This window comes from Agelaius tricolor, unplaced genomic scaffold, assembly GCF_023055355.1.
Source record: "Agelaius tricolor isolate 1412-34295 unplaced genomic scaffold, bAgeTri1.0.p SCAF_12, whole genome shotgun sequence".
Taxonomy (NCBI): Eukaryota; Metazoa; Chordata; class Aves; order Passeriformes; family Icteridae; genus Agelaius; species Agelaius tricolor.
In genome coordinates, this window is record NW_027269272.1 from 3,455,327 (window position 1) to 3,527,415 (window position 72,089).

At 40.6% G+C, this 72,089-nt stretch overlaps 1 protein-coding gene across 13 annotated transcripts; it reads right to left on the minus strand.

Moving 5' to 3' along the window:
* Nucleotides 1–4,087: 4,087 nt before the first annotated feature.
* PER2 (period circadian regulator 2) lies at nt 4,088–54,303 on the minus strand. 13 transcript variants are annotated; one of them, XM_071437139.1, is made up of 26 exons: nt 54,186–54,303; nt 45,596–45,652; nt 44,676–44,739; nt 42,550–42,714; nt 34,337–34,814; nt 33,511–33,579; nt 29,960–30,114; nt 29,319–29,440; nt 27,538–27,739; nt 25,987–26,038; nt 24,502–24,644; nt 24,233–24,311; nt 19,784–19,890; nt 18,960–19,113; nt 18,675–18,783; nt 18,017–18,148; nt 16,781–16,877; nt 16,092–16,248; nt 15,882–16,009; nt 14,221–14,394; nt 13,701–13,961; nt 12,116–12,963; nt 10,232–10,418; nt 9,537–9,729; nt 7,755–7,905; nt 4,088–6,560 (listed from the first exon to the last, which is right to left on the minus strand). In XM_071437139.1, the coding sequence occupies exons 5-26, from the start codon at nt 34,606–34,608 to the stop codon at nt 6,411–6,413; spliced, it is 3,942 nt and encodes a 1,313-aa protein (XP_071293240.1). In that variant the 5' UTR covers nt 34,609–34,814; nt 42,550–42,714; nt 44,676–44,739; nt 45,596–45,652; nt 54,186–54,303; the 3' UTR covers nt 4,088–6,410. The 13 variants fall into 13 exon arrangements, with proteins under 13 accessions (XP_071293240.1, XP_071293243.1, XP_071293237.1 ...); XM_071437142.1 differs by having other exon boundaries at nt 42,550–42,806; XM_071437136.1 differs by lacking the exon at nt 54,186–54,303 and adding an exon at nt 53,871–53,972.
* Between the last annotated feature and the right edge of the window lie 17,786 nt (nt 54,304–72,089).

Sequence of the window (72,089 nt, forward strand, 5' to 3'; positions counted from 1 at the left end):
ACTGGAAATAGCTCCCGATGGCCACATTCCTGCCATTGTCACTGCTGCCCGCACTGGGACACGCCAGATGCTTTTTAAATGCACAAATTGCAGCAGAGAAGATGCTGGGTCTGGCCCAGGCTGGGAGCTCTGCACAGGCACAACCTGGGGGCACAGGCAGAGCCAGGGTCACCCCAAACATCCTCCTGCAGCCAGAGCCATTGGGGCATTCCTGGGTTTTCCATGCCCTGAGACAGACCTGTATCTCTTTTCAACTCCATTATTTCCTGGAGTGGTTTTTTATTTGTTTTGGGGGGGTTGGGTTTTTTTTTTGGTTTTTTTTTTTTGTTTTTGTTTTTTGTTTTTTGTTTTTGTTTTTGTTTTTTTTTTGTTGTTGTTGTTTTTTGGTTTTTGGTTTTTTTTTGTTTGGTGGTTTTTTTGTTGTTGTATTTTTTTGTTGAGGGGAGGGCCGTTTTTGGTTTTTTGGGTCCCTTTTGGCTTGTTTTTTCTGGTTTTTTTTTGGTTTTTGTTTTGTTTTGTTGTTGGTTTTTTGTTTGTTTGTTTGGGGTTTTTTTGTTGTTTTCTTTAAGTAAATTGAAACCTCATTTAGCCTAAACAGGAAGAAAGAGAAACTGCACTAGAAGAGAGCTTTTACATTGAACAATGAAAAATACAAAATGGTTCACTTACATACCAACATACCATTTGATACCAAAATACACTGGTTGGTACAGTAAATGACATGTGTTCTCTCACTGCAAGAGAAATAGAACATGGTTTTATGTCCTAGAATCCTATATTGCTGCAGAAACAAACTCTGTATTTCAGGACTCCAGAAGAAGCAGTAGCTCTGCATTGCAGGCACTGCTCGGCACAAAGTTGTTACTCTGCAATCCAATTAACCATTTTCATCAGAAACCCCTGGTTTGCACCAAATTTAGAAACACAAGGGAACCACAAAAGTATAGTTTTCCAAAATATGTGAGGACAGATCTGCCAGTATTCAAAACTGAGAGTGAGTGTTAAAGGAGGTGGGAGAAGTTCATTAACAGAGGAACAAAGCAAGTCCTGAGCCCAGTGCATGTGCCAGCCTCGCTCTGTACGTGCTCCCAAAAACTGCAAACACTCCAAGGCTGGAGAGAGGCGTCAGGAGGAGCAGAAGTGACAGTGAGCAGAAAGGGCTCAGGTGAAACCCTCGGTGGAAACCCTGAGTGCCACCCCCAGCACTCACCTGGGGCTGCAAGGGCTGAGCCCATCCCGCCAGGCTCGGAGCTGCTCCTGCAAACCTGGCTGGGCACAGGCACCCAGCCCTCCCCCTGCTTCCTACAGCTGAGCAAACTCAACATTACAGCCAGTTAGAGAGGCACATTGCTGAATTTATCCAGCACCCTGTGCAAAAACGCCACAGATTTCCAAGGCAGCAGCTGCTGACAGCAGAAGGGAAAGCAGTAGACCTTACCTTAGGATGCAATAGTCAAGGTTTTTAAAAAGGAAAAGCACAGCCAGTAAGTTCTTGGACAGAGGCAGAATTTTTGAAGCAGGCAGTGCAACAGCAACACAAGCAGTTTACTTTTAGACCACTGTAACAATTCCAAGAGAGCAATAAATTCACGATATCCTGTTTTACTACAGAGTGAGGAGTGAGAAGTACACCTTGACAAATCCCGGAACACCAGGAAATTTGAATCCACCCTTGGATCTGTCTCCAAAACAAACGGAAACAAATGAAGTGCAAAGCAGCAGATCCCTGCGGGGCTGAGGGATGCCCCAGCAAACCTCTCAGGGCAGCTGCAGCAGGTGCTGCTTTCCAAACCCTCCTGCACCACAGACACGGCATTGTCCCCACCTGCCCATCCCTGCACCTGCCCCACCACACGGCGCCTCTTTCACAGCCTGTCCTTCAGGGAAAAGCATTTTCTCTCCAAGGCAGAGGCAAGTGTTTTCACACTGAGCATTATCCACTGAGGTTAAACACTATTCATGTTTGGAATGGGAATGGAGCTCACCACACACACACAGCAGCCTCCTGGAGTTCACATTTTATCAGCAGGTACCAAGAGAAATACCCATGATTGAGAGTTCAGTTGCCTCCGTTTCTACCCAGGGTTATGTTACTTTTCCACTTGGGCAGCCTGGAGAAGTTTGGGTTTAGTTTTTTGTTTGTTTGGTATTTTGTTTCAGTGAAGCAGAGACTCAGCTGTTACACACCTCGTGTAGCACCCCTGAAAATAAAGGAGTTCCTGAGCTGTTGGTTACCTTGTTCAATATACTGAATAAATTTCTGAAGCTCCAAAGCACTTATGATCAATTAAACAGTATGATTTCTGGAAGTTACACCTACAAACCTTATCCTCCTTCAAGTTATCTCTTTGTTACTTTGCCAGAAATATGCAACTCGTTTCACCATGCTCTTCCTTGGGTCAGAGGCTCCTCAATTCCTTGGGTTCTTTCCACCCTTCTTAGAGAGAAAATAACCATCAAGGATCTTAATTCTCAGTAAGGACAGCATCTTTTTTCACCTCTATATTCATGACAGCTGTTAAGTGGACTAAAAGCTGATGCTTTTAGCATTCTGTTTCCCTTTTCCAAGCAGAGCTTATGTTTGCATTCACTGTCGTTGGGCCAACAGCTCTTCAGTAGGAATTTCTCATTATCTTATTTGAAATTCAAGCCACAGAGCTTTCACTTCACATCAAACAATGTCATGGCGAACTCCACAGCCCCAGTGTACAGGAAGCTGAATAAAGACAAACGGGTGGAGATGCTGCCAAGGATAATCCCAGGACACCAGTGACATCTAGGGGCTGCCGAGGTGGCAAAAACCCGGCCAAAGGCTCCTCCCAACAGCTCTGCAGGGCAAGCCCTTGGCTCTGGCTGCTGACAGAAGACACCTCACCGAGGAGGAGTCTGTGAACACCTGAAACCACGTTGAACTCATACCCTTACTACATTTACAATTGGAAAAAAAAGTTACCAAAAGCAGAAATGAGTGTGAAACATTACCTGGTGGTTTATCCCAGTGCTCCCAAGGTTCTTGTTACCAGTTACCAGAACTTGCATCCAAATGGCAGCACCTCTGGAGTGGCACAGGGTGACACAGGGTGGCACTGTGGTTCAGGGGTGACACTGTGGTTCAGGGGGTGACACACAGGTTTGTTGGGAGCTCTGTCAGAGCTCCACCAACACATCTCTGCTCTCTGACCTGAGCAAGGAACCTGGGTGCTTTAGGACAGAAGTGTTTTCAGACAGACACAGAACTGCACACAAATTTAGGGTTAATTCAGAGGATTGCAAAGAGCCTTGGATAATGTGTTCAAGGGGCATGTTTTAAAATGCAGCTCTTGGCAATTAAGTGCACACCACCACCACCACCGGTGTGCCCTTGGTGTGGAGGCAATTCCCCTGAGAGCTGAACTGCTCTGTGGTACCAACACCCTGACTGTGCAGCTGACAGAAGGATCTGGGCCCTTTATGACCAATTCAGCTTGTTCCATTTAAAAAACTCCCCAAACCTCTCACAACACAGCCATGGAGAATAAGAATTAAAGAAGGTCTCCCAACCTGAGTCCCTCCTGAACAGGAGGAGTGCAAGCCCTGAGCTCCAGCACTGCTCACTCAGCAGAGAAGTGAACATGGGCAGGGCAGCACTGCAGCCTGGCAAGTGTAGCAGCCTTCAAAGACAACACCTCACACCTCGAGAGAAGACTGAAAATCACTGCACAGAGCAAATCCAAGGGGCTTGACTGGAGCTCCCTGTCCCCAAGCCAGCCCTGTAAAGCTCAGGGACTGCAGCTGACACTGAACAAAGCAAAAAACACCAGAGGTGTCCTCTGGCAGATTTTAGCAACACAGAGCCCAGCTGCAAGTGCTCTTGCAGGACATTTGCACATGATTTCAGAACAACTCCTCAATATAGAGATTCAATCTTCCATGTGACCACTGAAGTCAGAGGTCACAAAAGCTGGCAGAAGTTTCACTCCAGGACAGGAAGGCAGAGCTAACACCACAGCAAGCTCTGCAGTCTGAAATACCAGCTCACATACCATCAGTAAAGCACATATTCTGACTTCTTACTTGGAGTAGAAGCCTCAAGGAACAAAAAGGCAACTAAAAATATATCTGTTTTATTTACCAGTTTTCTAAAAAGCAAAGTCATAAAAATTAGTCACAAGTGGCAAAACCAAAATATATTGCACAGTGTACAGAAAACATTGTTGACATGTTGACAAAGTGTCATCACAAATAAATCATCTTACAACAGTTTGGAAAAATTACAGCTTCAGAATCTTATCTATAAATGGAGGCATGTAGATTTAAAGTTACAGGAAAATATTTTAATACCACCCTGTAAATGCAAACACTTTAAGGATGCAAGATTAAGTCCATAAGTAAGCACATCCACAAAATGCTCTAAATATACTTTTCTCTTCCTTTCACTAAGTTATGGTTACAAGATGGTCATTGAAAAAAAAATAATAAAAGAAATGAGGACAAATAAAAAAAGACATGGGGAAAAAAAAAAGCATGCTAAAGCAAAGAAGTTCAAAGTGGTTGAGAAGTCTTTGAAAATTATTTGTATAATGATGATGCACTCCTTTTATATAAAGCTTTCATTTTTCCCAAACCCTGGTCCATGTTTGTGTCTCCATGTAAAAATGAAATATATTTACTATGCTGGTATAGCTGCACTGTTCCATTTATGATTAAAACATTTAATACATCGGACGTGAACACCAACACTGGAAAATTTCTCATTCACTTTGTATTTACAAATATTTACGTTTGACCTTGCTGAGCTGTTAAAGACAGGCATCAGATCTTGCTGGGCAGTGCTTCACACCACATTTAAAATACTTACTCATTCTTTGAAATTGTGATTCTGCTTGGTTCACAAGCTGACACACTTTGCTACCTGCAGAACCTGTCTCCAGTGCAAATTTTCCAATTAATAACTAATTACTTGAAACAAATTATTTCTTATGCTAAGCCAATACCAGTCATTTTTGCATGTTTTTGGTGCCAGATCTAACTTCACATCCTCCCTGTATAGAAAGAGAAATATTTGTATAGAATGCAAATAACCTTACATTTCAGTGAATAGAAATGTTATCCTACTAAAAAAGGAAATGCTTCCCATGAAAATTATTTTAAGACAAACATATTGAAGTTAATTGAATTAACTTTCGTCATTTTCCATCCCAAGACTCACAGCTGACATCTGGCAATACAGCAGCTAAACTGCTTTAAAGGACTAAATGAGTCCTTTAACTAACCAACACATGAACAGTTGTCTCTCATGTTCTCTTCCCACACCCAACAGACATAAAGAGCACAGGAACATAAAGAACACACATTCAAGTCAATACAATCTCAGAGGCATTAAAATGAAATCTTCAACAGCAAAGGATTCCAGCCACACTAAATTTGAGATTATGGAAATCAAATAGAGTTGGTCAACACTATTCTCAAAATCACTTCTTTTTTATGAGAACTATGTTCAAATGACAAGACACAGCTAATTCTCTCTTGCCACATACAAATTTGATGTTTGTTTAGCCACATTGGAAAAACTGATGGCCAACCTCCTGACAGAACAAGTCAGCAATAAAGGTGGAAGTTACCCCAAGGTCTGGCTAACAGCCACTGGAGCATGGCCAGTCATCCTCTGTGGTCTTAAGTTTTTTAAATCTTTAAGCATAAGGATTTCTTGAGTAAAAATATCTCAGAAATTATGCTTCAAGGTAATAAACAGTTCATAGTTTTGCAGTGTCCATTTACATTAAAGGCTACAAAGTTGTCTGCAGTCCTCTGTACTTACACATCAACATGAACTTTAATACCAGACCATCTTATAAAATCAGCTCAACATTCCTCTTAGACAAAAGAAGTTTCTACATTCAAAACTAGAGGAGACAAACAAAGAGGATGGGATCAACTGGTATGAGAAGGGCAAGTGTGAACTGATTTCCTTGAAGGTTATTTCTTCTACTGTGCTGGACCACTTCAAATATTAAGAACAATGCTAAAGAGCCACTAAGCAGAACTGCTCAACAATTTACAATGCTGAACCATCACCAAAAGGAGATTTGAAGAACCATATGTAGGTGAGGAGATTTGCAGCACTTCTTAACCCACTCTACAAAAAACAGTAGGCATCAATGAAAGTTTCTATAGTTTATAAAGAAATACTTGAGGCATGTAAGTGCAAAATGAGTCTTTTAAAGAAAAGCTATACCATCTTCAACAATGTCCTTACTGGGAAGAGATTGCCACCATTTAAAAAGAGATTCATTCACAAATGACTCTTCTAGAGCAAGAAAAACACATTTGCTTTTATGAACTGCATTCATCCAGCTGGATAAAAAGATTAAAACCTTTGTGGATCCTTCACTGTCGTTTTGAAGCAATTTTCAAAACAACAGGCTCAAAGGCTATGTTTGTTCTTCACTGACTTGATTCAGGGAAACCAAGTTGTTTTCTCCACTATCTTCAATCATTTCATTAAGGTCCATTTCATGGATTTCTTCATCATATGATGTATAAAAATTGCTCTGTATATTGTCCTCACAAAAAATACATTCCTAAAAAGAAAAAAAGAATAGAAGCACTCGTAAGTAAAATGAAAAAAGCTTTTCCAAGCACCAGTCCACCTGCATGCAATCCTTGATTCCAAGAGAACCTTTCCACCTGGGCTGTAGCTACCAGATGCATTTTACTCCACAACTTTTCCACACACCATGGTTCTATAAAGTGCAATAAATCAATGCAAGTACTTGAGAACACAACTGGAAGCAGTTGTGCCACAAGGTGGGTGCTGGTAGGATCAGTGCTGCAGTGACATTAACACCTCAGTGAGGAATCCACTGCAATTCCTTCACAATGACTTTTGAAACACTCATGTGCAAACAGAGCCTCTCTGACAGATTTTGTGCAAAAAAAGCCTCAAATGATAGAAAGCTTAGTGAAAAGAAAATGCAATCAGGTATTTGTGTATGAATAAGCAAGATACACAAACAAATAAAATTGCATGGATGCTTTGTTCTGTTGGGTTTTTTTTACCCTTTCAAGCCATTAACTACTTAGAGGAATCAATCCTGATTGAGAAGTCTAATAGATCCTTTTATATTATATTATAAAATCCTTTTATATTTATATTATATTATATATAATTGTATTATTATATATTATTTATATTATATTATATATAATTGTATTATTATATATAATATATAAATAATATATATTAAATAAATATATAATATTATATATTATTTATATATATTAAATATATATTATTAAATATATATTATATTATATATAATAATATTATATATAAAATATATAATATATAGTATATATTATATATAATATTATATTATATAATAATAATATTATATTATTATATAGTATATTGCCATTCATTTTGTATCTTGAAAACAATGGGCATCCATTTCTGCACATAAAGTAGAGATTTTTATGTAGTGAAGTTTCTGCTGAGTTGCTGAAGTATTTCAAACAGAGACACAGAAATTCAGAAAGAGGAAGGAAATGTCTTGTACTGTATTCACCAGTACTTTAATTTCCTCCATTGGAAAGGAGATTTATGCTAAATTGAATCAAGCTAGAAACCACTGCATGGAAGCTTCAATTTCTTTTTTTTTCCTATGCATAATTGACCAAGCTTTCATAGCAACAGGAAAGGAAGAGTCTAACATAGGCAGCTTATAATTTAAGCACTATTATACATGCAAAAGTAATTAACCCACTAAACTTACAGAATTAGCAACAGTTTTTGGCAGTCCACCTTGCTGGATCCATGGATGAACTTCAATAAGCTCTCTTTTTTGTTCTTCTGTAAATTTTGGCTGGAGTTTCTGCATTTGCTTTAATTTCTGCTTATCTTCCTTTAAAACTGTTTCCAAATCCCTAAAATAAAATGTATTTAGAAATTGAGCTTCATCAGTTTCTGGGCTTCATGCCTACATGAGGTCACACAGTCAAATACTAACATTTTTAAAGACTATTTTTGTTCCACAACGTTATGCTTAGAAATCTTAGATGGGAAGAAAATGAAATGTGATTACTTCAGCTGCTCTCTGCATTTGCAGACATCTCTGGCTCACTGTCTTTTCAAATCCCATCAGTGAGAACAGTTTTCTGAGAGTTCAGGCAGCACCAGTGAAACCAGCAGAGCTCCAGTTTCCCTCTGCTGCTGCTGCTGCAGGGCCAAGCCCCCTCCAGAGGGAGGACAGCCCAAAGCAGACCCTCAGTGCACAGGAGATAAAGCAGGAGTGGTGAGATGTGTTTAAGAAGGTCTCCAAGAATGAACTAAACTTTAGAAATCAGCTCTGTTTCAGCAGCCAAAATTCCCTCTCCCTCCAAATGCCCTACCTCCATTCAAACCTTCAAAAACCCATCCCACAGCAAATTGACAAGCTGTATCCTTCTATAAAAGACAACAAGAGAAAGCAAGCTCCAAGAAACCCAAAATAATTCCTTTTCTTTACAGGATAGCTAAGAGCAGGTTGGATTTACACTTCACTTCTTGGGCACCATACTCTGACAATAAACTTTACTCTTCTTACCAAAATATCCTCCTCTTTGGCAGCCTTTGCTGCTTTTATGGGCCACTGGAATTCCCACCTGTGGCTGTCAACACTTCAGACTACAAAACCTGAGAAATGTCCAACTATTTTTAAAACTAGGGAAAAAACCCCACTCAAGTTCTTACAATGTATTCTTTACTTTCCCCATCATGCCTGTGCTTCTGTATTTTGTTTACCTGCCCTTTCAAAGGCTTGTCTTTACTGAAACCTCTACTTCTTCTCAGAACACCATTCACTGCTCCCAACAAATATGAACAAGCAGGTTGAAAAAAATAATAATATAATCCAGACTTGAAAATAATAATAATAATAATAATAATAATAATAATAATAATAATAATAATAATAATAATAATAATAATAATAATAATAATAATAATAATCCAAACTTGTCACCCCTTCTTCCCCTGTATCTGCTCTTTGCTACTGAAGTAATGAGTTTTTTATTTTGTAAAATAAGTTTATTTTATGAGAAGCCTGGTGATTTTTACCTTCTACTTCCTTGTCCTAATTTATGGAGCAGAATGAACACATGGAAGGAAGTTAACAACCCAGAAAAAAAGTCCACAAGTCCAAGAGCAGCATTGCACTGAATGTGGCACCTCAAGGACAGGAGCCAAGGACTGGAGATCTTCCAGCCAGACCATGCCTAGATCTAAGCACATTCACCAGGGCTTTCTGGGCAAGTAGTAACAAATCACTAACTATGGAACAGCTTCCAAAAAATACACACAGTTCATTTCAACTCAGGAAACTGACCTAAAAATACAGCTAAACCTAATTAAACAATTTCTCCTGCTTGAGAAATTCTTGTGTAGTGTACAAAATATATAAAGGAAGCAAGGAGTTTTCTTGGCACTGAGGTAACCATGAAAACCAGATTATTTCTGCAGAGACAGGGATTCCTATACATCCTTCCTCCTGAACATTGTGCTTCCCCAGTGGCATTACCTGGAGGGAATCTGGTAAGTCATCATCACTGTGTCATCTGTGTTGGCCATCAGCAGCCAGATGGGATCCTGCAGCACATACTTGATGAAGTGCTCACTTTCCTCCATTTCTGTCTTCATTTTGGTTTTATGATGATTCTCTGAGGAATCAATGCTGCCAAAGTATTTGCTGGTGTGACTAGTTTCACTGCTACCTGTAAACAGAGATTTAACATTCCATTATAAATTGTCCAATACATGGATTATCTGAGTATTTTTGACTGTAGAGAAGATTAAAGAGAACTGAATGTGTAAATACAACCACTATTCTAGTTCTTTTTTTTAAACAGTGGGAACTTCCACCCTTGAGTAACTGCATTAATCTTCTACAAACTCAAATTCTTAAATAAAATCTCCAGTAATTTTCAACAGAATAATTAGCTCACTTTAATTTAAAAGTTTTAAATGAACATGAAGGAGTATGGTTCTTTTATTATTTCTTTATACCTGCATAATATCTTAATGCCTGTTTTACACACACTTAGCAAAGGTTCTCTTCTGCAAATCAAGCACAACAGAAAAACATTTGTACAAGGCAGTAAGAAAGAAATCAAGAATAAACTATGCAACAGGAGCAAAGATAAAGCTTTTCACTTGCTGTTCATGGTGTTTGCAACACCTCAAACTGTTCAGGAGGGTTCTGGCTGCCTGAGTTACCTGTTCTGCTCCCTGACATGCCACAGCCATTGGACCCAGAGCCCAGGGACTCAGCAGCTGCAGACACACCACTCCCTGAAGAGGCTGAGCCCGTGCCTGAGCATGCATCCTCCTGCAGTAAAATGTCAAGCAGGACACTGGACATGGAGAGCTCATCGCTGTTTTGAGCATCCATTGGAGATTCAGCCTAGTGATAAGGAGAAAAAATAAAATTAAAAACCCCAGACACCAAAAATCAAAGCTGTTTATTGCTAAATGTAATAGCTTTGTAACTTTAAATTAATAAATTCTCAGGAATTATGCTTCAAGGTAATAAACAGTTCATAGTTTTGCAGTGTCCATTTAAATAAAAGGTTACAAAGTTGTCAGCACTTCTCTATACTTACACATCACCATGTACTTTAACCCAAGACCATCTTACAAAATTAGCTCAACATTTCTCTTAGGGAAAAAAAATTCCTACATTCAAAACTAGAGGAGACAAACCAAGAGGATGGGATCAACTGGTATGAGAAGGGCATATGAGATGAGCCTTATTAATTAATGCATTTATTACTAAATGTAATAGCTGTATTACTAATCACATGAATGATTAGTAATATATCCATTTGACTTCATATTCTAATGCTGACATGATTATTGAAAGACCAATAGCATGCCAAGGAATAATGAATGGAGACCAACTGCATTTCTCTTCAAAAAATTAATAATATAGTTTCATAAGAAAGTAAGAAATGTATTTCCTGTTCACTGTTGGCAGCACCTCCTGTCCTGGACAAGTCAGACTTTCCCCAAGCCACTCACAACATAGCAACAACTGCTCCTACTGTAATCTACCTCAAAGGATTTGCAGCAACATCCCTCTGTGGGCTGGGATGTTCCAGCTCAAGATGAGAAGGAAAAGCAGCACTGAGAGTAGTAAGAAAATGTTCCCAGGTGCTTCCCAGGCAAGATCACTAATTTGTTTATTTTTAAGGGAAAAAAACATTAACTACAATAATTTTTAACCAAATCAAAACTTGTCTGCAAATCAGTTTCAAGATTCAATATTAGCAATTAAGGCTGACAGAACTTAGCAAAACATGTAATAATGGAAAGAACTGACTTTATCCTGAACACATTCCTGAATAATGGAAGGAGGCAGCCAAAAAAAATACAGGATGCTGCTCCATCCCATCAGCATTTGTAATGATACTCCACGGTGCCTTTAGAAAGCACAAATAATAGTTTACATATTTCTACCATGGAAACCTTTACAGCTCAATTTATTTGTTAGACTGATTTATCAAACTGAAATAAGTCACAAAATAAAAAAACCCTTGAAGTTACCAAATAGCACAGTTTTAGTGCAACAAACAAAACAAAAATGAAGTTATGGTCTGCAAGAAATGATGAATTCTTCATTTACTTTGGTTGTTTGTTTGTAAACACAGATGTGGTTTTAATTTAAATCAGCTTCTTTCAGACCACTTACAGATTGTTTTTCCCATGCACACAAATTCACTAGCACAAAAGTTTTTGCTAAAAATAAAGTGCTAGTTTATTTCAGTGGTTTTCAATGGGCTTATCCATATTCTTATTTTCTTCAATGAAATGGAACAAAACTATTTCAGGGTATATTTCCAAGTTTCCTAGTGTAACTTTAGAAGAATGATGAGGCAGATTTCATTTTTCAAGGTTGAGGCTATTCTAATGTTTGGACTTCACGTTTTGTTCAGTTTGCTCAAGTTTGAATTTACCAACTACAATTGTGAATTTACCAATTACATTTGTAATGCTCCAGGCATTATATAACTTCTGTCTATTGTTACCAAGTTGCCCTGGAAGGGGAAGGACTGGAAATGCTGCAGCAGAGCCAGGAGAAGGGGTGTGACCCAGACTCACAGGTAAGGATTCCTTGCCGCTGCCGTTGTCTGCTGTGCTGATGTTGCCCATGGCTCCCTCGTCGGCCAGAGCTCCGTGTAACCCCGCAGCAGCCCCGCTCTCTGCAGTCTTTGTGGTTTCCTCCAGCTGCAGGAGGTTCAGGGGAGAGCTGCACCTGGACTGGAAGAGCGGAGGTGAAGCCTGGTCCTGAGGAGGCGGCGACTGCGGAGTGCAGGAACGGGAGGGGTCCTGGCGGGGCTCGGCCATGGGGGCCCTCTCGGGCTCTGCTGGGGGGTTGTACTGGAATGGCTGCGCTGGGAAAAACGCCTGCTGTGGGAAGGGGCTGCCTGTGGCAAAGGGGGGCTGTGCTGGGAACACCGGCTGGGAGGAGAAGCTGGGATGGCCAGGGAAGTTGGGCTGGCCGGGGTAAAGCGTTTGAGGTAAGTTATTGTTCATCTCCGGGTACACGTAGTTGGGGAGCACGAGAGCCACCACAGGGGTCATGAAAGGTGCAGAGAACTGGGATGGCCCCATGGGACAAGTGTTTGCAGAGTCTGGCAAGTGATTGAAACCAGAGAGGGAAGTTTCAGGAGCCGGTGGCACCGTCCCTGCTGCTGGGAAAACGGGAAGGGAATAGGCAGGCATGACAGTGGGGAAGGACACTGCTGAGTAGCTGGCTTGGGACGTCTCTGAGGGTGACCAGGCTGTGGCATTTAACCCTTGCAGGGGGAAGCGGTGGGGGAATTTGGCCCCAGAAGTTGTGCTGTCCGAGGATTCCTGCGGTTTAATGCGCTTGGATTTCCTGTTCTTCCCGCTCTTCTTCCACGGCTGATCCGCTCCAGACGCGGCGTTTCTCTGTCCACGGCCACCTGCAAAAGGAAAAGTTGTAAGAAAGGTTATAAGGATGCAGCTATACAGGACTTGTATAAGTATTTAATTTAAAAAGTTAAGATAAAAATCTGAAAAAAATGCTTAGCAGTGTCTGATTTCTGTTCCAAGTCAAGTCACTGCCCAAATGAGAACAAAGACAGCACTTCTGAAAATGCCATCCAGAGCTCCTAGGCCTAATAAACAAAACAATCTCACCACTACTGCTACTCTCTGCCATTTCCATCCTGCTGATCACATTATTACCTTAAAGGCAACAATTATCAGATTGTCTCACCAATTACACAACAGTGGAATGGAGAAAACTGGAAAACAAAGGAGCTGAAAACAAAACAAAACCACAAATCTGAACAAAACACAGATGGCAAGACAGAAGGAAAAGAAAAGCAAGGGAATACAAGCACAGATACAGTAAGGCAAACATTCTAAAGAAGGTTTTTTTGTCCTTTGAGAGTAGATGCATGACAGTAATAGTAGAGAGAACAGACAAAAATCAAAATATTAGTTACTAAAATGTCCATTTTAGTAACTAAAAGCAATATTCCACTTTAATCTTTGAGCAAGATTTGTCAGAAGATTTTTCTGCGGGTTTTGAAAATAGCATGCAACTGTCACTGTTCACACTGGCCCCACAAAACCACTAAAAATAGAAATGCCCTCCCAACTGGATTTACTTTCTATATAAATACAAGTTTTATGGTGAAAACTATTGCCATACCACGTTCAGCAGGCCGTCCTTTTGGTTTATCTTGTAAGTAGTAATTGCAGTGTGATTGAAAAATATTAAATCTCTTTATTTCTTTGAATTTGTTCAAGAAGCTCTGCTCCTCTTTTTGTGTATGCACTGCGAGCACTTCCTTTGTAAGTCCCAGTTTTTTAAATGGCTCCTTCTCTTGATTTATGTGTGCAGAGCTGGATGGAGGGGCAAGAAGTTGGCCATCTATGATTTCTGCTCCACTTGGACCATCTTCTATCATTTCTACAGGAACAGAAGGCAAAACACTCAAGATGAAGCCAAGAAAACCCTGTACATGCATTTTTAAGGTATTACAATTCTGTAATAATTTTGCTGCAAGTTTAAGATTACACATTCCATCCCTATTTATTCCATTTCCTAAGGCCACCTTTTGGCTGGAAGAAAATGGAAATCATGAGCAGACATCAGCTGTTCACATGTCTCAAATTTGAACTTGCTAGCACTTGCCCTCTTGAAGAAAAAATATTAGCAAAAATCCTACCTAATTCAGGTTGTGTTTTTTTGTCTCCAACATGAACAATGGTGCTACTGTAGCTGCACTGACTGGTGAGGGACACAACACTTTCAGGCTTGCCAGGTAAAGCCAAAGATGTTAAGTGAGCACCAACCACTGGGGGACCACTCGATTTACCAGATGCCTTCAACACAGCAGGATCTGTTAAAAGAAATAAAGTTGCAGCTTACTGAACATAAACAAGAGTAAATTCAAGTTACATGCTGCTAGGGCTGCAAAACAGTAAAGGCCAAAGTGTGCTTGACAAGACAAAAAAGTGAACTTTTTACTTTATACATTCCAGGAATAGAATGACTGTGGAGCAACAAATGCAATCCTCTAAGCCCATACACAGCCAAACCAAACCTTTTCAATAAGGGATATTTTCCTCTTTTTCTAGTCTATACTCTTCTTTCATGGCACAATTTTGGAAGAAATTTTCTAGCCTCTTCCAGCCCAAGAATAAGTTGCCCCACAGTGTTGTACACTGATTTCTTTCATTAGCTGGTTACTGTAAGAGCTTTGTTTTGAGCATCCAGCTCTTTAAAATTCTCTCCCCTGAAAGCTTCACCCAGTAATCCAGCAGAGGTCAGAGCAGTGCCTCACAAAGCAGCATTAAAACATTCCTCCTCTCATAGGAATACTTCCATAACACATATTTAAGATCTAAAGTTTGCCTTTTTCCTGACTGGGGACTTCATCTGTCTCAGTCATCAGTGCAGCAAAGAGCTGGTGACCCTCATCATCTCCTGCCAACCAGAACCACAGAGACTCCAAATTACAGCATTTCAACCCCTGCTGTAGGACTCTTTGTTCCTGCTCTACCAATACCTTCTAATTTGATTCTAAAAGCTGCATTAGAACTTCTTTTTGAAGCTCATCAAATAGCTAAGATCATTGCCACAACCAATTTTTGAGAAACTCCACTGGACACTCTCCCTTCAGCCTCATATAATGACAAGGTAGAATGAGCCAATCTCTCATTTGCATGCAGTTCTTTACCAATCTCACAGTCCTTGGACTGACCAGTTATAAATCTTCACTTAGCTCCCCATCCTGACAAGGGACTATATGTAAATACTACATCTAAGGCTAAAAAATTAACTGAATGTTTCTGTCTGCAGCAGACTTTTTAGACAACTTGCCTCAGTAATCCCCAGCTTTTTGTTTCATGGATGAACATTGGGTTCTAACATCTTACAAAACACAGAACAGTCCAATGCTGCATTTTATCTTCTCTTGTTCCTTTCTTTTAAGCAGAAAACTAAGATGTGTATTTTTGTTGCAATTAATTAGCTGCTAGGTTCTTCAGCTGATTGCTCTTACAAGTCCTAACTGTGAAATAAACTTCCTACATTTGATAATGACTCAAGTCCTGAACCTCAAAATCCTACTGTATTTTGCACAGTACAAATTAGTTTATTGCATCTACAATCCAGATATGCATATGCATATTATATGCATCAACTACTCAGTATTTTAATTGTAAGGAAGATATTAATGCTAAAAGTTAAATCACCAACATCAAACCCTGAGAAAGAAGCTATGAGGTCATGCCTAAGATACACTTGTCATTATTTTGCAAAGAAGAAGCATCCAACTGCCTGCCAGCAAAACTCAGCTATGAGAAAGCTGTGATGTGGAGTTACCTCCCAAAGGCTGGATAGAATTATCAGCTGCTTTTGGTTCATGAACTCCAGAACTCAGTGATGCAACACTAGTTGAAGGCTCACATTTTCTTTTTGCTGTACCAGGCACATTACAACTCTCCAAGTACCTAAAATACAAAGATTTAGCAATATTAGACATACTGGTCCTGTGTCCAGAGGTCAAGAGTAATTTACTCACAGGTTGCTCACCTGATGACACTGTCCAAACAACTGATCTGCTGATAGGAATACACAGGTTGTTCTTTCCAAGCCAGCTCTTCAGTAGTCACATTTTTTGGAGCAACTGTTCCTGCAGTATCCTTTCCCCCTACACCTTTCACCTGGCCACTAGCAGTATTCTGTTTTTCTGTGGAAGGAGATACTGCTATTATGCATTTAAGGCATTAAATCCTTACAAATTCTCCTAAAAGCAACAGTAGTAAAGGTTTTTCATTTCTACACGTTTAGCAGGTCACAAATTAGCCACTGTAATGCACCAATAAATGAATATTATGTGAACATTTGCTGTCCTTATGGGTGCTTGGAGTTATAAAGTTTAATTAGATTGCATATGGATCCAAAGGGAATAGACACTATGGCTGTAAGAGAATATATAAAATTAGTGTTGAAACCCACTCAGGATGAGGACAACTCTAGTGCCCACCTAAATTATTTCAAGACAACAGCTTTAGGCCATGCCTTAACTGTGTTACACCACTATTGATTCAATACAGCCAAACACTGTATTTTCCTGGGCACAGTAGAGAGACACAGGACAATAAAATCTGAATTGATAAAATGCTGTTGTTATGCATTGAATAGAGCTCAACTAGAAAAAAGTCCTGCTGCCATATTATCCAAGGCAGCAGCACAGGAGACTGGAACTGCTCATGTCCTACCTGCCAAAGACTCTTTCTTGTAGTCCAGTTTTGCTTTGCTGTCAGTGAAAATATGCTGGCCTTTATTCTTGACCTTACGGGCATATTGACAAACCTCCTGAAAGCAGTTTAGGAAGAACAGTTATTTCAAAGTTTTGACATAAAACATTATGCACAGTGATTCCTCAGTAGACTAAATCTAACCTCAGTTAATCTCTATCTTGCAATTACTTTGATCACAGGAGAAATATGCAGATATACAATTTTATTGTGCAGCTGCAGGAATTTGGAGTTGGGAAGAGAAGAAATTTAAAGTATGTTTCCTGCAAACAATTACTCTCTATTTCTTTTAATCTGTTTGAATAACTTGGCTAGGAAAATATAAAATACCCATTACAAAGATGACTTCAGGAAAAAACCAAACCTATCACTTGGTAAAAAAACCTAAAGTCTAACCAAACACTGAGAGGATGTAACAGAACTGGACTGTAACAGCCTTCACTGTCTGTGGAAATAGTGAAGGAATGCCAGGCATCTATTTCCCTGTTAAATAAGAAATCCTGAGACTTCATCTGCTTACTCCACCAGTGTTTTAAGAACTGAAAGCCAGGAAAGTGAGCACCTTGGCAAGAGTAGGAGTCTGCAAAGTCTGATCACAGAAGCACAAATCAGATTTGGGAGAATTAGCCTACAAGCAATACAACTTATCAAGGAAAATTTTTGGCTTTCAGAATTAAACACAAAGTAAAGTTCTAAGCACAAACTAGAAAATTGTTTTATTCCATTCAATTTATTTCATTCTATATAAATGCTGTATTTTTGCAACATTAAAAGCGACCAGGGTCAAGCTATCCCTTGGTTCTGCTGGTATTACTGCATTTAATCTTCTTTCTTTCATTTGGGAAAACAGTAATTACAGACTTTCTCCTCCCAAAAGAAACTGCTTTCACATATCTGGCTGGTTTTCCAAGAAACACAGCATAAAACATGTAACAGAGAGATTAAGTGAACACACTGTACAGGTTTAAATTCTCTTTAACACTGACTTTCATGTCTATCACTGTGCTTCAGTACCCTGAGGCTTCATATACACCAGAAATGTTTATTCCCTCAGACAAAAGGGTTTTTCTGTATTAAACCAAAAAAGAAAGATGGCATTTTCTTTATCCTTTCTCATATTTCTAATTTGAAAACATTATTCTAAAAGTTAAAAATCCCCACTTAGTTTCTTTTGAATGAGAAAAATCAAAAACCTACTGGTTTATCCTTATGAGTGTCTTCATTATTATTTCCTGTGCTGTCACTGGAGGATGCCACACTCATCAGGTGCTCGTGTGAACCATTGCTACCCAGACTCCCATAGCCACTGGATCCACTGTTGTGTACAGGCTGTTAAAACAACATAAAAAAAATATATATGTATGTATGTATTGTATACACACACCCACCTCAGGACACCAGTAATTCCATGTCAGGAAAAGCGATTTTATTTTATGTTGGGTTTTTTTGGTTGTTTTCTTTTGTGGGGTTTTTTTGAGATTTTTTGTTTTGTTTTGGGGTGGTTTTTTTTTTGTTTTTTGGTTGTTTTTTTTTGGGGGGGGGGGTTTGGTTTTTTGGTTGCTTTTTTTTTGTTTTTTTGTTTTGTTGGGGTTTTTTGTTTTTTGTTGGTTTTTTGGGTTTTTTTTTTTTGGTGTTCTTTTGTTTGTTTATCTGGAGCACTCCACAAATACACAAAATTCTTAAGATATCAACTGGAGCTTTAACATAACATACTTCAGTAAATCTCGTGTGGTAATGATGAGTGCAAGGAATTCCAAGGATTGCAGCCACCAACTCCAGCAGAGTAGGAGTGACAGCAGGACAGAGAGGCTGTGGCAGCAGGGTGTGAGCAGGGAAGGAAGGGGCAGAGCTGTACCTGCAGGAGGAGCCTGTAGATCTGCTCTGTGATCTCCTGAACACTGGGGTGCAGGATCCTGTCCTCTGTGTAGTTGGGAGCAGCAAAGACATCTTCATTTAAGGGACCCCTGCACGAACCAAACAGACACCAGCTCACTGCAAATTCAGGTGTTTCAACCACAGAGACCACTTTCAATTTACCACCTACATATCCTACACAGAATTTAATGCTTATTCTGTTCCTTCATCTTAAGGATCTCTATGTAAACCTGAGGGAGGGGAAAACAAAAATATCCTGACTTACGTCCTAACTTTGTGTCTCCCAATAATAAATGAAACTTTTCGACTCCAAGGGTTGATGAAACTGGACCAGCTGGTGTCCATGGTGATATAATCTCCATTCCTAGTGCAAAACCTGATTGGTGAATAGTCAAAAGGCTGCCCTCCATACTGAAGAACTGCAATGAAGGAATCAAACAGAAATTTCAGATTAATGTTTGCACAATTCCACATAATTCAGGATTTTACAATGAACTGTACATTCATGGAGGGAATGGACATTCAATGTACTTCCTCTTTATGGAGGAAGATGACACTTGAGGGAACAAATACTGGGTACATTGATACATTTAGAAATTCTGAGCTACCAGAATAAGCAGATCTTCATAATTTACTGGACTATGGTCAAGAAAATCACCTTTAGAATACAACAAACTAAAGAAGGCTGAAGAAGTGGCTTTACAAACTTTGCCAGAATGACTCTTATTTTCTTGTCCATGAAATAAGAAAGAATAACATGTAAGATATGACAACTTCTTTCACATCATTCTCATACTTTTTTTTATACTTTCATTCATTTTATACTTTTATGTATGAAATATTAATTTATAGCCAATTTGTTTACAACAGATATGTATTCTTCTTTGAAAGTACAAAACTGAGTCATTTCTCATTTTCATGGATTTGCATTAAGAATCAAGTTGTGCAGTAAAAGATTCAGTATTTACTCGTGGAAAAGAATCAAAGTCACAATTAAGTTTCTCCTACTACTTGTTGAGGTCTTTATAGTAATTTTAATTAAGTTCAAGAAAAAAAATGTGTATTTCTACACAGTAAGAAGTTACATACTTTTTTTGTGAATTGCTAGCATTAAGGGTCTGTCATTTGGGTGAAGATGTACCAAGACTGGTGTTCCTATTAAATCCTGAGGTAGGTATCCCAACAGAGGTACTGCTCTGGAGAAAGAAAGACAAAGAAAACATAATAAAAATCAAGTAGAATAAATGTACATTTCATGTTTGAAATGTTGTCATTTTAAGAGTTCTTTGCTGCATTTCCTGTGAAGAGCATGAATAATTTTAAGTTTACATTTGGTGAAAAAGCAGTGCCAAGTTAACAACAGTCACAGACTTAGGGCAAGGGAGGCTTTGTTTGTTTCTAGGCTGGTGCTTAGACCAAATCAAGGAGTCTGCTACAGCAGTTCTGTCCTTTCTTTGCTGCCTAACTTTAGAGGATAAATACTTACCCCAATTTTAAAAGAGCATTAATGAAGTTTAATCTTGTAAAACTCTCCTGAAGGTAAATAGTACCCCAATCCCTTGGCTGGGAGCCATGGCTAAGGATCAGAGGATTACCACAGCTGAACTAGCACCAGGGGAGCTGACCAGCACTCAAGACAACTTTCTCACAGGCAGGTGAAGAGTTCAGCTCAGAGGAGCTGCAAGGGAGCAAGCTTATTAACTAGAAAATTCAAAGCATTGGCACTGAATTCCTGCACGTTATCCATGACCACTTCTAGTGATGTGAAAAACTAATTCATGTGACAAAACAATTTTTATGGATCACTTCAAGCATTTGCATTAAGGATAAAGAGTGAAAGTTCACAAATACCACTCTGCACCCTACCCTGAAGGTTAACCACTGAAAATGTGCTTTGGAAAAAAAAAAAAATGTACTAAGTCAACACTACTCAGTGATGTTTAAGCTGCCAGATGCCAGCAAGTCCTTTTGTAAGCTCAAAATGCTGTATATCTTCCCCCAGCCCACTCACTGCCAAAGGCCCAGGGGCAGGGAGATACCTGAGTATCTGCACAGCTTTAAGGAAGAACTCAGCCCCAGACAGGGGATCTGTGTCAGGCAGGAACCCAAAAGCATTATGCAGCAAATGCCTTCAACACTGCACTTCCAACAACCCACTGGAATGACATCAGTTCCCCAAAACATCAAACATACCCTTCCAGCAAAGAGCCTGAGAGGGGAAAGTGGAGAGCAACTAATGCCCTATTATCAAAGCAATTAGCTTAATAATCAGTCTTAAAAGCTTGTAGATGAACTAAAGCAACAGAGCAGAAACTGGCATGGAACTCATACCAAACCAGATCCCTTTGACACATTGACATTTAGAAGTGCTGCCAAGTTCAAAGCACATGAGGACTTTAAAATCTCAGTCAACTCCAAACAACTTTAGCCAAGGCTTCATCAAATAACACCATAAGAAGGTTTTGTTCAGCACTGCTCCTCTTTGCCACCTGCTTTATGAAAGTCAGGGATCTACAATGTCAGACTGAGCTGGCCTTGCCTGCTCTGATGAAAAGGAAACTAAAAGATCATCCAGGACTTCCCACACTGCTGGAAAGAGGAGTTACAAAAATGGAGTTAAATTTTCTTGATGGTGCCAGACAATAAAACTACAGGCAATGGTCCCAGACTGGAGTCTGGAAAGCTGATGCTGGATGTTAGGAAAAGGTTTCTAACAGAGCAGTGCAACACAGGAGGTTTCCATACAGATTGAGTCATCTCTGTCTCTGAAAGTTTTCAGGCATTATTGAGACAAGGCCACAGCTGACCTTAGCCAGGACTGGGCAAGGTTTCATTTCAAGCAAAAGGACAGGACCAAGAGCTCCAGCAGTCCCTTCCAAGCAGCCCTTCAGTGCTCATATAATGCTGTATTTGAGAATGATATCTTGGCATCATTATGCTTCCTCATAATGAAGAACTCATAAAAATTCAGAGGTTAAGTTAATAAATTAATTTTATGAATGCAAATACACATGTGGCATAAGAATGGCTGATGAGGAGATGCTGCCAAGTTTAGTTTGTGTTTCATAGAACGACATTTAAAGTGTCAAAAAACATTAATAGGAAGTTTCTTTATATTATTATTGTAAGTTACACACAAAACTGCTTTAAATTAATTTACAAAGATCATTCCACTACAAACTTACACTCATGAAATATCAAATATATTAAGGCAGAGATCAGACAAATATGCATAAAGTTAATTTCTGTAATCAGTACGTGTTCATGGGTTGGAAAAATGCATATTTGTCTGACCTCTGCAGGTCAATCTCTGCACAGAGTAAATTAAGTAAAAATAGATATTTTCTTGAAATTAAATGGATCATTCCTATATGTATTTGTCCCCAGGGTTCAGGATTGGGTTTAATGTCGAGCAACAGTTTCAGGGTTATGTTATGAACAACACTCAGTCAACAGCAGGTGCTCAGTTGCACATTTTCAAATATTAAGATTCTGCTTTCTTTAAGAAACTCTTGCTTTGTGTATTCCACCAAACCCTGGAGAACTTAAGAGTAACAAACTGCATATGCATATCTTGGTAAACATTTATCAGGCTGCCAATGCTCTCAGGAGTTAAATAATTAAAAATCAACTACACAATCACAAGAACAGAAATAAATGCCACAAAGTCCTAATTTCAGACCAAGATATCAGCCCTCACTGGAAGTGTTAGAAAAATGGTACTTGAGAACAAGTGGTAACATCAAACTAACAGGAAAGAAGCTTCCATAGGATTGACAAGGAAGGATTTACTGCTCCACTCAAGCCCAAGAATAAGGGCAAGGCTCTCCACTCAGCAATTTTGCCATTTCTGTTAAATGACCACTGGAGATCACTGAGCTGTGCATGCACAGAGGAACAGAAGCTTTGCACTGTGCCCTCAGCCTCTTTGTAGAGATAAACCCACTCTGCAGCTGGCTTGAAGCTTGGAAATGAAGGAGAGAGAAAAATCCATGAAGACACAACTACAGTGGATTAAGTGCTTTTATCAACTTGAGCTGTTGAGAGGGACTGTATAAACCACAGCATGGAAAAACAGTTTGTCAGCATTTCACTGCCTATCCTACAGGAGCTCAGCCACAACATCTGCCTCTCTACAGGTAAAACTGTCTCAGAAGTCAAGCAGTGTTCTTTTTACCTTGACTCCATCTTAGTCAAACATCACAATAACCTCCTTTCCCCAATCCCCCTCTCTTCTGCTGCATTTAAGGATTTTGCCAAGGATGAAATATTTTTTTAGAAACTAGATTTCCACCCAAAAAATACCCCAGAATCTCAAAATTGTCCATTAGGCTCCTACTCTCTCTGAAGACATCCCCACCATCTCAACCTCCAAAAAAAATTTTAGCATTCTTAGAATGCTTAAAAACAAATGGGAGAATCTCAGCAGTCAGATGTTACCATTGCAGCTTACTTGGGTTTTCTAAGGAGGAAAAAAAAAAATCAAAGTACCATATACAGCCCAAATATCAGAAACCATCACAAAGAACATATCAAGGAAGTGGAAAAGGAAGGGGAAAGGCAGTGTTTTCAACTCAGGAATACATGAATTCTCTTTTCAAGTCAAGTCCCCAGGGCTCAGGATTGGGTTTAATGTCTTTATCCATGATCTGGCCAAGGGCATGGAGAGCACCCTCCATCAGTTTGCAGACAACAGCAAATTGGGTGAGAGAATTGATTCTCCCAGGGAATAATTGACAGGACAAGAGGAAATGGTCTCAGGGCAGGTTTAGACTGGCTATTAGGAAACGTTTCTTCATGGAAAGGGTTGTCAAGGAACAGGCTGCCCACAGGAGGGGTGCAGTCACCATCCCCAGAGTATTTAAAAATGTGCAGATGAGGCATTTAGGGACAGAGCTCAGTGCTGGACTTGATGATCTTAGAGGCCTTTTGCAACCTAAACGATTCTATGAAAGCTTGGTTTAGACCTCAGTTCCTAAGTCTTTGTATATACATTAAGATCACAGGTGGCATTTTTGTTTCTAATTTAGGCTGTAAATACTCTAACCAGCTTTTATGACTGTCAAAGCAATTTGAAGCCTTCAGCCAGTGCAATTTGAATTGTTTTTATATACCTTTTTTTAAGAAGTTCTAATGTTGTATTCAAAAGCTGTACCTCTAGCTGTCCCTGGGCCAGCAGAGAGCAACAGCAGAACATGTGCTGAATCAAACTTAAAAAACCAAAAAACCCACACCTAAATGTCTCATACAGGTGATAACTGGCAGCACAGGAATTCTTTTGAACATGGATTCATTGATTGAATTTATGTCCAGAATTTCCCAAGAGGGAAGGAAAGTGGAAGAACAAGTTGTTAGCAGGCACTTAAATACCAGTGTAATGTGTTCTCATGCATAGTGAAAATGGGGGATGTGCTTTTCTTAGGTTAAACACCCTTCAGTAGTTGCATGATTTTTAACCCCATACAGACACCTTAAATCCTGCAAAGATATTGGATAGCTTGCTCATCAGTAAATTTAAAAATAATTTTTGTAAGTTACCTTTCATCTACATCCTGAAACAAACAGGTTGGTGTGTGCGTAGTTGTAAAAATCCTTTTGTCAGGAGGAATTCTGGGTGCTGAGAGAAAAATAAAAGCACATTAGCAACTGGGGCTTTTGCACACATAGTACTTCAAGCTGCCAGTCCCAAGAGCATAGAGGAAAGCAGCAAGGACAGAGAACAGAAACAATTCTCTTTCATTTTAATAAAGCTTGAAGACATCTTACTTTTAGGAAAGCAAGCTAATCTTTGTGCACTCAATGCTTACCTTCATAACCAGAATGGACTTTTTCTGCAAGCAACACACAGCAAAGCTGGTCTTCTGCTATTTCTGGGTCTTGCACTTTGATAAGGTAGGGAGTCATCCGGAATGGGTGATAGCAAATCTCATTTTCCCGCTCCTTTCCCGCACTAATAATTAAAGAGAGTTAATTATTTCAACAGATTCATCTTACACTGAACACAATTTTAATTTATGCATTTCCCTCATGACACAAGAACTGCATGTTGGCTACTAAAATAGCACCCAAGATCTTAGCTTGACTTTTTTTTTTTTTGGTGGAAGAGAACCTAATTCTGATGGTGTCCTTTGTATACCAACTTCCATAAAGATTGTGCTGTTCTCTCTACTGCCTGAAACAATATCCACAGCAGCATCACATGGAAGTCTGATAGAAAACCAGCTCACACAATAAATTAAGTTACTTTGTTCTCCTTCAGAGGGATGAATTTACAGGGCTTTTTTACGAAGCCTGCTATATCCCCTGAGTTAACACAAAGGTCATCTTTTAATCAATATTTATTCCAGTTTAGAAGCAGTGAAGACTCAATATCTAATAACAGGTGTTTGCTTAACCAGAATGCAAACACAGTAATGAAAACAACAACCATTTACACAGTGACCAAAGAAGAATCAGTTGTAATAAGTTTATAACAGCAGAGCTAAATACAAGTAAAGCTTTTGAAAGCAGTAGTTGGACAAAAAATCTCCAGTAACACAAGCAGTTAAAAAAACTCCAATAACACTTCTACAGCACATCCAATGCAACACTCTGGAGCTCTGCATTACCTCCAATTCATTTCAAGTTTATTCATACCTCGACAGTAAGTATTTCTATTTACTCCAGAAGTAATTAAATAATTGGATCCACTATTTTTGCTTCAGAAATGCTGCCAGAGAGGCAGTAAGCATCAAGAAATCAAAGTGCACATGAAAGAACATGAACTAAGTTGCCAGCTTTTACTAAATAAATAAAAAAAACCCCAAAACTAAAGAGGAGTGATTGGGGCAGGAAAAGAAGGAAGAAAAGCAAACTAAAGAATTGTGTCCTCTCTTAACCAGAGGACAAAAGAGACAAGTCAAGTAACCCTTGAGTATCTTCCTAGGGGACACCTGAGATAAATCTGAGCCATTGGTTTTTTAGAATGAAGGAGACTGAAGCAGGTGCTGAACAGTTCTATTTCCATGACCCAAAGGCTTTCCAGAGCAGGAGGAGATGCTGTACCACCTTCCTTTATGGCACAAAGTCAATACTCACAGGGATTAACTGCCAAGATGGAACTTCCTGAAATCAGTTCCATTTTCTCTGTAGCTGCTACAGTTCATCAACTCAAGGATGTGCATATGTTTTGCTTTACAATCACATTATGAAAAAGCATGAAGTGTTCAAACCCTATGGTTCTTATAAAAGTCAAATCCTTATGTAATGCTTGGTTTCATAACACAACACTAAGCTTTACAATATTGACTTACCTGATGCGACAGAAAAAAGATTTCTCTTCCATGCAATCCTGGGTGGAAGACTCTAGAAATATTAAACATATTTCATAACAAGTTACAAATTACTAGAAGATGATGATATTTAGTGTAAGAATATTTTCTTAGATAATACATTTTTTTAAGTTTCAGTTTTCCCTGAACTCTCCATATGTACATCATAAGCAACTAAATCTGAACATCACTCAGCTTCTGAGGCTGGTGTGTGAATCACAGCTCCTGCTTTATCAAGTCTTTTTCTTAAACATATCTAAACAGCTCTCCAGTTTGAGCTGCTTACCCTTATCAACATTTTCACAGTACTTTACACCAATGACCAAAACTGTTTGGTTACCTAGGACTCCAAATCTGACCATCAAATGCACTTCCTAGCACCCCTCTTCTCTCTTTTTCCTGAAGACTTCTTCTCTCATGTTTTAAGCTGATTTCCCTCCATTTTCAGAGTAGCCACACACTGATTCCCAAGGGAAGCTCTGGCATTTCAAAGGCCTCCAGTGCACAATATTTTGGATATTATATTGTTTGGCAACAAATACATAAGAGTGTGCACACTTCTACTTGCTGCATTTTTTAAATTTGAAGCTGTACACAAACATAATAAAGCTACAGAAAATGTTTCAAGAAAGCAAAACCAAAAAAACTCCTGCCTAACTGAGTAATTAGGATTATATATAATTTACCACTGACCCTGTTTTGAGCCAGAGGTTGCACTGGAGAACTCAAAAGGTCCCTTCTGACCTGCTTTATGTTTGCATTGCTTAGCACATGTTTACTGCTGATTGTTTTTTCAGATTAAATATGGTTCACACCCTGGCTTTACTTCACAGATTTAGTATGCAATGGATTGGAATTTCAAACATTTAAAGCAGACCTTGAATTTCAAGTATTTAGTTGAAACAGTTGGCAGATATTTCTCAATTACTAACAGCTGCAGGTACATGAGTAAAACAATCCTACCACAAACAAATATCAAGTGCCCTGAGACATCTGATCCTTCACCATTAATTATCCTAAAATAATTTTTCTAAGGCTAGAAGAAGGGAGCTGTGATTACACTTGATGAGTGTCAGTGATGACAGCTGAAATACCTTTTTCTACACCATAATCAAGGTGTCCAGTATTCAAATCATAACTATTTTAAAAGGAAGGAGACAGAGTATTGTCCCCTTTACACTTGAGGAAGAGAAAATGTGAAGAAAAATTGTTTTCATTTGATTGCTAGTACAAGTGGAAAGTAAATTCACCATTCAGCATGAATTCCTACTTTGTTTTCATTCATCATCTGGCTGAAAGGGGAATGAGAACTGATAAATAATGACATTGAGAAGACTTTGAACCAAGACACAAGTCTTGCTGATTTACAGAATAGATTTGTACACCTAGGGTTGTTCAGAGGTGTTCTAATAATGACCCTGTGCTACACCCTCAAGCAGTGATGGGGAAGGATGGAAGGACATCCAAAATCAGTATTTGCATTTGTGTGACTGCAGGAAGGTCAGAGGAGTATCTGCTGCTGAGCCCACTCACCAGCTCTATTGCAGATGTTCCATGATGGTAATCTGTATGGGGTGGTAGAAGTATAGAACACACTGACATCCTGAGGTGCCAAGAACTCCACAAATTTGGCATTTTTAAAATAGCCCCTCTTGCAGCGAAGGATAGAAGCAGCTTGATCAGAGATGTATAAAATTTTCCCGGTTATCAAAGAAACAGCTACAGCAAACATATCCTAAAAACAAAAATCTCCAATTATTTAGACTGTTTGAAACATTCTTCAGTGCAGCATATATTTCTGAGAAAAACATTTAAGATATAAAACCATTAGTAAGTTCAAAATGAGAATTAAGGAAATTTAATTTTATTACAGATATTGAACACAATGAATCTGCTCATTAAGCAGACACAGAATATTTTTCAATTATGCAGTAAGAATAATACACTACTATTACTATACTAGTAAGAATAATACACTACTATTTTTCAATTATGCAGTAAGAATAATACACTACTATTTACTGGGTTACAAGCCCTAAATATCATTGTCTACAGTTCTGTGATGCAAAATGAATTTACAAACTAAGAATTAATGACCTTCTAGCTCTATAACTTCACATTTTCCCTGTGCTTGTTATTACAGACATGATTTACATGTAAGAAATTCAGGCATTTTTGAAAGGCTGTTTGTGTTAGCTGGTCCATCCACTAAAAGTGAAAAAAGGGCTCTAAACCACTTGGTAAAAAATAATGAGTACACAGGTGGGAAGAAGTCCCACACACTTGTATTGTTTCTCTTCCTGCCACAGAGGAGCTCCCTGCGTCACAACCTCGAGTGCTGCACTCCCAAACACTGCACAGGAACTGAAGAGCTGCCAGCAGAACACTGCTTTCACAAACAGATATTCACATTAATTGAACAATGTTTATGATATTTGGCTGAATTTCTCAGTTGTACTCTACACTTCCTATTTATTTCACCTTGTGGGCAGTCTTTACTATTCACACATTCAACAAAACCCACCTACTTCAAGCTATGGAACATCTCTCACCATGTTCTTGTTTTAGAGAGTTCAGACTTCATATATTCAATGAGGTTGCAGCTCAAAAAAATAGTAGAAGATAGTCTAATACATTTAGATGCCATTATTTTTTGAAGACTCCATAATTTATTCCTAAAATACTAATAATATGGAAATAAATATAATTTAAAAAATCATTCAGGTTATCATTTCACTGCTGGAACTCCAGTGATGGTCCTAGCTGTTCTTGTCTCTATGAGAACACAGCATCACTGAACCCCACAGAAAGCCTGCAAAGAGCAGACAAATCCCACAGGAAAGCACACAGTGATTCCAATACTTTTGTCACTCTTCAGTCACACTAACACAAAACTGGTGAAACATCAAATAACCCCTAGTTATAAGAATAAGCTGAAGTAATTCACTGTGTGCCTCAACCAAAATTTGGAAAAATTTAACTCTCCCAACTTTTGCAACTGCACTGAAATGAAACCTAAAGATGTGTCTCAGTGCTTTGTATCACATGGACACAGAGATTTGTGACACCACCACCTCCAGGCACAAGGTACCACTCAGGGGATCAGGGAGGTCAAACTTCTTATTTCCCACCTAACCAACAGAAACAAGTTTGTAAAATCTGAAAAAGCTCAGAGTTTCTTAACATCCCCCTTAGTTTCCTCAGCTTTATGGCCTAGCTACCAACCCTTCCCTTGTAAGAAGGAGGCATGGCTGAGAATTCCAGTTCCAGGAAACCTTTTCAATCCCCACTGAGACTCAGGGCAGCATACTCACCGCATTTTTCATGATGTATTCTGAGGTTATAGTCTCCACTTCTTCCACTGTGTAAGATGATACATTGAGACCAGCAGGCTGGGATTCATTAATCATCAACAACTGGTAATATTCCTCATTGGCTACATGAGAACAACAAACAATTTATAATCAAGATTATCAATAAATACCCTGCCCACAAGCAGTAAATGGCAAAAATATTTTTTGGCATAAATGCAGAAGTTGTGAAGTTGGCAGTTGGGAAATCTAGGCACTACTCCAAATACATCATTTTCCCTGGTAGAGCTTCCTCATCAGTAACTCAAACAAAAGTACACATCTTAATCTACCCATATAGGAATGGTCACATATTGTAGTCTGACAGCTCAAACAGTATGAAACTGTAAATTGTTTTCAAATCAATTTTCTAACTCAACCAAACAGCAGTAAAACATCAAGTCTCTAGAGAGCTGCTTCAACTCCCAAAGGAACAAAAGTTAACAAAGCCAACAAATAGGAACAACATGGAAATATCTGGTTAGGAAGGTTTTCAGTCATAGAACAGCTCTCTTTGTAGAGCTATGTTTATTTAAACTCCTGTTTTGAAAGTTTCACTTTAGCCAGGTTGGCATTATCTAGGCAGTATCACACTTTATTATTACCTTTAACTTGTTTAATGCTTTTAAGGGCATATTTCAATGTCGTTAGGACACTGGATTTGCCTTTGACTCTCTTCTCAGAAGGAAGGTGAGCTTTCAGCTCCTGCAGTGTTTTCAGCAATTCCTTTTGTGTTTTGGCTTTAGTGGACTGCTCACTACTGTAAGATGAAAAACAAAAACCACAACATCACTTGAATGCTTAAAGTGACACATCATCCTCAGAGAAGCCCAAACATACTCTGGCACTTGTCACTGACATCAATTTCTATCACCAGCCTCATTAACTTTACCAGTACTCCAGTACTCACTCAGTATCACGTTCCAGAACTTAAGGAAATTCTTATGTGACCATTTAAAATGAAAGATTTACCACCACCTCGAATGTAATTGTAAAATGGACTCTGTATGTGCAACAGTACATATGTCCAAGCACCACAGAATTTATTTTTTTTCCTTTGCCACAGTCCCCCTCCTCCCTTTTTAGTGGTATTTTCCTTAGTTCCTTTCAAAATCAAACTCAGAAATGTTCATGGACTCCAAAGGAGAGAAGCAGGAGGTCCATTCAACTCTTCACCTCCTGTTCAAGCAGATTCTCTTAAGAAAGGTCCCTGAAAAGGGAATGGCAGTGGGAGAGCATCAAGTTAACAAAACAAATGGAGAAATCCTTTGAATAATGTATCCCATCTAAGCATGGTAACACAATAAATAAGATGAGGAAACTCTGACTAAATTTGTAAGGGAAAGAATCAGAGGAGGCTGGAGACAGAAGCTGCATTCACAGGTCTCATGTTCAGAAGAGCTGTCTCAGTGGAGAAGGACAAACTACATTGACTATCAATGCCAATATCAGAAAGTTGTCACCTTCCTTTCCAGTTCCTGGGATCTCTCCCCATTATTGAGAGGTGCTGATACAGTCACAAAGGAAGAGAAAAGGAGGTGAGGGAAGTGGGGGAAAGGGTAGCAAAGATGGATGGCAGATGGGTAGGAAGGAGTTAAAATGATAAATCACCTTGCTTTTCACATTGGAGATTTTAAAAGCTGATCATTCACAATGATCAAGAGGATTATAGAGCTGTTCTTAAATCTTCCTGAATTTTATTTCCCTTCCAAAGGAAGGTCTTTTCTTAACACCTGATTGTCCTGGCTGGCAACCTGTAAGAAGTTACCCTGAGCACTGCTGTGGAAACAATAGTCCTGGCAACTGCACTGCCTGACTGAAGTGGCCAGAAAAGCTGCTTCAGCTGCCAAGTAATTTTCAAGAGGATTTGTGAACATTTTTCTGAGAGGTTTTAAGTGCTTGAAAAGGTAGATAAATCATCTGACAGGTGTTGGGTGTATTTCACTAAAAATGCTTGCAAAGTGACAAAGCTGTACTAGAGAATACACATTGTTCTTGATTCCATCACAGAGCACTGGGAGACACACATCATTCATTTACTCACTGGTCATTTTGTACCAAGAAATAATGGCAAGGGATCAAACAAAAGACTGTAGCACTCCCTTGGGAAACATGATGTTCATGCTGTGTATTAAAATCATGTGTACAACGTGGCTTGACAGCTTGGACTGCTGCAATCAAACAGGGCTTTGTTAGCAGGGTTTCATAGAAGAACCCTTCATGCTGGCAGCAGGGAAAAAGAGAGGAAAGATTATGAAATAACTGAGCATACTGCTGGTTTGTACTCTCAGAGCACAGACTGCTTCATGAGAGTGGTCAGATTCTTCTGCAAGGAAAAAAACCTTTCCAAATTAGCCTACAGCAGCAGCAAACACAGAAGATGGACATTCTTGGAAAATAAGTTACACAACTCCAGAATGTTTTTCCAGAGAGCAGGAGCATCAGGCACAGCAGGCAGCCACAGGGAAGGTGTGACTTGCAGAAGACAGAATAAGCAAGTTTATAAAGATAGGAGCTTTTCATTTTGCTTTTTTTGGACAGCAAATTGGAAAGGTATCTGCAGATATTAAACTAGAGTTGTTGGTTGGCACTGATACTGAATGCAAACCTGAATCAAAGATCAAGCCTACAAAGGTAAGGAGTTTGCCAGACTACTTAAGTCTTCTCTTTGAAGATCATTCTCAAGATATCTTCAGTCTTCCATTCCCAAATGATCAGATTTTGCTCTGTAACCCTCTAGCACAGTACCTGATGGCTGGGGAGAACACACTACCATCTGAATTCTTAATTATTTCTGAGCAGAGAGCTATTAATAAAATTTAAAATTGAAACACCAAAAAAACTGTAGTAACCAAATCCTCCAAAATTTCACAGTGAGGAAAACTAAATCAATTGGAAACAAAGACTAAAAAATTACTTTGGTTTACTCTTTCACACTAAGCAACATAAAGTCTGGATCACAATTTCCAGTTGAAAATACAGAATGAAACAAAATCTCCAGGTGCATGCAAGGCAGACACAGAAAATATGGTGAACACACACCAAATGGTGCATGGGAGTAATTTGAATTTGCACTTTTCTAGGAACTGTATCAGGTAGAAACACATTCAGGTAGGCAGATCTTAGATATGGGTCTTAACATCAACATGCTAGATATCTTTGATCTGCTCAGGACCAAGCTTGGACCTCCTGATCTGACTTAAAAGTTGGCTTAAAAAACGTCAACTTAGTTGACTTAGTCAACAAGTTGATTTAAAAAAAGTTGAATTAAAAAAAGTTGAATAGAGCTTGAAGGCTCTAAATATGAGCCTTCAAGCTACCAGGCTCCTCAAGGCTATCAGGGACAAAAGCAGAGTTCATACAGAGGGATTCATTCCTGCAGCTGGGGTTTGTGAATCATTCAGCCTTACTCCCTGGGGCCTTGAATCCCAGCAAATGGAACACAGGAGAGGCAGGGGATACAGCTGCTGGACACCAGGAATAACCCAGCTCAATGGTGAATTCTGATGGTAACACAGCTGCTGGACACCAGGAATAACCCAGCTCAGTGGTGAATTCTAATGGTAACACACTGCTGGACACCAGGAATAACCCAGCTCAATGGTGAATTCTGATGGTAACACAGCTGCTGGACACCAGGAATAACCCAGCTCAATGGTGAATTCTGATGGTAACACAGCTGCTGGACACCAGGAATAACCCAGCTCAATGGTGAATTCTGATGGTAACACACTGCTGGACATCAGGAATAACCCAGCTCAATGGTGAATTCTAATGGTAACACACGACCAAGTTCAGGCTAAATTCTGAAGAGTAAAAAAAACAATTCAAAGCTGCAAAACCCCACCGTAACTAAAGCAATATTCAAAGGGACCCACAAAAAACCAAAATGACAGAGTTAAGCTACCAAATCAAAACAAAGTAACACGACTTCAAAGGTTACCACACAACTCACATGGAACAGCAACAAAAAGCTCTAATTTAATCAAGTGGTTAATATGAGATGCTACTGATTATGGACAGGAAGAAATCAAAGACAGGATTTCTTGTGTAGCCATCCAGGTTGAGGCAAAACAAAACAAAACAAACAAAATACGACATTATTTAGTTTTCAGCATTTAGCATATTACTGAAAAATATATGCCCATTAATTTACCTGCATCCACTGCTGGACTGATTGTGTTCAGAGTTTGCAATCATCAGACTAAATGCATTTGAGCTTGAACTAGAATAAGGAAAAGAGAAAAAGATTAATATTTGAAAACCTAACAAAAAACTTGTTCATTGTAGCTTTTTATTTTCCTATTAATGACTGGCTACCTCAAAAAAAACCCAAAAAAACCCAAAAAAAACCCCACCAAAAAACCCACAAAAAACACCCCAACACAAAAACCCCAAAATCCCAACCCCAAATTTTAAAAGCCTCTGCATGGTACAACAAATGGGCACTAAAGCTGCAAACATTTATCTAAGCAGCACAGAACAGCTTGAGTGGGAAAGGACCCATAAGGATCCCTGACTCCCAACACCCTGGTCTCACAGGACTACTAGAGAGATGGTTCTGAACATGGCTTTGCTCTGTCCAGTAAACTACTACTGGAAATATTATTTTAATATTAAATATTTTAATATTTTAATATAGCATGGTTGTACCCTCACACATAAGAATTAACTGACAGGTTTTGACATACAGTTACAGAAGTCGGTTTACAAGAAAATAAATAAATAAGGCAAGTTAAACACTCAGTGATGAGAAGAAAGATGGAAATTATGCTGGCAATGCAAACACCAACACCAGAAATCTTTTCTTTAAGATTTATACTACATAATTTACACCACATCAGAGTACAACTTAAGCAGCACACTCAGCTCCCTGCTGAAGAGGCTTTCTACCTTAGTTATTATTCAGAAATATTGATTCAAATGTAAATAGTCTTTAGGGGCAAAAATAAAAGTGAAATGTATTTAATAAGAGCTACTACCTTTTATGACAGTCTGAAGATTCCATGAGCATTGCTGAATCCTTCCCATTTTCATCAGATTCATGACCATGAGAATCATGCCCACTTGAATAGTTTTCATTTGTGTCATTCCCACTGGAGTCATTGCCACTGGAGTCATTCCCACTGGAGCCACTGCTCATTTCAATATCTTCCTGAAGAACTTCATGAGGGTGCTCAGGCTTTGCTTGAATTTCTGAGTCTTCAGCAATCATCTGGCTGTGGTCAGTGGGAAGTCCAGAATAGTCACTCATCTTGAGCTGCTCTTTTAAGGAGAAGGATGGAGAAAGGTTTCCACTGATGCCAGGGCTCTGCTCCTCAGTGCTAGAGGAGAACCCCCAGAACGTGACAGAGTCCGTGGGACACTCATCAGAAACACTGCCAAGACCAAGAGCAAATCAAGCCATATTCAGAATTTTCCCTCTGTATAAACTCTGTTTGGAAGTACAGATGCACAAATCTGAGAAGGAAGGGAAGGAAGAAAAAAAAATTTATTTTCTTGTTTGTTTTACTGACAAACAGGAATTTGCACTGACTGAAGAAAGTAAAAAATGACATGCATGGTTAATATATTCAGCATTTACATGGTGAAATGTTTCAGTTAAATTGAAAAAATCTCACAATGTTTTATCATGAAAAAGGTATTTATATTTTAGTAAAAACCCACACACAGGAAAGTAAGTTGAAGGAAAACATGGAAAAACTCCTGAAAAGATCACATATTCCCTTGTTTTCTATTTTCTTACTTAATACTTGACAGTATTGCTGCCTAGATTTGGATTATAGCTATTATGATTTTCAGTGAAACCATTCCACTGCCTTTCAGTTTACCTTGATAAAGGAAAAAAACCTCTATTCAGACATCAGAGCATTGCTTATTTGCTGTGGAGGTGATTTGGGTTGGTCTTCTGTTTTATATTGGGGTTTGTTTCTTTTAAGATCAGTTGGGAAGGAACACTACTGAACTCTTCATTTCTTTCTTTATACAACAGCCATGTAGGTGAGCACACAGAACATGCAGCAGGAACAGGGAAACTAAACACACAAACACACCTCATCACCACCACCAAAACCTCTAAGGCATGAATAACCCTGAGAAGAATTTTATCTACTAATTACTACTCATTTGGGGGGTATGATAAAAATTGCTTGGAAGAGGAAGGTTAAAACAAAAACCACCCCACAGCCCTGCTTTTAAACCAAATTCTGATGCACCAGGCTCAACAATCAGAGTATACAGAGGTGAATCAAAGGCAGACCAATAGTGAAGTATCATCAAAAGAGAAGTACTGGAGAGCAGTTCAACTTCATTTATCTTTTAAAAAGATCATATTTAATCTGACTCACATCCTCATCCACTTCAGCAACTCAGAGACAACAAGAGTGTAAAACTATGAACTAAGATTCTTTGTGTGACTCTCTGTAGTTTTCAAGACAACAGAACCATGTATGTTCCTTCCTCTTTGTTCCTTTAAAATATTCACCATTACAATTATTAACTAATAAACCATTGACAAGAATGACAGCGAATAAAAAAAAATAACAACCATGTTTTGTTCATATTAACTACAGCAGTTTTGTCTTAAACACAAATAAATAAATATTTAGGTATTTAAGAAAAGACTGTAATGGAAAACATTCACCACAGTAATTTAAAACACACCATGATTCAACTCCCTCCAAAGCAACACCACATGGAAGCTATTTTCTTACCCTTCTAATTGATGTTTTTCCAGGCATTTTACATTTTTTTGCATTTTCCAGAAAACACTACTTGTCTCCTCATTTGGTCAAAATAATATGCAATATATCTGCTTTCATTTAAAAGTATAGTTTAAGGACATTTGCTTAAGCTATCAGTAATGGTATAAAGATATAAATAATTTTCTTTCCTTATGAGTATATTCACAAGTGAATTATAGGTGAATAATTATAGGTGTATATAATTCACAAGTGAATTATATTATTAGAATTCACTTGAAAAATTATATATATTACATTATATATAATATACATTATATATTATATATAACATTATCTATTATATTTTATATATTGTATATTTTTCTAAGTGAATTATTATATTATAATTATATTATTATAATTCACTTGAAAAATTATATATATTACATTATATATAATACACATTATATATTATATATAACATATTATCTATTATATTTTATATATTATATATTGTATATTTTTCTAAGTGAATTATTATATTATAATTATATTATTAGAATTCACTTGAAAAATTATATATATTACATTATATATAATATATATTATATATAACATATTATCTATTATATTTTATATATGATATATTTTTCTAAGTGAATTATATTATAATTATATTATTAGAATTCACTTAGAAAAATGCCTTTATGCCTATCTTATATATAATATATGTAATATATCTATAATATTTTATATATTATATTATAGATTATGTATTTTTCTAAGTGAATTATATTATTATAATTAATAATTATATTATTATAATTCACTTAGAAAAATGCCTTTCAGTAGAGTAAAATATATTTTTTCCTTCTGCAGGTATTCCCTACAGGTATTTTAATGCAGATAAAACAGCCCTCCTGTGATGCTGCTATATCCAGGCACTGAATTACCCCTCAGGAGCTCTGACAGTTTTTTCCTGGACTAAGGTTAACCACTTGTGTCTTGAGAATTACATAACCAGAGCCTGCGATAAAAGATATTTACTCTGAGCTGAAACTGCAGCATTATGTCACAATGGCACATTCTCTGGTGGCCAATGATTAACCGGGTCAGATAGTTCAGCTCTGATCTAATCTCGGTGCCACAAGGAGCTGACACTTGCCCTGCCCTGTGGGGACACTGAGAGAAGCTCTGGGTGTCCCAGCAGTGCCACAGCTGAGCTCAGCCTGCCTGGGTATGACAGGGACCAAAGCAGCCCTGAGAGCCAGCATGGAATGTGGCACAGGAATTCCTGCATGGACAAACCTCTGGTGCTGCACAGAGAGCAGTGCTCTGAAATGTGTCAGGTTAAGCTCTTTTCTGAGCCAGAGATGGGGCAACTGAGAGGCATTTTATACACTTTTATTCCATTTTCAGTCTCATGGGAAGGGGGAGACAATACAGATGTTATAATTCATGCCATCACAAGCAGAATTCAACTACTTCTTAATTACAGTACACTATAAGCTTCTCTTGGCCTATCAGCTTTAGCCACACCATGCTATAAATGTCTTAAAGCCAATCAACTAAAATTACTTCTCATGAGTCCTACTCCAATGCATCTTTGATAGTTCTATTTGTGAAAAATGCGTATTCATGATTGGCTTTTTGCAAATATTAAAATGAATATTATATGTGTTATGTTAGAAAGTTATGCTGCATTAATTTTATTAAGTAGTGTGTTAAATATAGTTTTAGGTTATAACATAATGTTAAAATAGAAACTATGCTATGTAGGATACTTTTTTAAATAAAGGACTTGCACCAGATAGCAGCCCCAGGACACCTGAATCTTTCAGAGAAAGAGAATTTATTGCCCCATTATCAAAACACAAACTTCTTCCTGCCTGCTCAGTCCTGAAAACGCCTTAGGATTCAGAGGAGGAAGCTGACACTGCCCAGACAGAATCCTGTGTTGGAATGGAATTTATGCATCATGGATGAGGTGTACGAATATGCAACAGGCTGTTGATTTTAAGGGTTAATCCTCTGTTAATGTGGGTCCTTGCTCAGGCTTATGTTGCCCAGAAAAAGGCACCCAGACTGTCCATAACTCTTTGTTTTTATTGTCTTGTATTGTCCTAATCCAAATTGTCCAAATTATTATTACTCTAATTATATCAGTATTTTTATAACCATTTCATTACTATTAAACTTTTAAAATTTTAAAAACAAATGATTGGCGTTTTTCACATATTTCCTAAAGTACTTTATTTTATTTGTAAGGCCATCTTGTAGGATTCTCTACAAATTCATTTCACACCTAAATGTTCTGATCCATTTGCACCCAGGGGATGCTCTTCCCACTGCTGTGTAAATCAGAGCAAGTCTGCTTAAATAACTGCAACCAACCACTCTCCAAAGCCATTTCCCAGTGTCATTGATCCTGTTATTTCTCAGAGGACACCCAGGTTGTAAAGCTCGATGGAGAGTTCCATGAGTGAAGGTAATTAACAGTAATTAACCCCATCACAGTTCAAATGAAGCTTTAAGAAAAAAATGCACTCACAGCATCACCTTAAAGGAGGCCTGAGGTCTACAAATGTAAGGCAAGATCTACAATTTCTCATCCTATAGTCTGTACCAAACTGTGGAGTTTCTTCCTGTTTTCCTGACAAAATGCTGCTTACTTAGAAAGAGCTTTAGATACATGAGAAAAAAAATATTGCCATAATCAAAACACCACTGTATCTGTTAGGAAATTATGTTTTCTTTAGAGATACAGGAAAAGAGCTCTCACAAATTAAAAAACTAAAAAAACCCCAACTTTGGGCTGCTATATTTACTCCTATAAAGAAAACTATGTAAATCACTACTATAGGTTTATAAGCATGAACTACCAAAGACAGAGTCTCAGAATAGCCCTAAATTCTCTGAAGGTAATTAGTCCAATACAGCAGTAATGCAGTAAAATTGTGCTATTTATAGGAAGAGCAATGATTGTGCCACAGCTTTCCTCCTCTGATGCAAATATTTTGGTTTTTACTCTTTAGGCACAAGAAACCTCTTCTCCTGAATTCTGATGCCAGAGAGGATTACATGGGCTGTAGTATTTCCAGCCATAAGAATTGTTCACAAATACTTTTTTGACACGACCTTTCCTTGGAAAATTATTTTCCCAAAGTATTTTTTGTAATCTTTGGAAGTCTAAGAGGCAATGAAAATGAAATTCACCAGTTAAACCACTGGTGAATTATTTTTTCCACCTCCAAATATCATCTATTGTCTCATCTCCTCCCTTCTTTCCATGACACCCAGGCTAGCTTCTGCCAGGTATTTGTAGGAAACTTCAGCAGTGTTTCCTTAGGTGGGAGAGAATTGTTCCCAAAATAAATAAATAAATCTGTATGCTATCCAATAACTTTTGAGGAATTTCCTGTAATTCCTGAAACAAGAGTTGATTGATTCAATGACAGTCAAGCTTTCAGGGTTTTAAAAAACATTTTTATTTTAAGCAATGAGTACAAATTAAGAGTTACCAACATAAAAGAAATAGATACTGACCCTTAGGAAACACTATGTGAATTTTTTTCCTCTTGATACCTGGCAGAAATTTGTGTCAAGAAGCAATTCAGTCGTGTTACTTCTGGTTCTAACTAAGAAAATGCCAGAACTTCTGCAGCTTTGTTCACACCTAATAACTACATTATAGTGACTACAATTTGGATCACAAAGACAATCAAACCAGAAAAAAAAAAAAAACAAAATAAAAAGAGTATTTGAGTAATGGAGAAAACATAAGTTTGTCATCTTTAAAGGTATGTTTCAAAAAGAACTGGCTCAGCATGAGCTGGAATGGTTTTCTTAGCCAAGACTGGAAGATTAACGTCACTGAAAGTCAGTCTTGCACAAAATCTCTTCAGTTTCAAAATCTCAAAAGCCTCAGTGCCAGAGGCACATAGCAGAGTAAGGAATACAGGAAGAGTGAAGAGGAAGGAACAAGAAAAATATTATTATAAACTTGTAAGAGCTTCTGCAGAAAGGGAAGCCTTTCTAAGACAAGACTTTACCTCTTTGAGAGAATGTTGGTGCTTTTTTAATTTATAATGTGATGTTAATGTATGCCCTAACTTTGGAGACATGGTCTTAGAAGAGACAGGAGTAATTGTGCAAAAAGCTCAGGCTGGCAATAACCCTCCAGCACGCTCTGCAATTTAGATAAGAAGAGATGCAGCTGGCCAGATTCACTGTGAGCACAGAAAGGCATTTAAGTGGAACATCTGCATGCAGACACCAGCACTGTGTGAACACTTCAGGAGCACAGACGGTCAGACAGCACAGAGAGATTAATTATCTTTGAAACTAATCTCAGGGAAAATGACATAATAAATTGCACATATTCATCCCACTCATATGCTTGAATAAATGCCCAATCACTAACCAAACAACACTGGAAGGCAAAAGCTTGCATGTTTTCCCAGTGTGAGGTTCTCTCTTGCTACCAGTTTGAGGAAGGTAATTACATCCCATATCGACTTCAGTAAGATCTCAACATGGAAACACAAAGAGCTCTTTTAGGTTTGATATCAAAAGAAACCAGGTTTTTCTTTCTTTTCTGCTTCACCTTCTAAACTTTTAAGGGATGTCTATTTTGACTCTATAAATAAAAACTTCTATAAAATTAAACTGGCACCAGCTAAGCTTAATTTTACAGCAACTGGCTCACAAAACCCCATTCTATTGCCTCTGGCAAAGACTAGAGCTCTCTAAGATCCTGATGCAGTGTGTGAAAGGTACCAGAATTCCACTGAGCACTAAGGACAAATGCAGGCATTGATTTGCCAGGTTAGATATGCAGCAAAGGTCTTCTGGTTATTCATTACCTACAGTTGCTCCTTTATTCTGCAGTAAGACAAAGGAAACAGCCTGAACTTGAACATGGCCAAAAAACCACACCAAAATATGTACGGGCAAATGCTGAAAGAAGTAATTGAGCTTGTTTTTGAAAAACACCCTTAAGAAGGGTTGTAGAACATGAAGGAGGCAGATTTCTTCTGAAACAATAACTTTTAACCCAAAAATCTTGTTTCAGCAGAGATCTGGTTATATTCAGAGAACATTTTTCCAGATTTCCTTTCACACAAAAAAGATCATGTTTAGTACTGCTATATAAAGGAAACTAACTGGTATATAAAGGAAACTAACAATCCAGAGTCAAAATTATCCAATTCAAGAACTGAGGAAGAGGCAAATATCTCATGATTTGAGTCTAAATTCACAACTACTATCAACTTAGTCCAAATATTCCCAAAAAAAGCAAAAACCAAACTACATTTTATGCCTAAAGGCACGTCAATATTCAGGTACTCTTAACTGTCCTAGAACCTATGAGAGACATTCCTAATGTTCAGGTTTAAATTTTACTGAAGATCTTGTCAACAACAAGGGCTTCCAAATGTCTTCTGGATTTTTGCTTTGCAAAATGATAACAGTTTTCTTATTTAGATGACAAAAAACTAGCAAGGGTTTAGTCAGATCATGCAATTCTAGATATGATTGAAAATTAACATCTACAATGAATGCATTCTCTCTGTGCAATTAGACAATAATCAAATGCTTGGGAGTCAGAAAACGTTAAGAAAAAATGTTGGAAAACAAACAATAATCCAAGAAGTGACTTGTTCAACTGTGCAACTTCAGCATTGAGAGCTTTGTGTTTTCTGGCAAGAACAATGAACTGAATACCTTCACTAGGACTTTTCTAGGAAGGGGGGAAAGAAAAGATGGCAATATTCTCAGATTATAGGAAACAATAAGAAAGATGCTCAGTAATTTCTTGCAAGATTTTTTTAGTTAAAAAAAGAAGGGGAACTTTTTTACTAGATTACTCACTCCAAGTAATCATGAACAAGTTTTGCTCTTTTTTTAAACAAGCAATGAGATGTTAATGTCAGTAAAATTATCAACATCTAGTATACCACAAAGGCTCCCATAAAATCTCAATTTCACAATATTCATTTCACAACTTTTTGATCAGGATTCACCTTTCAGCTCAAGAAAATCCTGAACACAAGCCTCTTATTTGTCTTATAAGGGTCATCTTCATTAACCACTGCTTTCAGCTGCCACTTTACAAAGGGAACTGATCAGGACACAGCCTTGTTCCAGAACCATCCGAGTGCCACCCTGAATTTATAGCAGCACCTACACAGGAAGAAGTCAGCATCAGATCAGGGCCCTGGCATCCACAGTGAGGATGCTTCCAACCAGATTGTTTCCTTGCTGAAGCAACTCAGACCTAAATTTAAGAATAAGTATGGTTTAAGGCTAAAAAATGTTTTTGCTTAAAATAAGGCAACTCCCCATTCATACCCAAAACACTGCTCTGAATGAGTACATATATATGACTGAAGCCCCAGTTTAAAGATAACAAACACAGAACAATATATTTTCTGCATAAGCTTTAGAGGAGCAGGAGGGGAAGCATCTTTCTACTAGCATGAATCATAATAATGATGTGTGTTTCTTACCTGTTTTTTCTACAGGTGAAAAGGTGGCAAAAGTGTTTATCAAGCTCCCTCCCAGCTAGCATCAAAAGCATGAGGTGCCTAGGTCCAGAGTCTCCCACATGCATTTAATTCTTGTCTCATCCTCTTCTACTGGAAATCTTTGACCATTACAGAGTCCGGACACCTCTATAACTATAAAATATAAAAGAAATACCTGGGCCCCCCAACAGTGTCCTCTTCAAACAGATACCAGAGAGATGCTCACAGCTATGTCACTCCTATGCAGATAAATGTTGGTTAAACATGAAACTGTCATACAGCAAAGGAAGAAGACACAAATTTGCATTTTAAACACTTTTGCTCTGAAATAAGGTCTTAAAGAGTTTTAAAGCAATAGCATGTTCTGCACTAGATAAAATAACCCTTAGGATTCACAATTAGAATGGTATCACAGTGTGTACAGTCTGCATGGGCTGACACAGCCCCTGGGAACACGGGGTTGGCCTCCCCAGCAGGGCACAGAGCCACGTGCCTGATGTGCTCTGGTCAGCAGGAGCTCCAAGTGCTCATCAAGTTTGGCTGCAATATCATTTTATGGTTCTCTGTCCCAGTAGGATTGGTAAGAGCATTAAAGATTTTACCAGGCATTTATCAAATTTCGTTTCACACAATGATTGAGATCAAAAGAGCCTTCTGGAGGTTCCTTGCCCAACTCCCTGTTCAGGCAAAGTCACTTAGGAGCAGGCTGCTCAGCACCAACAGATGGCTTTTGGCTAGCTCCAAAAATGGATATTCCATAGCCTCTCTGGGAAATCTGTTCCAGTGCTCACTCCCTCTCACAGTAAAAAAACCTGTTTATTTATGGTCAGAAGTCTGTACTAACAAACTCCATCAACATTATTATTCTTCCTAATACAAAGTTTCTCAAGAGAGACACTGGAAATTTTAATGAAAAACAAAAAAAAAAACTGAAAGTTTTTCTAGGAAATCTAGGAAACTAAGTCTGCTGGTGCATGCCACTGCCATGTGGCACAAATAAATGGTAGAATAAAACTCAGAAGACCAACATTTGTGTGGCAGACAATTACATCATTTTAAGTGCTTCATCTGAATACGCAGAAGAAATGTTTGGAACAGTGTTCAAATCCCAAGCTAAGCACTCTGGAAGGCAGCCCATGCTAGCAAGCCTTAATTTAACATGCTGCAAACTGTTACAACTGTTGAAAGTACACTTGTGTTGGCCAGACTAAAGGAACAATTTATTCACAACATTCCGTCCTGCGTGACGTTGTGAAGCCGGTACAAGTTCTAAAATACTCAAATTATGATAGAAATCTCTATGCACTGGCTCTTGAAATGTTTTGCTTCTGTTTTTATCATCAACTGATAATACAGGATTTAAATTATAGGCTTTTTCTCTGACCAGGAGAAGCATTAGAAATTGCTGTAGCCAGAACTACTTGCAGATTTCACAGTTTTTAGCCTGAACATTGAAAATGTGGAATGTTCTTTCAGCACCAGTTAAATCCTTGTTTAAAGACAGCTCTTGCAATTCCTTTACACTAACTCAACTCCCTGTAAAATTTCGATTAAAAAAAAGTTAAAAAGGTTTGCAAAAGTCTAAGTTTGGAGATATACTCACAGTGGCACAGCATGTACCATTTTAATTGTGCATCACATTGGTTTCATGTATTTAACACATTTAAGACATTAAAACATCAAGAAAAATAGTCCTTGTAAACTACTAAAAATTCTCATGGTAAGCCTTTCTGCAATTTAATGGAAAGTAAGGCAAATCTACACCAAAAGGATTTTTATCAGAAACAAAATGCCTGGTTTGAATGACTTGTACTTAAACAGTCTGAACAGAATTAGAGGCAGCCCATTTTACCTGTTTTCTATTATTTTTCAGAGGAAATGTACAGGTGATTGAGTATGCCCAAGTCCCAAAACACTAAAAGACTTCATCTACATATGGCATCTCCAGTAAAGTGTTTTCCACAGAAGGAAATCTAATTTGTTCAGTTCCCAAGCAAGACAGAACTTGTGACATTTCCTCATTTCCTTCCACACTGACATAACTCTATTCTAAGCACAGAAGATTTCAGATACTAGAAAGGAGTGAAAACCCTGCTGTAGGAACACACCTGTGATATGGGAGGCAAACCAAGCTGAACCAGCTTCACTTTCTGCAGAGAGCTGAAGTCACACCTGCAGCATTGAACAGAGCCAGCTGTTAGAACCCATTCAGATCACATTTTCCAACCACAGAAAAACAGGATTGGTCGGGTTTTTTCCTCAATCATTTAGACTGAACAGACATTGTAGTGCTAATCCTCAAAATCTCAGTTACAATTCCATCTGTACTGCAATATCACAGTACTATCCACATCATCTGTCTTTCCTGTCTAGGGCCAGTACTGGGGCATCATCAGATCACATTTAATGAAAGCACATTATAAATCACAGATTACATTCCTCCACCATACTCCTTTAATTATATTTTGTTTTTTTGCTCCAATAACAGTCAACTTGTCTTTATTTTCAAAACAGAGCACAACTGACCAAAAAATAATGTTGGAAGCTTTTTGCTTTTTTAAATTCAAGTTTAGGAGCATAATATTTTCCCTTTTCTTCCTGAGCTATCATCCTAACTATCTAAGTAACAGTAGGTACTTGGTTTTCTGGACCCCAAAATTTTCCTCATAATTGAAAGTTCCTTACCACCTGCAAGAGCAATCAAAAAAATGGAAGCTATTAATAAACACCTGCACAAACAATGCAGATGCAGCACTTGGTACTGACACTACAATAAATTCCAGTTTTCATAAAGATTTAGAGAAGCCACAGCATTTCCATGTACTTCATGACTTGTGCAACAGGTCTTTGGAAATGTCAAGCCCTGAAGATCCCTATTTTTGGGTGTTCTGACACTACATTTTAAAGGAAGTACACAAAAGAGCAATATCAAAACCACAGAGACGCCTCCCACCCTCCCCAGTTCAGAGTCATTAAGAAAGAACTGATATCACAAACCACTTTCTTGGGTACAGCATCAAACACTCACCTCAATGAATGTACTAATCATGGTCTTTCCAAATCTCAAAGTGTCATCAATATATTCCTATTAAAAAAAGAAAAAAGAATATCAGGTTTTGTAAGCAACATAATTTTTTTTTATAAAAGATAAATCAAATCCATTTCATAATGCAACAGAAGTCAAATCATGCAAAATATGTCTTCCACAAGTGAAGAACTATTATAAAGACTACAAATACAAGATGAGAGGAGATGCAATCAAATTTTACTGATAAAAGTATTATTGTAACCTAACTTCTAAATTGGTTCCTTGAGTAATGCCCAGAATAATTACCCACTGAAGTCTGTTCCCTTTATAAATGTAAGAAACCAGCCCAAATTCTCACTTCTGCCAGACCAGAAATAAAGCTCACTCTACCCTTTCAGGTAAATATTCCTTGTGCTGTTAAACCCTCCACCTGTGCTCAAGACTCCACAGTGAATCTGAACTGATCATCCCTGAGAACAAATAGAAACTGTCTCTCAAATTTGTTCTTTCACCTTGAATAACAGGTGAAAGGAGGAGCCAACCTTAATTGCCAACAAGTTGGGTATTTACTATTAAAAAAAAAAAAGCAGCCTGTGCTGAGACATCTAGAGACACAAAACACCATCTCCTTCACTTGTCCCATGCTGATTTCTAGACATCCTTCTTTCCAGCTTCCAGTCTTAAAAAAGGTGCCTTCTTAAAGGTATGTAAAATTATTTGTATGCAGTGTGAAGTTTAAAAAACCCCTTATTTCCTTTGTAACCAGAAAATGCCACTGTCTTCCCAAGTTGAACTGGAGAGACAATTAAGCACAGCATCAATAATCAGAACTCTAAATTAGCATGCCAATTCTTGCTCCTTTTGAAAAAAAAAAATGAGAAAAATTATACATTTGAGATTGCCAAGTGGTGTCAGAAAAGAGAGAAAAATAATGTCCCACCAGTCATATATTTCACCTTTATTCTAGCTGAAACTAGATTTAAAAATATCTCAATACCCTAGATCAACTTTAGTATTTGCTGACATCCCCATTAAGCATATATTTGCATATCTACTACTCCTCTCCTTTAAGAAAAAGACATACTTTCACCACATTGACTGTAGTTCCAGGCTAATGCTGCCCTTCAGACATTGCTGTGGTTCACAGCCTGTTCAAAATTTCAGCCAGAATCAAAGTCCCCTTCTGGAAGATGCTGTGCCAAATAAATTCTTGTCCCATTCACATCAATAATCCACTCCAAAAAGTGCAGCAACCTAACAAACACCATGTACTTGTCCTAGGAGTTGGATGTATTAGTACTGAAATGAGAACTCAAGTCACAGGAGAACCATGGCAGAGATGTAACTGGAATCAAGTAAGGGCTTTTATACACTGAAGATCTTTGTACAATTAAAGAAACTAAGCAGAAACATAAAAGTACATGTAATAAGGTCAAGCACAAAAACTGTACTAAGATACAAAAGCTGCAAGGAATAAGGAGGATAGGAAGAAAAAAGACAAGTACTAGACATCCTCACCACCTCATCTTGTCTCCCTAAGCTTCAATTACAATCAATTGCAGGTGTTATTTAACAGTGAATTGCCTCTGTTTCAGGACAGGATGTTAGAAAGGCAATGCAGCTTTGGTTCTACTTTCTAAAAGGCAGTTCTACTTTAAAAAAAAAAAGCCATCTCCACCAAGAAATCTCTGCCCATCTCTAACTATTCTACCTGTAAGAAAAATCAAGTGTTAAGAATTCCATGGTATGCTCAAAAACAGGTGGAAGCAAAACTAAAGTCTTTCCCAGACATTTTGGCATACAGATGGATTTTCTTTCCCACCACCAAATCCTGTCAGGATCAACACTGGTACTGCTTGTACAGAACTTCTGCAGCCTGCTCACACCATATGCAGAATCTCCTCATCCTCTTGCCCAAGAAATGCCTTCTGTGTATTTCAGTCCACTCATGTAAACCACATGTTGAGTCACTACTCCTTCAGCATCCTCAAAAACATTTTCCTTCCTATTGGGAGAAAATTAAGGAAATCATGGAAAATTAAGAAAATTAAGGAAAAATGAAATCCATATTCCATGCTTATATATGTTGAGGAAGGTAAATTTAGCCTCACCTCTGATTGTGTTCTACAAGCAAAGTTGCCTACCAAAAAATATCAGAGAACTCATAAGGCTGCTCTAGGACTACCACACACTACTTCAGCAGCAGATCCCCAGCAGCTGAGAACATCTGTACAAAAACTTCTTGACTTCACAAAAGCTTTCACACACAAAAATTCTCCTAACCTGCCTTTCATACGTGGATAAGCAGGAAAACTTCAGAACACAGCTGGGCAGCTCACTGAAACTCAGTGCATTGCTGCTGTCCCTCAGGAACCCCTCACAAGGGACAGGACCAAGTCAGAGGATTCCCTACTGGTGCAAGCCCAGTGCAGCTGTGAGAAATGAAACCCTGGACATGAGAGCTCTTTTTTGGAGTAGTAATTCCTAGTTGATGTTAATGAAGTTGATAGGGTCTTAATTTGAAGTGTTGGTCTGTTGTTAAATATTGAATGTTAGAGTTCTAGGACTTGCCTTTAGTTGCCGCTGTTAAGTGTTACTATTTTACCCTGTATTTTTATCCCTTTTCCTCATACTCTGTATTTGTAGCCCTCCTCACCCCGGATTTGTATCCCTCCCTGCAGGGAACCACTTCCCTTGCTCCCAGAAGGACTTGCACCCAGACTGAATTTAAATGACAGGCTGTGGGAACTATATGAACCCTCTCAAAACAAGAAACCAGCACATCAAATATGATTTTAACCCAGCAGAACCACACTAAATCACCTACCCTTGACCAGAGCCAGATTCCATTCTGCCCCCATAATAGTTTTTATTTTAATTTTTTAAATTTTAATAGTACTCAGCTTGGAGGATACCCCTAAGCTACGAGCCAACATTGTCTTCCTAAGGACTCTGGTGAGGAGGGAAGCCCCAGCTCTGCTGAGAGACAAAGCTGCACTCCTCCTCCTCCTCCTCGTCCTAGTCCTGTGGGAGCAGCAGCAGCGTGCGCGACCCCTCGGGTTCCCCACCCAGAGCTGTCTTTAATAAAGGTCTTTTTAAAGGAGCTGCTCTCCTGGCCCTGTTTGTCACAGCTACAGCCATTCAAAGCCCCCATGTACACTGGAAGGTACCCCCAGAACACAGAGCAGAGGCCCAGAGCCTGCCCGTGTCCTGTCAGAACTCAGTGCATCCCTCTGGGTGTCCAGAGCTGCTGGGACCCCTGCCAGGGGCTCACAGACCCTGGCACACAGCCCAGAACACCTGGGGGTTTGATTATGACCCGTGGAGCAAATTACCAGCTTTGTATGAAGACCTGAAAGCCACAGAAGTTTAAATAATGTAATAATAAAATTATCACTGGGTGAAGGGGTAGATTTTGGGGTTTTTAGAATGGGGGTTTTGGGGACAAGATGGAGGGACTTGGGCATGTCCAGCCTTCCTTCTTCTTCTTCTCTATCTTCATCTTCTGCTGTGATGATGGCACTTTTGGATTGGTCTAGAGTAGAAGCTCACTGTCTAACACAGGTGATAGGTATAGGAAAGTAATTGTAAACATGTTATCAGTAGTTTGTAGTATAAAGAGATAACACCGCCCCGGGGGCGGGCAGAGCGCCGCTGTCTGTCCTGCTGAGCGCACCTCGGCTGGACAGGAGAAAAATTTTCATAGATAAGATACAACAAACAACTCTGAGACTGAGAACTGAAGAACTCCGACTCAGGCCGAAACAGAGACTTTTCCCGTGTCTCGGGGCTGCAATAAACAGCAATCCCGAGAGGTCCCAGCGGCGCTGGCAGCAGGGTGCGAGCAGGCTGCCCGAGCGTGCCTGCCGGTGTGCTAAAGCCACTTAGAGCAGCACAGCCCGGCGCGGCCACCAGGCATGCGGGGTCCCATGTGTTCGCTGCCGCCTACTACACCCAGAACGGGCTCAGAGGCACTGCAGGCATCTCCACTCGCTCTACACACACTCCAATCCCACCCTTCTCCTTCTGGTCTTCTCTGCCACACTATTTCACAAAGCAGCCTGGGGATGCAAGAAATCCCAGCAAGAGATAGCAAACCTATCACCCTCTGAACTGTGGTTTTGACTCTACCTTCTCTTTTCCAATGTCCTTTAAACATACTTGTGAAAAGTGCATATTATATGGCTCTATGCAGATATTTACCGTATGTATTTTGATAAACGTAGTCTTGTAATTAAAAGGTAACTTTTGTAGTTAAAATAAGAATTATGTTAGTGGGATTTTTTTAAAGAAAGGAATGAGGCACTTGCACCAGAGAGCAGCCCCAGGACACTTAAATCTAAAAGAATTTATTGCCCTCTTATCAGAAGAAACGAACTTCTTCCTGCCTCAAAGGTGCTGTTAGGATTAGAAGGAAGAAGTTGAGGATGACCAGACAGAATCCTGTGTTTGAATGGAATTTATGCATCATGTATGAGGTGTATGAACATGCAACAGGTTATTGTTTTTAAGGGTTAGTCCTTTGTTAACAGGTGTCATTTTTTGGGCTCGTGCTGCCCAGAAAAAGGTACCCGGACATCCATAACTCTTTTGTCTTTATTGTCTCATATTGTTCCTAATTCAATTTCTCCTAATTATTATTACTCTAATTGTATTACTGTTTTTATAACTATTTTATTACTATGAAAATTTAAAAATTTTTAAAACAAGCGATTGGTGTTTTTCACAATACTCCACTGAGAGAAGTCTCAAAAGAAACAATCCTATCCACTCACAAACAAAGCTCTAAGTGTCAGAAGGCAGAGCTCTACAAGCAAAGGCAATGTAGCTTTGGTTCTACTTTTAAAAAGTCAGTTCTACTTTAAAAAAGCCTTCTTTGCTTGCCAACAACAGCCAACAATATTCAGTCTGACCCCAGAGCAGGGGTTAAGTTTAAGGCCACAGTTCAAGCAGGAAAGCAGACAGACACTTCTTACACAGGACACAAAACAGCAGCAGAATTACTTTCAAGACCAACACTTTCTGTATTCAACTTCATCCATAACCAAAGAACAAGTAAAAGCTCTTTAGAGTAATACAACAGTATCACAAAGAATAATAGGGATATTAATTGACTCCTTTGTTGTTCTGTGCTCGACAAGCTAAGTTAACACAATGAATATTTAAGCAGTTTAAAACTTGCACTACACAGATATAACTGAATGTGGAATGCAGTAAGAAAATCCAGTTAAAAATCCCAATAATCCACCATCCTTATAGAGGAATTCTAGGCCATGCAACCAAAACTGGAGACAGAAATTCCTTTTCAGAAACACCTGATTACCTAGTAATTATGATGTGGTAATGTTATGAGTATAATACAGTGTCTACAGGACACTCATGCCAGCTATTACACAAGGCCTTGCTCAGAACATGACGTTCCTTTTAACATAGGCCAACCATAGCAACCCTATGGAAAACACTACAGTTGATCTAGACTAGTGATAATTTACTTGTTCTACTGGCTACCAGTAATCTTCTTGCTTTTAAACCACAACAAATATACCTCATCCCATGGTAACTTGCTCATTTCCTTATTCTTTGAGGAGTGAAAAAAAGATTTTTTTTTTTTTAATGCAGTAAAGCATATTCTAATACTGTAAAGATGTTAGAGAAATAAGGGTGTGGCAAGAACCCAGGAAAAAAAGAAAACTGTTTATCAGTCTGTAAGCCAAACACTTCCTGGTCATAATAAACGTCTGAAGTAGAAGAAGAATCCAGAACTCTACTGCCAATCACTTTCCCCACTTCATTCTATCTTCATACTTTGAGACTAAACTCCATCAACATCTCAGTTTACTAGAAAAGCTTATTACTGCAGGAGCATATTGTTCAGGGAGAGGCTCAAGTAAGTTTATCAAGTAAACTGTGTTGTTACTTTAATCTTATGACTAGAGGAAGAAAAACCAGACAAGGTATTATGCCAAGAGTATGCTGCCTCTTTAATGCCTCTCTGTGGAAGTCCAAAATGAGTAGCAGTAAAATGTCAAAATAAAAATTACTTGGATTTTCACTGACAGAATTTGTTTGCTAAAACGAATATAGGAAGTCTATAACAAGTCCCACCAACAGACAAATAAAGAAAAATTCCAGCAAAACCATGCATTCTTTGAATTATAAATGAAACAAAAAAAAAACTTGCCAAATCTGAAGAAGTGCACAAAAGCCAAAAACCTGCTTTCCATGCCTTTGCCTTCTGAACTTCATCAAGCCAAACCACTTCTTCACAGAACAGACCATCCTCTTTCACTGCAGTGTTTGACATTTATGACACCCAACTACAATATCTTCCTTCTACCTTGAAATACGCACTTGAAATGGCCAAAACCTCACCAAAACCAGAAAGTTTTGGTAGACTTTTTTTTTCTACTCCAGGCCAAAGGCCATCTCTTTTCCTCTATGTGTTACTAGTGAGGTGAGCAACCTGCACAGTCCAGAATCAGGACTCCACACCTCAGGACAGTGTCCTCATCACAAGACTAACATCTAGCTTTGCATGGAGCAAGGCCACAGTCCAGCCCTACAGTGAAACTTCCTCACTTTGCAGAAACAACGCAAGTTTCAGAGACAAAGGCAAAAGAGAAAGATCATAAAAGCACTCAAACACGTCCAAGCATAAGCAAGAAGGAACTTGATGTTATAGTGCAACAATGTGGGCACTCTCCCTAACATCAATCAAACTGTGGCTGAAACAATACTGGCAACTTGGAAGGTTTTCTCACTATACTAATCAGGTTTTTTACTCTACTTCTGACTTGACAGATACTCTTACCACTAGAATCATTAGAGAATTTCCACTTTTTTCCCTTTACTCATGAAAGCTATTCAATCTCAGCTGTCCAAGACAATAAATCTCAAAGTCTTGCATTTAGAAAAGAAAGATATGAGCTTACAAGGAAGATGGAGAAAGACTTCTTATCGGGGCATATGGTGACAGGATGAAAGGCAGTGGTTTGAAACTGCAAGAGGGTAGATTTACATTGGACATACGGATAAAACAGTTGGACTTAAGGATCTCAGAGGTCTTTTCCATACTTAATGGTGCTGTTTCTTTGATCCGAATCAATGCACTGTCTCAGCCAAGTTACTTTTTCACTGGACTACACTTACAAAGCACTGTAGTTTCCCAAGCACCCGATACCTCATACCGACCTCCCGGGAGGCCTTTTTAAGCTCCTATAGTACACGGAGAAATGCTGTCCCATTATGAAAATGCTTACCCTATTGCGAAAAGTCAAACTTAAAGCATCAGCTTGACTGTTACCATGCTGCTCACCTATTTGCATGAAACTGTACTTACATAAAGCGTTTTGTAATCATGCATGTAATACTATGCACCTAATGTGAACAGCAGCACAACCACACCGTCTCAAGGAACAGACCGTCCTTACAACTACGGGCACCGCAAAAAACAAATGGACAGCACCTGTTGCCTACCCCACCTGTAGCTCGCACATCTCAGCGGCGCTGAGATTCTGTTACTCGCTGCCACACAGTTCCTCCCGTGGAGCAGCCCGCCTGCCCGGTGGGGCCCAGCTCGGTGCCCCCGCGGTGCCGCTCAGCGCCCCGGGACACGCGCGCTCTCCGCCGGTTCCGCACCCCTGGCACAGACGTGGCCGCAGCCCGCGGCCAGCAGAGCTGAGCCCCGCCGGGGGACCGGGTCCGGCCCCGCCGCCTCCTCCCCCGCTCCGGGCCGGGGCCAGCGCCCCCCGTGCGCCCCTGCCCGGCCCCAGGCGGCCGCCCCTCGGAGAGCCCAGCTGCCGTCCTGGCCCCGCTGGGGGTGGGGGTGTCTGTGCCCCCACTCCCGGACGCTCTCCCGGTCCAAGGCGGGCGGGGGCCGTTCCGCACTCAGCCCCGCACCCCGCCCCGGGGAGCGACTCACAGCCGGCCGCCGCTTCCCTCGCTGCGGTTTCACGGGCAGTGGGGGGGGGCGTGTCACAGCCGCCCTTCGGAGGGAGCCCCGCGCGCCCCCTCCCCGGCGGGCCGGGGCCGGCAGCGGGACGGACCCCGCGGCACAGGAACGACCCCGCGGCACGGGAGCGACCCGCGCGCGCATCGTCCCGGCAACCGGAGAGCCCCGGCGCGAGGGTTACGTAACCTCGGCCCGGCGGGCGGGGGAGGCGGGAGAGCCCCTGTGCCCCCCGCGGCCGCCGCTCGCCGCCCCCTCCCGTCGCTCCCCAAGGGTCCCCCAGCCCCTTCGGGCCGCGGGGAGCGCGCCCGGCGGGCCCCCACTCACCGCGCGCGGCGCGTCCCGCCGGCCCCGCGCCTCCCGGCTCGGGCTTCATACGGGCAGAAACGTGACCGGCCGCCGCGCGCCCGCCCCGCCCGCGCCCCCATTGGCCGCGGCCGCATGACGCCAGCGAGACGCGCGGGCGGGGGCGGGGCGCGCGCCGCTGCCATTGGCCGCGCGGGCCGCCGCTCACTTTACATAAGCCTCACGTGTGGCACCATGTTTCCACCGACAGCCGCGGCCGCCTCCCGAGCCTGCCCCGCCGCCGGCCCGCCCCTCCCCTCCCCCGCGCCGCCGCCGCCACCACCGAGGCGCACTCACCGCCGGCCCCCGCGCCGCCTCCCGCCGAAGCTGCGGTAGCTCCGCTCGCCTCTACCCGCGCCCGCCGCCACCGCCGCTACGGGACCGCCGGGCCGGGGAGGATGGATTGGGGGGGGGGGGGGGGGGGGGGGGGGGGGGGGGGCAGTGGTCACGTGACGGCCCCAGGGAGAGCGGCTCCGCCCCCGCCCGCTCGGAGCCGCGCGTGACGTGTCGTGCGCGCGCGCGGGCAGGGACCGTTGGTGCGCGCGCGGGGCCTGGTCCGGGACCCCTCAGCGCAGCTCGGCCCGGCCTGAGCGCCCCGCCAGGGCCCCGCGCTCCCGCACAGCGCCCGGGCCCGCGCAGGCCGCGCCGCAGCCCCCGGGGTCACCCTGCCGCCGCTCGGTTCGCTTACATAAGGCAGCGGCGGCCGGATCCCATTTCCTGGTGCTGCCGCCCGCGCTGGGTGCACGCCCTGAAGTTTCGAAAGTGCCCCCGCGTATTGTTCAGGAGGCGCCGGGTCACAAAGCAAAGGGCAGCGCAGAAGAGCGTAGGGCTGCAGCTTTCTCCCGCACCGGCCCGCAGCATCAGCCTGAATGACTACAACAATGATTAAACTAAGAATTTCCGAGCTCTAAACGTACTGTTCTCGGCAACAGTATTTCCACATGGTAACATGTTACTATACGATTGCTTTCAATTCTCACTGTTTAAAGAAGTTTTTCATATTTATTAAAATAATATTTCCCCCTTGTGTTCAAGCATAATATTCAGAGACCATTGACGTTTCCCATCTCACAGTAAGGAAGAATTTAATGAATTCTTGTACATTGGTCACACAGGTTTTCGCTCAGGCCCCTGCACCATCCATCCTACACTGCTAAGAGGACCTGACCAGCTCGGTGAGATAAGCCCATAACCCATTGCTGAACACTCGGCCTGCTCCAGCCTCCACATCTTCCAAGGCTAGGCAGAGCAATCAGTAGCTGAGAAATTCATGTTGGTGTATGCGTATTCTGAGCTTCCTGTGTCTCCACTGTGGTAGATGGCTTTGCAAAGAGGGAACAGAGAATGAGCCAAAGCCACGTTCAGGCTGACAGCGTTTTGCACTCACTGCATGTGGGCAGTTGCTCCATAGGATGAAACACAGGACAGCCATCAGGGCTTCCACTGTTTATCTGCAAAATGAGGTTAATGCCGCTTCCCTCCCTCACTGCGGTGTTAAGGATAAGTCCATTAGGTACACAGATATTTATGCTTTGACTGTTACAGAAACAGCCTGCAAGTAAAGGACTGTGGAGTATTTAACTGCTGGACACAGGAGAGGGGGTGGGCAGCGGAAGCATTAGGACCAGATTCTGCAACTGGATTTGTTGCAATGAACAAGTCAGCTTACCAGGATACCATTCTTAGGTTGCACTCCTCCGAGGAGTCTAATTTTAAGATTAATCCTAATTAGGCAGTCTTTTTGTAGTTTCATCAACCCATTGTTGGTAGGCCTTCACATCCAGAATTTTACTGTCTTTTTGTAAGTTCTCTGCTTTAGGGTTAAAGGGATGTAGAATAATATTCTTGGTTTCCATGGGATGTTGTTTTTCATGTTACGTGCCAAAAATATCTGTCCCTGTCTGTGTGCTAAGGGCTGTGGTCTCTTACCACAGACTCCAACTAAGGCACTTCAACCAAAGCAAAACCTTGAGATCCACACTGTCCCCTACCCCATCAGATTACAAGTAGGAGAAGGATGGCAAAGCATGGCACTGTGTTACAGCTAAAGGAGTTCCCAGGACACACATTCCCCACTGCAGCAGGACATGCCAGTCCTGGCAGAAGAGTAACCCCCACCACCACAAACAGCCAGTTTCCCACCTGGTAACTACCAGAGGGATGACTTACCTGAGTTCTGCTTATTTTAAAGGGATACTAATCAATTGTTTCAGTCAAGCTTATGGGAAGAATTTAAAAGTTCTATTCATACCATCTTTTAGTAGTTACAGCTTTGTATTTAATGTACCAAAAACCAGGGTAAGCTGTGTTACTCAAAATGTGATTATGCACCCTGAACAAGTTCAGTCCAAATTCTGCAGCTTCCAGAAAATTGGCACAAGAGAAATCATGTGTGTAGATACAAATTATTCCAGACACCTCCAATTTGAAATAACAAGAGTGCAGGCACATGGCTTCTAAAGGAGTGAATATTGCTATTGACTTATCTACTAAGGAACAAAGCAAAATAAAATTATTGCAAAATTTTACAAGTTCTACATGTTTGTTTTGAAGGTCACTTTGTCTGGTAGGCAGGAGTAAAATATGTATATGCACACACAAATGGTTCTATAGAACACAAAGCTTGTAAGAAAGCATTAAAATGGTCAGGGTTTTTTTTCCCGGCTTTGTTTATTTTTTGTGTGTGTGTGTGTTCAGTTGTAACTCTTGGAGCATGGCAGAACAAATCACTGCTATGTTCAGTGAGCCCTTTGTGTGCCTCGCACACCAGGTCCCCTTGTGGCGCTGCCCCACGACTTCGGCTCTGCCCGGCGGGTTGGGGCACAGCTCTGGCTCTGCCCAGGGCTGGGGCACAGCTCCGGCTCTGCCCAGGGCTGGAGCACAGCTCAGACACTGCCCAGGGCTGGGGCACAGCTCCGGGCACTGCCCAGGGCTGGAGCACAGCTCAGACACTGCCCAGGGCAGGGGCACAGCTCCGGACACTGCCCAGGGCTGGGGCACAGCTCCGGGCACTGCCCAGGGCTGGAGCACAGCTCAGACACTGCCCAGGGCTGGGGCACAGCTCCGGGCACTGCCCAGGGCCGGGGCACAGCTCAGACACTGCCCAGGGCTGGGGCACAGCTCCGGACACTGCCCAGGGCTGGGGCACAGCTCAGACACTGCCCAGGGCAGGGGCACAGCTCCGGACACTGCCCAGGGCCGGGGCACAGCTCCAGTTCTGCCCAGGGCTGGGGCACAGCTCCAGTTCTGCCCAGGGCTGGGGCACAGCTCCGGACACTGCCCAGGGCTGGGGCACAGCTCCGGGCACAGCTCCGGGCACTGCCCAGGGCTGGGGCACAGCTCCGGCTCTGCCCAGGGCTGGGGCACAGCTCCAGTTCTGCCCAGGGCTGGGGCACAGCTCAGACACTGCCCAGGGCTGGGGCACAGCTCCGGCTCTGCCCAGGGCTGGGGCACAGCTCGGACACTGCCCAGGGCTGGGGCACAGCTCCGGACACAGCTCCGGCTCTGCCCAGGGCCGGGGCACAGCTTGGACACTGCCCAGGGCTGGGGCACAGCTCCGGCTCTGCCCAGGGCTGGGGCACAGCTCCGGACACAGCTCCGGCTCTGCCCAGGGCCGGGGCACAGCTCCGGCTCTGCCCGGCTCCCTCGTGCGGCCCCGCCGGGAAAATGCTGCTCCTGTGGGACTCCCTATGGAATCCCGCTGCTTCTCACACTTCTATCAGTAGAGTTTTAGCTACACACGCAAATGCCAAACCTTTTCCCAGCATACATAAAAAGTAGAATTTTTGCTTAACAAAAGGATTCAGTCAGTAAGCAGTGACGTATTGACGGTATCTACATTTTTAAAGGGGAAAAAAATCCAAGTCTTTCAATATGGAAAAAGAATAATTTGGGACCACTAGGAAAACTACCTGAGGACTGCTTGCTTGGGTTTGCTAAGGAAATAAGGCTCCTTTTTTTGAATAGCTGTGCTTCCCTATCCACTTGTAGAGGTCTCCTGTTCCAAGATACTACACAGTGCTGACAGAACTGTATATTATTAAAAAAAACCAATCAATACTTTACAGCTGGAGCCCACGTCTAATTCTTCATTTCCTAGGTCTAATTACTCACCATTTACAGTGACGCTGACAGTCATTGATTCTTGCAAAGATCCGGAAAGGCTTTTTTTGCTAATGAGCAAAAGTCGTCACTCTTACTCTCCATACAGACAAAGGAGGAGGAAAGGAAAAAACCCACTATGCCCATTACCAGTAAATATATGAACAAGTTTTTCCAAAAGAATTGGAGGGTGTAGGAACAAACTGTAACAAATAGACAGCAATATCATACAGTTTTGAAAATGCTTTGATTAAAATGCAGAGGAATGTAAGAAACCCGATAAAGAACTTCAACTCAAGCAGCAAGTTCCTGAAATATTCTGCAGTTCAAAAGTGCACAAGTGTCTGCTTGTCGCCAGACAGAAAACCTTTGCGAACAACTTCTGGGGAATGTAGGTTTTCATTCTGTCCCTATTCTTACTGTTTTCTATCTATTCTTATTAAATTCAGTTTCTGTTGGCAAATGCAGTGTAATTTTATCTTCCAAATATCTTGAAAAGTGACACATGAAGGAGCCCTGAATTGTTCTTTTAGAAGGATACAAATGGAAGGGGTGTATCTTCCCACTGTCCCTCCAGGTGCTCATCCCCAAGCTCATGAGCATGATTTTAGAAGCAGACAGCTCAGAGCATTCCAGGTCTGAGATCCTGCTGTTTAGTGTGTATTAGCAACTCATTTTCTGCAGTCAGCCTCACAGAAAGCTGAATGAAGAGAGCTTGAAATTGAATTCACAGTGCTGAAAAGGGGTTTAAAGCTTCCTGCATAACTCAGAGAGTGATAGTTTGTGATTTCACAGTCTGCCTCAGGTGATCAAAGTCCTTACACATCCACCAAAAGGAACAGTCCCACCACCTCCACTGAGTTAAAAATCAGTGATTATGCAACTGTACTGTTAGTTAGGTTAGGAAACCAACTTGACTGAAAATATCCCATGAAAGAAGTTTTTGGTTGGATTACATCACAGCTGTGGGAGCACAAAAGCCAAACCAAAACAGGATCAAAGAACATATTTTGAGCTGGAGCAAGGATCCAAGACCAAGAGGAACATCAAATTACAGAGTTAGGCACTTAAAATGAAATTTGCATGCCATTAGATTAGCATAAGAGAGCTAATAAGAGATGCTAAGCAGGAAAGTGCATCCTTATTCTTGCCTACTGTGTTGGATTTATATATCCTCTGCTGCCCTGATAGAAAGTGATTACATCAGGTTGGGCTTCACCATTCAAAAGCATCCAGACATTTATGCCAAAGACAACTTTCACAGCATTTCTGAGCTGACCCAACATTTCACTTCCATCAAGGGGTTGGCACCACTGCCACCAAGTACTCATGGCTGTGTGGCCTTGATTGTTCCTTTTCCCACTCTGCTACTTCCTTGGCCCCTCAGTGAGCCAGTTCAATTGGTTCATCTCCCAGAAAGATCCCTGGGTTTGTTTCCTGCCTGTAAGCTGCTGAATATTCCTTGATGAGAAAGTACATTCCCAAATCCAGGTATGCCATGGACAGGGCATTGAAAAGCTCTTTTAAAGGCAATGAGACTGCAGAAAATATTTCCACAGCTGTTGATACCTGAGGCACACTCCTTTCTGGATTAAATGTGCGCTTATTTAGCAGGTGTTCTTGAGACACCCAAATCTTCAACAGACATCTGAGCATCCAGGCCTAGGACATGGTACTGGAGCTGTACCACAGTGTATTCCAACCCTTGCCTCCCCACTGGTTCCTACTGCACACTCTTTGCATTGATTTCAGCTCTGCATTTGCTGACCAGAGTCAGTTTACTGCCCTCCATTGTGTTTGTGATCTGCTCTTGGGCTCACAGCTGCAGAGTGAAATGTATCAGTCTCTTACAGGAACACAGTGAGAGACAGACCTTGCTTCACAAACAGAATAAGGGTAGAGAGACAACATCTGGGTACTGACTTCCCCACCAGTGAGCATTTATGCAATTTTTATTAAATAATCATTACATAAAGTGTTGGATTAGGTCTTGGCATGGGATTGGAGCTGGACTTGCTCACAGGTAAACTGACAATCACCGTGCCAGGGAGTCATGCTCTCAGCTACTGGCAATTGAGGCACTCTCCCTCCTTACTTTGGTTTTGTTTTTAACAAATATGATAACGTTAACAGATTATAACAGAAACATTTGTAAGAAACTGGATGCTAAGTGGCAAACTAGCTGGAATGTGTTGCAGCACAGCAACTGCCCTCCCTGTCACAGTCCCAGGCCTGACTCCAGCCAGACTCTCAGCCATTCCTTCCACAACAGAACTAATTATAGACCGGTGATTTGTACTTGTTGAGGAAGGAAGAGCCAAATTTTAAATGGGAAAGAGTGTCTTTCTGTATAATTCTGGAGAGTGTCTCTTAATTAAAACCACTTCATTTTCAGATTGGATTTCCCATTACTCCTCTGTGTCAATTAATTTTCCGGCTTTTGTTCACACTTGAGCTGTTTTGAGCTGCTTGTTGCTGCTACTGAAGTCAGAGGAAGCTTGGGTTTGTTTTCAGGACTTTTTGTGTTCAGTGACTGCCTGAGTTTACTTCAGGAAGAAAACCTGATGTACCTGGCCACACTGCTGAAAACAAAGCAGGGATTTTAATAATCAGGCATTGCAAAAGTCCCTTGTACTAAGTCAATCTGAGAGACTTCAGGAACAAAGTTTTACAGATGCTATCAATAAATAGAAGTTTCTGATAAGCAATCAGAAATTCTTTTGGTTTAATCCTAATCAATTAGAAGAAAAAGAGAAAGGACAGCTCACTTTGAACACTGTCATTGAAACACAGAACAGGGGGCGAAGGATTGATACAAAGTGTGTTTGAATAAATCCCTTTGATATAAACAGCTTTGGCAATTGCTCAAGAGAGTAACTAAACCAAAGGGGGCAGAAATCTTTCCCATCTTTGTGGATTATCTGGTATTTAATTGGTATGAGCTTAACTACAGTCCTTTACTAAGAGCAGCTCTGGGGACAAAATGCTCAACCACCTCGTTTCCTGAGTGTAAAATTTCTTGAGAAGTATGAGAATTATGTGGCTGGAATATCCTTGGGATTTCTTCCTATCTGTCAGTAGACAATAAATTTAAAATTACCATGTGAATGGGGAGATGCAAACAAGCAGACAAAATCAAAATGATCACATGAGCCTTTTTTACACAGAAACCAACTAAAATATAGTACTCATTACCATAATGAGACATATTCTATCCACTTATAACATGTCATACTTCATTAGAAGTAGAAGAACTCTGGAATTCAATGCTTTTGTTGTGTAACTTCACAATAAAAAAAATTAAAGTAGTTTAAGTCAGTGAATAGAAAAAATAAAAACCCAAACCAAACTAAACCGAACCCTTACATTTCTTAAAGGAGAATGGTTAAAGGGCATTTTAAAGAAGGCAGGAATTAGTAATCCTAAGTAATATTAGTTATTTGTTGTTCCTTAGAGGAAAGGCTGTGCTACATGAAAGCAAAGAAACTATATTTGAGAAAAACGGAGTAGCCAGAACAAAACAGAAAGATGAAAGAAATCTTACCTGGCCAAAAAAGCCTAATTGTGAGATATGCCTTCCATGCACGTTTATAAAAATGCTGCTCATGGTTCTTTGGGGCTGGATAGAGAACTAAGTGAGCATTGGGGTGTCTTTCTTCCCAGTGGGTCTAAAAAACTTATCCAGCCACCTTTCATTCCTTTTATTGATATGGGTAATTTACAATTATCATTTTGTTTCCCCAGCCCTGCTCTCCTACTGTGCATTGCTCACCAGCTGTGGTTGGTAACAACGCTGGTAGCTCTTGCTGCCTTCATGTAACACTGCAGAAAGCAGTGCTTAGTTGGGAGACTGATTCCTCTCATGCAGTGATAGCATTCTTGGTGTTTGTAAAGTGAACACAGTGCCAGGAACACTTGGGGCAGCCTTAGAGCACATCTGCATTGTAGTGGCAGCCTGAGAGGGCAGACCCAAGTCAGCTTTGAAGCAGTGGCACTCCCTGGACAGGCACAGAGCTGAGTGGGTGGAAAGCCCACCAAGGACCCAGGGAGTGCTGGATCATGGAGCCTGTGGTGCCAGAGCCCTGCTCCAGCTGGGAACAGCTCACAGCAGTGTGGGCAGGCTGCAGTCGTGATGCTGCTGCTGCCCCCCTAGCTCTTGGTGCCTTGAAGTGTTTCCTCATGTGTTCCCCCACTCATGGCACTGCTAGAATGAGGAGAATTTTCCTCTGCTGAAAGACTTTGTACCTTCACTCTGTTGGTTTCCCTCTAGTCCCATCTGGGATTCCCTCTCAAGGGTTACCTAACTCACGTTAGAGGAGGGTTAAAAGCAAACAGGTGTTTTGATTAAACTTCACAGCTCGTATTTAAAGACTGGGCTAATCTACTTCAGCTGTGCTTTGGCCTAGTCAGAGAGGATGCTGTCCTACTCTTCAAGGCACTTCAGAAAGCAAACTGAAAAAGGGAATTTTTAAAATGATAGATGAATTTTTTAAATGACAGATTTTAGACTTCACTGGGACCCAACATCCAATGAATCAACTTTTCTTGTCATATACTGACTTACTACTGAGAAAACATCTCCTCAAGTTCTAAAATGCAATTAAAGCTCATTATGTCCCTATCTATAAGCTATTACCTCACTATAAACTTGATCATTAGCACTTGGACTCAGGTCCCTCAGAAGTACAAATCAGTGCCCAAGACCAGACACCTGTCACTTGCCACATCATGAGGCCCTTACACCACACCTCAAATTGTGAGCTGGAGAATCTTGCAATTCACACTGAGTTAATGTCAAATGTCAGTTACAGCAGCCAAATCAATCTGAATGAAGTTTTTCCCAGACACATGTTGGATGACAGTACAATGAATTTTATAGGGAGACTATTAACAAAATATACTTGAAAATTGCCCTGGGCCCATCCAAGCACAGCCACTGGTCCTGAGGTGAGTGCATTCCCTTGTTTTCCACTTGGGATGCCACAGCAATCCTGTACTATCAGTCCACTACAATCAAAGGGAAACAACAGGAGAAGAACTAGTATGAGGACTTGTGTATTCCACATTCAAAAATCATGCTACTATTTGCATACTTTATTAGCTTCATCTGAAACAAAGCCTCAGTTCCCCTTTTATAATCAAGATTTTTTTCTCTGTTGTCAATGGTACTGGTGGAGTTAAGATTTTATAATACCAAAAATATTTTACAAATAAAGCTCTAATTCTCAAAGTTTACCCTGATATATTGTAATTTCTATTGTCTACTTTTATTAAAGTGATAATTGATTTACTGCAAGGTGGAAAGGCAAAAGCATACCAGGAATGAATTTCTTAGCTCATTGTTAAGAAAACTAAGTGTGAAAGTTGAACACTCTTGTATGTGAAGCTACACAACCAAGCTTTGATGGTCAAATTAGGCACAAATCTCCTCATTTTCAGAATCCTGTTCTCATCTCAGCACCATCATTATCATAAACATGGATGATGGTCTCTGCAGCACACCAGCATTTAGTTTTGTTAAAGCTTTTTGGTTTTAGATCCAGAACACAGAACCATCCATTGCTGTTGTAAGTACTGGCATGCCCATATCTGCTGTGGAGGTGATTGCAGTGTGAGGGCTGGGACACCACCAGAGAAGAGGGAATTGTTGTGGAGCTCTGGTTTCAAACGTGCTCCTGCAGCACAGGAAGGGGTGTGTGAGAACACTGTGCAGAGCTCGCTGGAGAACTCTCTGTCCTCCCTTCAGTTCTACTTTACTGACTTTGGAGAAACCAATTATTAAAAAGGAAGGTAAGGAAGGGAATGTTCTTAAATGAGTCATGTTTGTTCTGTGACTGCCAGACTGCATCCACAACTGGTTGAGTAGCTCCATTCAGCTGGTGAGCTCATTCCCATGCAGCACATGACACAGGGAGCCTTTGTACAGCTGCAGGCAACATGCTTCACGTTGGCTCCTGACCTTGGAGGTTGTGAAAAGTGCATGTGTTTTATGATTGGCTTTTAGCAAACATTACAATGAATATTGTATGTGTTGTGTTAGAAAGTTATGCTGTATTAATTCTCTTAAGTAGTGTGTTAAATACAGGTTTAGGTTATAAAAAATGTTAAAATAGAAACGATGCTATGTAGGATACTTTTTTTAAGAAAGCACTCACACCAGACAGCAGCCCCAGGACACCTGAATCTTTCAGACAAAAAGAATTTATTTCTCTCTTATCAGAAGAAACAAACTTCTTCCCACCTTGAAGGTGCTGTTAGGATTAGAAGGAAGAAGTTGAGGATGACCAGACAGAATCCTGTGTTTGAATGGAATTTATGCATCATGGATGAGGTGTATGAACATGCAACAGGCTGTTGTTTTTAAGGGTTAATCCTCTGTTAACATGGGTCCCCTCTCAGCCTTGTGCTGCCCAGAAAAGGTACCTGGACATCAGTAACTCTTTGTCTCTATTGTCTCATATTGTCCTAATCCAAATTGTCCAAATTATTATTACTCTAATTGTATTACTATTTTTATAACCATTTTATTACTATTAAACTTCTAAAATTTTAAAAACAAGTAATTGATTAAAATTGAAAAATTTTAAAAACAAGTTTTTCACAGAGGTGCTGATGGAGGGATCAACAGGCACTTCATGTCAGTGCAGTTTTCTGATGCTTGCAAGAGCACAGGACAGGCCCAAAACACAAGAAACTCACAGCCTTTCATTTGAAGACCAAGGTGCATTTATATTTTATACTTGTTTTTAAACAAGAGTTGAGAGTTTCTGTTAATGACAAACAAGACAACACGATCAGTCAACTTGAGCAATGCCAAAACAGAGAATGTCAGGAAGCAGCTCTGGAAGCATCAGGATAATGCATGGCTTAGGCAAAGTATGCAACTTTTGTAGTTAGACACAAATAATCTGATTACTTTTTTCCATGGAGAAAGTGGGGGATTTAAGAGTTAATGACCTTACTTGAGAAGTAATAGCTGTTGAAGACAAGAGGGAGAACAATATTTCATTCAGCACCATGAAACAGAGAACAGGTGGGATGAAGCAAAGAGGAAGAATGAGACAATGACAAACCCACAAAAATGCAGTTATGTTTGAAAACACTTGAGAAATTTGAAGCCTTGGCTAAAGAAACTCATGTACAAGAGATGAAAAAGAGTTCTGAAAAACTTTTTAAATGAATGCCAGTTACAGCAGAATGGCTCACCCAAGGGGTGGACAATGCCCTTTAATCCCATACAGACAAATTGTGACCAAATAAATTTTGCATTTGAGATTGAGTCTGACCCTCTTAGCCTATGTTGGCATTATTTGTGAAATAAACTCCCTGGAGCAGGGAGCAGTGACTGGCAGAGCCCCTGCTGTCACAGTGCAGTGCTGCCTGCACTGACTGCCCCTGTTTGGCATTCCCAGGCTGGCACCATGGTGTGATCATGGCTCTGCCCTCTGGGTGCCTCCTGACAGCAGCAGAATCACTTCAGGGAGCTGCAGCAGGCAGCTGGCTGCACTGCTGGACAGCTGAAACCAATAAACATGGGCCTGTTTGTTCTTTGGGGTTTTTCCCTCCATTGAGGCAGTTTTAAAATCAAGACAACATTTCTTTTTAAATACTTACTTATTTATCTGTGGGAGAAGAAAGCTTAAAGACAGCCTGCTTTCTGGCATTGCAGATATATAGTGATGTGCCCACCCTTGTCAGGGAATTTTGAGGGGCAGAGATGGTTCTGCAGATCCCTCCAGAAGGCTGCCAAAGATTGTGCTGTGGGTTGCAAAGAGAAAACAATCAGGAGTAGAAGGTGCTGGTTTGAGTGGATTGAATTTTGACTTCCCCCTCCTGTCTGGGCCAAATAGGAGCAGACAGGTTTTATGCTGATGAGGTTCTTTTTAATGATTATGTGCCTTTTGCTTCCTCTCTGTTCCAGGCTCACACCATGATGTGTTCTACAAGGCTGGAGAAGTGTTCAGCTGCACTTAACTGGGTATTAATGATCTACACAAAGGCCATTTTTAACCAAGCCCAGACACAGGGATACCTTGTCCTAATGGCATCAGAAGACACTTCAATACCCTACATGAGAGCTGATAAATCTCCATATAGGCAGGGGAAGCCCATAATGGGCCCAGCACCACCACTTACACAGGCAGGCTTGGCTTTCTCACTCCAGACAGTTTCAAATTGCAGGCTCAGCTGCAGAAGATGTGGGCTGGCTCTGTCTGTGCTAAAGACAGGCCTTGAGGATACTTGTGCTTACTTGAGCTGTCCAAAGATGCCTTTTCTCCTTAACAAAGACTGTGGTTTTTTCATCTAGCTGCCAACCCTAGGCATCCTGAAAGAATAGTATTTTCAACAGGCATTCAAAGAGAACAGAGATGCCTGAGTAGTCAAGAAATGCCCAGCTAGTGAGTGCAGTAGGCAGGTTTTACTTTTGGTATAAAAAACCTCTGTGGGAAGAAAATATGTAAAGTGTGAGACTTTTGAGTAAAATAAAAGACTGAAATGAAACTGTTAGGTGATTTGATAGGCAGTGTCTCAGGTCACCTGGCTGACATCTGCCTGGGCACTACATCTATCAATAGGATTTGTTTTGGTGATAAAGGCAGGAGAATTTGGATCAAATTCATTGTTGAGGCTATCACTTACTATTGATTCAACAACGATAATTGTGTTGGTCCTAAACTGTCACAGACATCTTTTATAAAAAATCCTTTCTTTAGGATTTTTCCTCCTGAGAAGCTGAGAGGCCTCAGGAACAAAATGTAACCAATGGTTATCTGCTGCTGTGGAATGCAACAGGTGCATCTGGGATTGGGCTCATGGGGTTGTTTCTAATTAATGGCCAATCACACTCAGCTGGCTCGGACTCTCTGTCCCAGACACAAGCTTTTGTTATTCATTCCTTCTTTTTCTATTCTTAGCCAGCCTTCTGATGAAATCCTTTCTTCTATTCTTACAGTATAGTTTTAATGTAATATATATCATAAAATAATAAATCAAGCCTTCTAAAACATACAATCAAACCCTCACCTCTTCCCTCATCCTCAGACCCCTGTGAACACCATCACACTAAATTATAGAGGTAAGAAAAAGAGATTAAAAGACCCAGCAGGTGTAACAGGATGATGAGGATGACTGCCATGGAGGCTGAGGGGGAAAGGCAGCTGTGAGAAATTCTATGGTGGTAGTAAGATATTTCAGGTTTTTTCAATGCAGACACCAGAACATTTTGTTCCACCATGTACAGCATTTGGCAAACCTTTTCTCAGGGCACAGAGCAGAGAACTGCAATGGTCAGAAGAGATAGAACTGGCAAATGTGCAGGGAGGGACTCTCAGGATGCTCAAGGAGGACATGGGCAGTTGAACTGAAGGAAAACAGCAAACAGAAGAGTAAGAACTATACATTGTGCCCAGATAGGATGCAGAACAATAAAAAGAGGTTTTGAGCCAACTCAAATCGAGCTTTCTAGAGGACTGAAGCATGCCAAGAGTGTGTGTGGTTATGAAATGATGGCTGATAAGCAGGTAAAAGGATAGCAAAAGTAATGCAGACACTTCCTGGTGATAACATGATTGGACTTTGCCACTGAAACTTTTAGGTGTCTTCAGAGTCAGACATTAAAAGCAAATTAAAAGTATTCTTTGCCAGGGCAAGGTGTGCATTGTAATTACTGGTTCATATTTCAATCACTATTAACCCCAGTGCTCCTTGGGGCAGGACAGTTTCAGATGCTTCCTTTCTGCATCCTATCCAAAACTGAACTGGCTTGCTGGACAGTCTGATCTGAGAGAAGCAATTCCTTCTTGTCTCCCTGGTCGTTTGACTCAGACTAGTGAGAATTTTTGGTTTTCTCTCTTCTGTACCTTTCTTGGGTCATTAGAGAGGAAGTTTAACAAAACCTGGATGGTGCAGGGCTGTATGGTGCTGGCAACAGCCCTGATCTAGGCAGCTCTTCCAGCCTAAATGGATTATTACAGATTATATCACAGGAGCATGCACTGGATGGTACTGGGGAGCCTTTCCAGCTCCTGCTGTAACTGGGCTTTGGATCAGGCGTTTTCTAGGCTGAACCAGGGAAGGTGTAAATAGCTTGATGCTGTATTGTACATTTTCTGGTAAAAAGAACAACCTGCCAGTCATTAGATAAGTACCAGAAGTCAAATTATCCAACCCACTGACTACATTCTACAGAGTAAATCTGCATTATGGCCAACAGGATGTAGAAACACCAGGCCTTCCTTGCCTTTGTAAAGCAGTCAGCCAACAGCTGTTAAATTCTAATTACACTGTTCAAATGATAAGGGAGAAGACAAGGGTGTTATTTCTGCAGAATAATTCCAAAAACTGCCCCTTAAAAGCGTAATAGCTCAGTGCCAGGAAATTCCCCTAGTAAAATGTACTGGTTATGGTTACCACAGCCTGGCAAGAGCTCTTGATGATAGCTGCCCAACCACAGGCAGTTTTACAAGGTTTTGTTCCTCTAGATTAGAAACTTTCCCTTTCCTGGGAAAGCAAAAAAAGCTGCCTCAGCTCTACAGTAGTTACCACTGTCTTGCCCTCTTTCTTATGGAACTTGAGCAGTTTACCAACATTTCTTCTCAGATTGCAGTTTTGACCATCTTTAGTCGTGTGAGACTTTTTTGGGAAAAAATTTAAAACTGTCAGGAACACTTAAAATCACTTATTCATTCACTTACCTTCTGGTACTTCAGCTTACAAAGCAAAGTGTGCAGGCAGTCACTTCAAGAATTGTTTTGTCTTTGAACTGTCTTGTATTAACTTTCCAAAGCATGTGCATCTCCCAAGAGCTCATCACCCCCCTCAATTTAATAATCCCTAGGAATCAGTTCTTCTTTCTGCTCCCCAAACTGCCATGAATGATGCAAATCTATCTGACCACAATGAAAGATAGATTTTTTCATATAATCTTACTGATTCTTCCATATCCATCTAAACATCTCCATCATTTTAAACATAAGTTCATTTTCACTTGGTTTTATCATCTGCTAGAAGTCTATGTAAGCTCAAAAGTCAGAAATTGGGATTTTTTTTCAATACAGCTGAGCTAATTATGTAACCTTGCTGTAAGAGAGCTAGTGGAGCATCAGCCCATTGTACTGCCTTAATAAGCTTCCTGTGTCCTTTAATATTGTGTTCACATGCACCAGTCAACATAATTCACTTTCTCTCTTCATCCTTACTTGCTATTTCACACAGACCAGAATGTGCAGTGTATGAAATCAGTGATTGCTTTGTCTCCTTTTAGACTCAGAAGTGTCCCCAGTTGATTGCCAGGTGCACTGAGTTACCAAGGACAAATCTATAGTTTTGCTAATAAAGAACCTTCATTTAAAAAGGCATCTTGACATTACCTGGGATTGGGGTGGGGGGAGATAATAATGTGCCTTTTATGTGTTCTGAGATCATTTGCAACAAAATTAGAGAAGGTACTGAACAATGCCCCCAGTGCTTTGAAGGTGTGGAGCTACCTGGGAGTTACTGTGATGCTTATGCAATTTAACATTTAGGTGTAGGCGCTAGGAAGGGGAGAAAAGCAGCTTCCAACCCTTGTCCCTTCAAAGGGCTTAATTGCTCATTAGGAATAACCATGGCAACAGTTGCCATGCCCCATTAATCCATCACACAAGTGGCCAGCACCAGCTGCTTCAAGTTAAGGCAGCAGAGGACCCTGCAAAAGCCTCTATTCCCCTCGCTGAAAATCCATCTTTTTTCAACCGAAATCTGTCCAATGTAGACCAAAATGTGAACTGTCAGTATTTCATAGCACTGAGTTCCCCAAGTTCACCATGCCCTGTTCAAATGAAAACCCATGTTACCATTAAGAAAATTAAGAATATGGTCAAATGCACTAAATACATTTTCTCATCTCCTCCTATTCACCATTTGTTAATGTCTGTATATTTTTGTACAGGGTTCATTACTGTTTAAACCACAGAAGAGCTTTTTTTTCTTTTCTGTTACATTGAACATGTAAAAACTCAGTGTGAATTTGAAAATCTTTATTTCTAGAGGTCTCTAGTACTTAAAATAGAGAGGGAATGAAAGCTGCAGCTGCTTAACTGTCCTTAAACTGTGTGTATTGGGAAGAGAATGATACAAACTCGAACTTCTTAAAACAAGATTTATTGGCACAAACATACATGTTACAAATGTCTACGATACTCTTGGAAAATATGTTCACCACCTCAAAAAAATCACTGTTCACAGAAAAAGTACAGTAATATCAAACTTTGTAAGTCATCACAATTTCAGCATCAAAATACATGCATTTTATCATTTATAAATGAAATTCCACTGACCTCCAGGTAAAGCACTTTAAGAAATGTCCTGGTCTCCACAAGGTTATTTTTTCCTCTCCAGATAGTTCCAATAAGGTGCAAATGGGTTGTTTTCTGTAGAGGCACGAATCACAGCTCCTTGCTCAGTACAGCTGAGTCTATGAGACTCAGATGCTGTTCTCAGCACAGACTTTCAGGCCCTTTCTGAGTGTGTTACTACAGAGCTTAACACCCCTGTGTGGCCTGTAAAAGAATGCAACTAGAGATTTGGTCTGGAGTTTGGGCTTTTAAAAGGGCAACTGAAAACTTATTTCTGATTGTTCCCATTACAGGAAGTAAAGCTTGAAGAATCACAAGGAAAGAGGTAGAAGAAAGGTTTTTATTTTGCATTGCCATTCCATCAGCACTTGGAACAGGTGTGGCATTGCCAAGGATACTTGTGAGGAGAAAGGGCAACCTCAGTAAATCCTCTTCTTTCTTTGGTGCCAGTCTGGTAACTTAGCAGCCACTCAAGATTTTGTCACTGACCTCAGACAATAGAGAACAAGACTTCAGCAGATGTCCTGACTCTGATTCTGTGCCTATTCCAGTTTCAGTGCCAGAGAAGAAGGCCTCACACACACACACAGGGGAGAGAATGCTCTGATGTCCTCAGCATGATCACATCTGCCTCGGTCCAATGGCAACAAGAAAGAAAGAACATTTCTTGATGTCAGTGGAAGTTCTTTGAAAAAAGGGGGGTTGCACTTAATTCCACTAGATCTGAATTTGATTCCCATCAGATCCGTGCACAACAGAGCAAAAAGGCAAAACCATAAACCACATGCACTCACTAAGGTGCTTCCTGCACCTTTCTCAGCCTTGGTAGGGCATTGAACAGAGCCAAAGACAGAATTTGTTGTGGAGCCATGGGCCTTGGAGGTTGTCACACCTCATGGAGACAAAGCCCCTGCAACCTTCCCCAGCCCCAAAGGCAGCCCTGCCTTGAGCAGGACATGGGACCAGGCAACACCAGCAATCCTTTTATCCCTCATTTTTTATCATTCAAAGGAAAGGTTTTTCCTCCTCTGAATTGGAACATGGCACAGATTCCATGCCAGGCCTGGATTTAGCAAGGACAAATGAGGGTTTTTCGCTGTGTCAAACAGAAAACAGAAATTCACTGTATGCTTAGGCACAGGTTGAAGTCACTTCCAGGCCTGGCCATGCCTTGCTCCTCACTCCAGGCAGGCAGGTGTGAGACACTGCAGTGCTGAACTGGTGACACAAACCCCTCCAGAGGCTGCTCTGCTGTGCTAACACTCAAGCACAAGTCATTAAGGAAAATACTAATTAGCTGGCTATGAACTCATTTCCTGCAATGAGCATAACAAGTTTATAATAAGAGTTCATATATTGCCACTTAGAGGATGTTTTATGCTGCAAAGCAAACTAAAAGTTGCTCACAGTAGACAGTGGCTGTTTCATCTCTGTCCTACTTGGAAGGAGAACCTCTCATCCAAATGGCAAATGCCTGTCTACATATATAAGCACTTCCTTTGGAAAGGAGGAGGAAAAAAGAATAGGACTTGTCAAATAAAACCTCTACACACTTGGTGCATCCCCCTCAGAATGTATTTTTGCAACAGACAAAGCATGTTTTTAAGTCCTGCTCTTGAGTGGGAGGTACTAATTCCTAATCTTTCAGTGATGCTGATAAACCTCATAATATCTTAGTAAAAGACTGAGTAATATCTTAGCACGTTTGTGTTTGGGAGAGGGAGGATGTTTCATTTACAAAAATAATGATGTTTTTCGTGACAAG

Bases quoted from the DNA above. Each gene is read 5' to 3' on its own strand.
- PER2 (XM_071437148.1), bottom strand. From the start codon at position 34,608: ATGAGTGACTATTCTGGACTTCCCACTGACCACAGCCAGATGATTGCT. The intron at 29,441-29,959 runs GTAATAATAAAG...GTTCTCATGTAG, and splicing joins AAGCATTAAACAAGTTAAAG to CCAATGAGGAATATTACCAG. The intron at 16,878-18,016 runs GTAGGTTTTTGA...AACTGCTTTCAG, and splicing joins ACACTCATAAGGATAAACCA to GAGGTTTGTCAATATGCCCG.